Here is a 67500-nt window from a genome sequence, read left to right as displayed (position 1 = left end):
GTTCCTGTTGCATTTATTCAAAGAAACCTATTAAAATCTACTGTCTTATGTTGTGACTAATGTTGTGCTACTCTGCGGTGCATTGCCACTTTGCTGCTGTATGTAGTTTAACAGCTTATTATTCCCGGCTCACTCCTGGATATATTTATCTTGAGTGTATTTAAATGTGTCAATCACAGGTTCAGAATGTAAATAACGCTTGTCATTGATTTAATCTGCTTAAGCCATCAACAGTCATACCATGCTTGTAGAACGGCTTCATCTCTACTCTTTCTTGCTGTGCTGTTTTTAACTCTAGTTAATAGTACATGTCCCCAACACTGTTAAATGCTACCAGTTGTGTCGTTAAACAACTGAGAGCACTAACAGTGTTACGGACATTTATTATTTACTTATTACAGTGGTTTTGTTTTGTCCAGCACCTGTGCCACTGATGTGCCACTTTACTGTACTCAGCTCTACTCCACTAGACTCTACCTTACTCTACCCTCATTCACAGCGTTAACTCCTCACTTCGAGAGTACTATAGGACACACTACAGTAGAGGAGCTACTCTACTATACTCTGCTCTACTCCACTCTGTTCTACTTCATTCTCTATTCTACTCTGCTCTACTGTACTCTGCTCTGCTCTACTCTACTCTACTCTACTCTACTCTACTCTACTCTACTCTGCTCTACTCTACTCTACTCTACTCTACTCTACTTTATTCTACTCTACTCTACTCTACTACTATTCTACTTCTACTCTAGTCTTCTAATCTACAAAATTCTCTACTCTACTCTACTCTACTCTGCTCTACTCTACTCTGGTCTGTTTTTCACTCTTCTCACACCTCTCTCTCTTGTCGTACAGGTGAAGTTCTCATTGTATGTTCAGTACTTGCGTGCGATGGGCTGGGGCTACACCGCGCTGGTCTTCCTCATGTATTTCATCCAGAACATCGCCTTCATCGGCTCCAACCTGTGGCTGAGCGACTGGACCACAGACTCGATCACCTATTTCAACCAGACTTACCCCGCCAGCGTCAGGGACATGAGGATTGGCGTCTTCGGAGTTCTCGGTGTGGCACAAGGTACGAGGCTAGACACTGGATGTGGCACCAGGGAAGATGACAGGGGAGGGACAAAGGGGTCAATTGTCCTGGGCCCTGGGAGAGGGAGACAGAGGGGGGCAGAATTGGGCACTATTACATTGTATGTGTCTATGGGAGTCTTTTGAGATGCCCGGGACTGGCTAAAGCTGTAACCGGCCCTGGTGTCACAATACACTAAATGTGTGTCTAGATACTGATTTTCACATGCTTCCAAGACTGTGCTGTGAAACAAACTATTACATGAAAAAACATTCATCTGACATATTTGTGCTGTGAAACAAACCATTAAATGAAAAAAACATTCATCTGACATATTTCTCACCGTTGCTTAGGGATGGGGCGTCGCTGTGATGTGTTGTCGTTATTTTGTGCTCTAAATGCCAGATCATTTTCACAAGCATTCAACAAGAAACAAATCAAATTCGATTCAAATCAAATTCGTTATCTGGGTCCCCTGCTGATAAAGAACTGATGGAGTGTGTGTGTGTGTGTGTGTGTGTGTGTGTGTGTGTGTGTGTGTGTGTGTGTGTGTGTGTGTGTGTGTGTGTGTGTGTGTGTGTGTGTGTGTGTGTGTGCGTACGTGTGCATGTGCGTGTGCGTGTGCGTGTGCGCGCGTGTGTGTGGGCGCACATGTGTGGGCGCGCGTTAGGGGTGGGCGATATGGTAAAAATGTTGTAACACGATTTTTTAACATGAAATCTCGATTTCGATTTTTTATCACGATCTTCCATCCAAAAAATAAAAACAACAAAAAACAACTTTCATATACTTGCAATTTGTAATTTGCAGTCAATAAAATGTTAACACACTGATGATACTCTCATAAAGTGTACAATTGGAATACAATAATGTAAAGAATAAAGTGAAGACAACAACACAAGTGAGAAAACGTCACTCTGATGCTGATAATAAACATCCTCACTGCAAGACGATCTATACGATTTCTCCACTTTGGCAGATTCGAGACGATATTTTACTCAATATCACGATTCACGATTTAATATCGTCATATCGCCCACCCCTAGCGCGCGTGCGTGTGTGTGTACGTACGTGTGTGTGATTAGCTAATGATGTTCTCTTGCTCTGTCTTCTGAAGGCTTCTTCATCTTCCTGGGTACGCTGCTGCTGGCGGACGGGGCGATCGCGGCGTCGCGCCTCCTCCACTCGCGCCTGCTGGGCAACGTGCTCCGAGTGCCCATGATGTTCTTCGACACCACGCCCTCCGGCAGGGTCGTCAACCGCTTCGCCAAGGTATGAGGAGAGAGGAGAGGAGAGGAGAGGAGAGGAGAGGAGAGGAGAGGAGAGGAGAGGCGACTGGGTGAGAGGAGAAAAGAGGAGAGGAGAGGACATGGCATGACAGGGCAGGACAGGACAGGACAGGAGAGGAGAGGAGAGGAGAGGAGAGGAGAGGAGAGGAGAGGAGAGGAGAGGAAAGGAAAGGAGGGGAGAGGAGAGGAGAGGAGAGGAGAGGAGAGGAGAGGAGAGGAAAGGACATGACATGATATGACCAGGGCAGGGCAGGACAGAACAAGAGAGGAGAGGAGAGGAGAGGAGAGGAGAGGAGAGGAGAGGAGAGGAGAGGAGAGGAGAGGGTGGTAGGAGAGAATGATACTGCTTTCAGGCCGGCCAGAATGCTGATGCTCATTCCTGTACCAGTTACGTTGGCAAGCAAAGTGCATAGTCATACCTGTGAACCACTTTTGTTCATGCCGTTCATACCGGCTTGTTACTGTGCCGTATGTGAACATGTGTTACCTGTAGGAACCAAAAAAACGAGAAAGCATTTTTCCGATTCCTAAACGCGTCAATCAGTTTGAATTTCGGTGTGGGACCAGAACGGTCATGCTGAACATGCTGTGTGTGTGAGAGGAGAGGGAGTAACAACATGCTCAGAGTGCCCATAATGATCTTCAACACCGTGACCCCCGGAAAGGTTGTGAAACGCGGGGCCAAGGTAGCGCGTGTGTCGTGTCTTTTCTTGGTAGTACCTCAGTTGATGGAACTGCATAACGTTCACTTCCACACCTCAAGGACTGTTCCATAACTGCATAAAATGAAATGGAATTGCTGATGTGTGGAAGTGAATGTTATGCAGTTCCATTTTCTATCAACTTTTTATTCCCAACTGATTCTTCACTTCAAAACATGACTGTTTGGCAATATCTCTGCCGTAGAGAGAGTTGAAAACAACAACAAACCTCCACATCAAATCATAGCAGTTAATACATTGGATTGCCCTCCGCATTTTTTTTGTATACTGTATTTGTTTTGCGGATGTTTTCTTTCAACTCTTGATTTTGATATGGTTTTGATATGGCTATTTTTTTTGGCAATGTGAACAGCCTGGTGTGTGGGTGGCTGAAAATGTTTTGGTTGAGGAGGGTGTCGGGGGATGGGTTATGTAGTGTTGAGTTGATTGATTCTGTTTGTTTTGTTCTTGCATCCAAAACAAATGACATACAAAAAAGTACAAGTGGACTATGGTCCAAAGCTCTGAAAAGCACCACAAACGTATGACCTCAGTCAATTACCAAGTTGTGTTGTATTATATAAGCTAAACATATTATATTATTTAAGCATGCCATATTATGATTAAATATGTATGGCATTCACACTGCCGTGATAAAAAAAACAATAGTGCATGTGTAGAAATTCTGGGTATTTTGTAACTACAAAGATGCAGCTAGTGTTACCTTGAAAATACTGACTATATTGATGATTATGATAATGATTACGCGTTGATTAAGATGATATTATAATTATAATAATAATAATAATAAAATAAATTGTTCTCATTGCTGATTAGAACTTGAATAATTAAAATGGTGGCCTTGATTTTTCATTTCGAATCTGTTTGACTACCGGCATTGCTTGTTTTGCCCATCACATTTTCTATCTTGTCGTTGCGAGGCAAGGGAGTTAGATCTCTCTATATACTTAACTCTAACTGTGCACAGTAGATGGACAGTAGATGGGCAGCCATGGCTCAGTGGTTAGAGCACTGGCCTTTAGGTCACAGACTTGCAGGTTCAATTCCTACCCTTACCATGGCTGAAGTGCCCTTGAGCAAGCCACCTAACCCTGCATTGCTCCAGGGCTGTAACCAATACCCTGAACCTTAATAAGTGTAAATTGCTTAGGATACAAGTGTCAGCTTAGTGTAATGCAACAGATGAGATGATGTACAGTACGTTTAAATGTGTAGTTCTCATATTTCCTCTGGACAGGTTCAGAGGAGATGAGATAACAACAACTTCATTTTATAAAACACCATTGAAAACACCCAAGGTTGCTTTACATGGCATGTATGAGTATGTACTGTATATGTACACATACTGTATGTGTATGCTTATATATGCATAGGAAGTGTGTGGGGTAGGCGGGTTGTGCTTTGAGCTGCCTTTTGAACTTGCAGTAGAAGTACTGAAGGCTCTGTCACCCCATGTCTTTATCTCCCTCTATTGTACTTTGTAACGTTGTCACCGGTTTGAAAAAAATAATAATAAATCTTAATAGTTCGTTGGGCGGGAGGCAGTCGAAACTGCCACCGGTTTAACATGCGCCACAGTCCCAAAAAAGGAATAAATCACCACCAGTCAAGAGTTCGTCATGCAATCAATTATATTAAGTTCCTGTGCTCACAATATACCCATCACAATCAAACAGTCAAAAAAATGTCCCATATACAACTGAGTCCCGATTAATTGAGCAGTGTGTTCATTTTCCTTAATCACAGTTCATTTGGGGAAATGTTTATCAGGCTTTAGGACTATATGTGGAGACTATAGGAGACTATAGGACTATATAGGAGAAAATTAGGAGTGTAGAATATTTGAAACAGAGTCTCCACTCTGTTGCAACTTGTTTACGGCACGGGAATAATTCCCATGTCGATCTCTTTCCCCCCTCCACTCTCCTCTTACCCCCTCTCTGCTCCTCTCCTCTCATCTCCACTCCCCTCTTCTCCTCTCCTCTTACCCCCTCTCTGCTCCTCTCCTCCCCTCTTATCCCCTCTCCTCTCCTCTCCTCTCCTCTCCTCTCATCTCCACTCCTCTCCTCTGCTCTCCTCTCCTCTCCTCTCATCCCCTCTCTTCTCCTCTCCTCTCCTCTTACTCCCTCTCCGCTCCTCTCCTCTTCTCCTCTCCTCTTATCCCCTCTCCACTCCTTTTTTCTTACCCTCTTACGTCATCCATTCATCCATCCATTCATTCATTCATTCGTGTACTCCTGCCCTCCCCAGGACATGTTGACGGTGGATGAGATGATCCCGATGTCGTTCCGCTCGTGGCTGCTGTGTCTACTGGGCGTGATCGGCACCCTGTTCGTAATCTGCCTGGCCACACCCCTTTTTATCGCCGTTATCGTGCCTCTGGCTGTGGTGTACTATTTTGTACAGGTGAGAAGGAACACATACACACACACTCACACACTCAATAATACTAGAGATGCACCGGTTCCGGATCGGAAAAGGCAGGATAATAGGGCTTTTCACAGGATCCGTATCCGGCAGGATCTTAAGCAGTGGATCCGGTAGTTACCTAAAAATCAGGATCTGGTGCATCTCTAGTTTTTACGTAGCCTAGGCTTTTCAGTCAGTCTTTCACAACCACAATCACTGCATGGATTGAAAGGTCTTTGGAAGCAGCCGTTGCATACAGTTTGGCAGCAAGCCAATGAGTCTAAAAAATAGTTTGAGCCAACGTAATAAAAAGGGCCCACGTGTGCGAGTAGACTATGTGTTTCAACCCTTTCGTAGGATCCGGTATCCGGTTCCGGATCCGGTAGGATCTTAGGCAGTGGCTCCGGTATTCGGCAGGATCTTAAAAATCAGGATCCAGTGCATCTCTCAATAATACACACGGCACAAAAGGAACATGCTTGCACGCACATAACTCATGCATGCTCATGTACGGTACACACAAGCCACACAAAAAACATTCACACACAATGCACATGGGAACGTATGTGTGTGTATGCGTGTCTGTGTGTGCGTGCATGTGTGCGTGCGTGCATGTATGTGTGTATGTGTGTGTGTATGGCTGCACACATGTGCTGAAATCCACAGAGGTTTTACGTGGCGACTTCGAGGCAGCTGCGTCGTCTGGACTCTGTGTCTCGCTCCCCCATCTATTCCCACTTCGGGGAGACTGTTGCCGGGCTGTCGGTCATCCGGGCCTATGGACACCAGGAGCGCTTCCTCATGCACAACGAGAAGACCATGGACGAGAACCTCAAGAGTGTCTACCCATGGATCGTCTCCAACAGGTGGGCTTCAATCAGGGGAGAACAGACTGGATTGAGAAATTAAGGCCTTGGGTGCGCGTATTCAGATATTTTACCACCACCATCAAATTCTAAGTATTCATTATGACTGGGAAATTACACTTGTCATGCATGAAATGCGGGATTTTCTCCAAGTCCGCCATTTTGAATGACATCTTTAACAGTGTAATTACATGTCCTAACTGCATTCGGAACAGTGCTCCTGCTTCTGCTGCATGCAACTGTAATGGCTGCTGCCCTCTCTTGGTGCTTCTCCAGTTTGTCATCACATTCTGTTTCTAATAACTGGCCGCCAACAGAGGGTTTTTTTTTTCTTGCCATGCCTGGCTCTGTGTTAGGTGGTCAGTGAATTAACTGTAGTCACTGTAGTGACACCGTTTTTTTATGGGTGACAGGTGGCTAGCCATTCGACTGGAGTTTCTGGGAAACCTGGTGGTGTTCTTCTCCGCCTTGTTCGCCGTGATTTCACGAGAAAGCCTGAACAGTGGCCTCGTCGGGCTGTCCATCTCATACGCTCTGAACGTAAGTCTCTCACTCCACCTAATGACCCCAATCTGCTAGCTTATTTTGTTTGCATAGATCAATTGTCATTGCTGCCTACACTTTCAGAGGTGTCAAAAGTAAAAGAAGTTAAAGCAAAGCCTGCAACAGATTATTTCCAACACCGTTAACTTTACTAATTACCAGTGTGCCTCATTCTGCGCTGGTTGTATTAAATTTGTGGCTTTTCTTTTTACGTGTTTACGTTTTTCAGTTACACCACAATGTATCCACCACCTCATTAGGAACAGTGGAATAACTGGTGTAACAAGTTATGTTACTAACAGCTATGTGCTAGTGTTGTACTTACACCATACATTCACTAATAGTTGTATTTTTGACACCCCTGTCCACTTGTCACTATTTATTTGCATTCACAACGAAGTTACAATGAGATTTACACTAAAACATATTTAATTTATTTGACAGCTTCGTTGACTCTTTCTGTTTGCACATTAGGTGACTCAGACTTTAAATTGGTTGGTGAGAATGACCTCTGAGCTGGAGACCAACATTGTTGCCGTGGAACGAGTGGATGAGTACACAGAGATAAAGAACGAGGTAAATATTCTACTTTTGCGCACAAGAGCCTTCAACATTTTAGTGAAATGATTACAACTTGTCAAAAAGAACTGCAAAATTCTGTCCTGATGGTGGCCTGCGCCATGTCCTAGCAACCACACAAAAGTTAAATCTGTCTTGAAGTTCAGAAACAAAAGATGTCTACAGTAGTAGTTCTCAAATTGAACATGAATTGAATAAGAATTACATACATAATTGAATCACATAAGAATTACACAAGTTGGATGAACCAGAATCTTCACGGAAACTAGCTGAATGCATTTTGTCCTTCATCTTGTTTATTCAGGCTGCCTGGACCACAGATAAGCGGCCAGACCAAAGCTGGCCCGAGTCCGGCAAGATCCGATTTGAGGACTTCAAGGTCCGCTACCGCCCCGAGCTGGACCTGGTCCTGCACGGAATCACTTGCGACATCGACAGCACAGAGAAGGTATGTGTATATATGAAGACTAGAGTTCTGTAGCAAAATGACACATCCGCCTTTACCAGACTTTACAAGACCAGGAAGAACTGGTGTAACCGCTGTGTAATATCTTGTGCTAGTGTTGCACTGGCACCATAAATTCACTTCTACTTTTACTTTGGCTACCTCTGGTTATTATCCCCTTAATGCGCGCCGTACCTCCAGTGGCACGCTGTAATAGTCATTGAAATGTAACTACCATAGCACTACAATACTATGACACAACACAGGCCCTTTAGTAATGCACCACGACTTGGTCATTACCATACTGGTAACAACAAATTTATGAAGTCGCGTCTTAATGGGTTAATATCAGTCTGGGACATTGCTTTATACTGCTCAGTTTGTCTCAATTTAATCACCTAACAGCCTTTTAGAATAGATGGTTGTTTCAAATTCCATACTGCACCAGTAAGAAGAGTGTAGTATATGGGCTCCCGCACAGGGGCGTCAGTAGACCCAATACTATACAGGGGCACAATAGGGCACCAAAAAGAAATGCGAGCGCGCAAAAGCGCGAGCATAATTATCCTTGCGATATCCGAGAGAATAACTTTCTGATGTCCATCTACAAGAACAATGTTGTTTGAGTTGAATTGAAATTATAGGCTAACTAATACAGTAGGCTGTTATCTAGTTCCGGTCATTGAGATAACAAATAATTCAATGCCAGCAAAATATCATAAAATAGCTAAATACTAGCCTACTAGTACAACATAGGCCTACTTCTTCCATAACTCTACATACCTGACACACCACAAAACTGAATAACAAAAACAGGGCATTCTTCTATATATATGCAAGCTATGAATTATCAGTTTCTTGTTGTAGTGTGTGTGTGTGTGTGTGCGTGCGCGCGCGTCTGTGTGTGCCGGACCGGTGCATGTTCACGTCAAGAGGGGGAGCCAGAGTAGGCCTATAACACATGGGCATTGCGTATGCATTCAATCGAATAGTTGGCTGTGTTCACGGCATTATGTTTAAAAAGTAACCACTCTGTCTTTAAAGTAACCACCTGCATGTCATCATGCCCCCTTAATGTCTGTGCATTTGTCTGTAAGCCCACTCGAGCAGCAAACGCCAGAATGAGAATCATTTCAGAATAGTTCATTTTCAACTCTGAGACCAACGTGTGCTTGGGCTGCATTAAGCCAGCCAGCCTCCAACTTGCCTGGACGATGGCTTATTTAAGCATGCGCTGGGCTATTTTTAAAAGCAACAGCATAGCCAACAAAACAGCTTCCAGCTACGAGTGTTGTATTCCGTTATAGGGCGCTAGTAGCCTACACTCTAAGAAAATTTCCCTGCAAAATAGCGGCAGTTACTGGCAATTATATTTACCTGTAATTCTACTGTTATTTCACACCAAAAATCAAATACAGCTCATTGCTGTTTAATGTATCACAGTATATAACATTTTTTCAGCAGCAATTGAACTGTTAAATAACAGTACTCTACAGAACGTTCACAGTATTAGTATTGTTAAACTAAAAGTGCTCTACAATATTTATGCAGTAGTATGAGTAAAATAACAGTATATTTCAGTTAAAAAGTTGAATTGTACTGTGTGATGACAGGCAAATACTGGGTCATAGTTGTATTCATGAATATGGCCATGGCAACTTCCCACCCCACCCATCATTCTCCATAACTGTGGTACCCTGGCCATGTTACCACCCCACCCTCCCATCGTTCACCATGACTGGAGTGCCTTGAGCATGATACTATGGCGCTATGCTGTATTGAGAAAATGGTTTGCAGTGGTCCTTTGAAAGTGTGGGCATGAATAAAATTAGTGAATGAATGAATGAATAAATGAGTATGCAGTGCTATGTTACAATGATAGTGTGCAAGGTGGGCTTTTTACTGTATCTCTTGATGAGCCAATGATGAATATAGCATTGGTCAGTCTTTAAAAAAATATTTTGCACCAAGCAGCACTACAAGCTAGCTCTCAAAGCAATGCCTAATTTGCAGCAGGCATATTATATGCAACAATGCCACAAATGATGCCACATACAGCAAGCTTTCACGAAGAGGAAAGTATGCAAGCCTGTAAGCAAGCTTGTAGGCAAGCCAGCAGGCAGGCAAGCAACTGAAGTGTTGATAGTCCAGATTTATATACAGGTGCAAGAGTACCATGTGACCAGAGTCATCAGGCCCTTGGCAGGTGACGCCTGTAATTGAATAATGGCATAACAGCCCTACTCAGGTGAGGCCAGGCACTGATTAGCAGATTGGTTTAGAAGGGGCTGCTTGTTGCAAGAGTGTTACAAGTTCTTAAAATGTTTCAGCCATTCACACTTTCATCACTATCAAAATGCATGTGCTACTCACACTTTGCTGCATCAAGCACTTTTTAAGTATTGTAGTTTCCTTAGAAATTGTTTCATCATGCTTGATAGTATCAGATAATCTTTAACCAGTCAGAATGACTTCAGTTCTTCAGGTGGTATTGAAGTTTGATGGTGATCACGGACAAGTGGAGGATGAATGGGTTTCAATGGTGCTGCCTAGTGCATGTCTAGCCTAGGCTTTTCAGTCTTTCACAACCCCAATCACTGCATGGAGTGAAATCCCTTTGGAAGCGGCTATTGCAGGCAGTGTGGCAATAAGTCAATGAGTCTAAAAAATAGTTTGCGCCAACGTAATAAAAAGGGCCCACGTGTGCGAGTAGACTATATGTTTCAACCCTTTTGTAGGATCCGGTATCCGGTTCCGGATCTGGCAGGATCTTAAGCAGTGGATCTGGTATCCGGCAGGATCCTAAAAATCAGGATCCGGTGCATCTCTAGTTTTTTCCACAATGGCGAATACTGCTATTGTGCAGTACTTACTGTTTATGCTCAATATGTGACTCAAAGTAATATTTTCACAGTAGTTGTCTGTTTTTTCGAAAAACAGTAGAATGCTGTTGCAGAATTGCCGTAAATAAACAGCTATTTGTTACAGTGTAGGCTATAACATCGGGGCCATTGGTTGCAGGCAACTTTGTCAAGATGTCAAAAAATATGCCGATAGCTAGCTAACAAATCTGACAAGAAAAGTTGGGGTAGTCCATCACGGGATCATCACCCCCTGAAAACACGAACGTAAAGAATTGAGAAACAGCACAACATGGCAAATAGCTGGTGAAGCCGACATTTGTGATCTTTCTCCGATCAACAGGTCCAGCTTAAACAGTAACAGTTTAATATATGAGCGAACTGCCTGGCTACTGTAGCATAACGACAGACGTGACCACATAGGCTAACACCACTTCAGAGAGACGGTCCTTCGCAAGATGAAACATGTTCTACACATTTGATTGACATACTATGCTTAGTTTACAGATGATAACAAAAAAATGACGCTTACTGTTTACTTCACTTCACACCGGCCGGAGTGAATGGTCGATGTGTTGGTCAGGTTCGGTTCAAAAAGCCAACATTTTCATGTGCTGCCCAAATCTCGTTATCAAGAAGAATGATTCTTCCTCAATTCGTCACATTTCATTGCAGCGGTCGGCCAATGAGGGGGGGCACCATGCAATTCACCACGTAATTCAAATAGTCAATTTCTTCAGGGTGTCAAATAACTAGGTTGTATTACAATCAATGTTTTAGTGTGTCTTCACTAGGAGAACTAGTAGGCCTGTCGTGATTTTTAAAGATAGTATGAAAAACTCCTGCATGGCTCTGTGTATTAGTCAACAGGCAACTCTCCGGCTACATGAGTGCGAGTGGCCGTGGCGGCAAGTGGATTCTGATTAGGCGTAGGGCAGGCTGCGTCCGTGTCAGACTTAAATTCTAACTTAAGTGTCTTGGCCTATTTTAACAAAAAAAATAATGCAAGCATGTATTCTGTAGATTACCAGATGAGTCAGACTTAAATAATAAAAAAATAAAGGTATAAATAAATTAATTAATTAAAAATTCAGTGCCCATTGACCCTGGCACCGCAGATCCATAACAGGGCACGTGCCCGGGTAAAAATGGTCTAACGACGCCGATGCTCCCGCACCTCAAGTGCTCTTGAGCAGTCTATTGAATCCAACATGGCATTGAGGGCCGCAGTCTGCAATGTCTTGTTTTCTGCATATAAGTCCTTGTGGCCTTGTGAAGTGGAGATTGTGAAGAGTAGAGTACAACCAAGCATCGTCTAGTGGAGTTAGATAAATCAATCACCATGTAAAGAAGTGTGCTCAGCTTCGGTCTCCTAAGGGGGCATTGTCCCCTCTTTCTTCTTCTCTTTCTTTGGCGTTCTTTGGTGGTGTCTTTTGTATGAGATGTGCGCTTCCGAACTCAATTTATTCTCGACCTCACGTTACTTCACGTTAAATGAGATATACTACGAGAATGTGTGTGAACACCTGTTTTTATTGTATTGATACATCTAAATATTTTGGAGTGTAATGTACTTAGCTTTGCAGATGTTCACATATGCAAAGCGTAGCCCCTTAATGCGCGCCGTACCTCCAGTGGCACGCTGTAATAGTCATTGAAATGTAACTACCATAGCACTACAATACTATGACACAACACAGGCCCTTTAGTAATGCACCACGACTTGGTCATTACCATACAGGTAACAGCAATTGTATAAAGCCGCGTCTTAAGGGGTTAATCAGTAAATCCACGAAAATCTTGGTGCATATGGCCACAGGCCTGGAGGAAGGTACGGTATAAAGTGTGTGGAAGGCCATTAGGAAACGGGTATCTACGAAGTAATATGGGTGTAAATCACAGCCTCCATGACGATACAATACAATATTGATATCTAATCTCATTATTCGATGCGATGCGATTCGATTATTTGACACCAAATTCTGACTATTCCACCTGAGTGTTGCAGTAGATATCAAGACTCATCAGACCAGCCAACATTTTTCCGATCTTCTAGTGTCGTTTATGGTGAGCCTGTCCAAATTGTTACCTCATTTTCCTGTTCTTAGCTGACAGGAGTGGCAACAAATGTGATTTTCTGCTGCTGTAGCCCATTTGCCTCAAGATCTGAGGTGCTGTGTAATCAGGGATTCTCTTATGCATACCTCAGTTGTAATGAGTGGTTATGTGACTTAATGTTGCCTTTGTATCAGCTCAAACCAGTCTGGCCATTCTCCTCTGACCTCTGCCATCAACAAGGCATTTTTGCCCACAGAATCGCTGCTCATTTTTTGCTCATTCTTTGTAAACCCTAGAGATGGTTGTGTGTGAAGTTCCCAGTAGATCAGTCTTTTCTAAAATACTCAAATCAAGCCTTTAGAGCCATGCCATGTTCAAAGTCATTTAAATAACCTTTCTTCCCCATTATGATGCTCGGTTTTAACTTCATCAGATCATCTCAACCATGTTGACATGCACAAATGCATGGAGTTGCCCCCATGTGATTGGCTGATCAGAAAGTTGCCTCAATGAGCAGTTGTAACGGGTGTTCCTAATATAGTGGCCGGTGAGTGTATATCACGATATATCGATACATTTTGATGATTATTTACACCCCTAGTATCTAATCAAGGGTGTGATGGAGGCTTCATTTTAGAGTTGACATTCTAAGATTGTCAAAATGGTGGTGTGACTGTTTGTTATTAGCCTGCAGCATTGATGTAAATCCTGGTGGGAGTGTGTGAAGTGGACTCAAGTTCCTTATGTTGGTTTGTTGTACTGAGAATGTAAACAGATTCACTGCTACTATAGCGGGATCAGATTTGGACAAGAGCACTGGTGTCTGTGTGTGTGTGTGTGTGTGTGTGTGTGTGTGTGTGTGTGTGTGTGCGTGTGTGCGTGCGTGCGTGCGTGCGTGCGTGCGTGCGTGCGTGCGTGCGTGCGTGCGTGCGTGCGTGCGTGCGTGCGTGTGTGTGTGTGTGAATCAATATGGTCTATGTGCCTATTTATGAGAAGGGGCGATTATATCGATTAAGGTGGTATGAGATGAGGAAAGTAAGGGAAAGGAAAACAAGAAGGCAAATGGCGGATGAGAGCCAGATGAGCGCAGCATCGTGTTTGCAGGATTGCTTTCCTGTCCCAGAGGGCTGTTGATTTCACATCGGTACTGTGAGATGTGTGTTTGTGTGTGTGTGTGTGTGTGTGTGTGTGTGTGTGTGTGTGTGTGTGTGTGTGTGTGTGTGTGTGTGTGTGTGTGTGTGTGTGTGTGTGTGTGTGTGTGCGTTTACGACACCATCTGTCTGTCATGCTTGACCACGCGTATCTGTCTGTCTGTCTGTCTGTCTGTCTGTCTGTCTGTCTGTCTGTCTGTCTGTGTGCAGGAGTGTGTGCGTGCATGTGTGTCCGTGTGCTCACTAGACCATCTGTGTGTGATTATACAGATCGGTATCGTGGGCCGCACTGGAGCAGGGAAGTCCAGCCTGACCAACTGCCTGTTCCGCATCATCGAGGCGGCGGACGGGAAGATCCTCATCGACGGAATCGACATCGCCGCCATCGGCCTGCACGACCTCCGCAGCCGCCTCACTATCATACCACAGGTACAACAGCTGGCTGATTTATTTTTTTTGTAAAAAGATTCGTACACTCCTATAGATTTTTTCTTCTTTAAGTTGTTTTTTCTTTTGATTGATTCAATGGCATGATGTTTCGACCTTGAGGTCTTAGATTCAATAACAAACACCGGCTTGACATATTATGTACAACCATGTAGTTGGCCAAACCACCCTACCACAGGTACAGTAGCTAGCTGAACCATCCTACCACAGGAACATCGGATAGCCAAAACAAAAAGACGCCATATCACAGGTACAATAGGAAGGAACCATAATACCAAAGATACAAGAACTAGCGGAAACAAAAGGAACCTTCATGCCACAGGTATCACAACTAGCTGAACCATCATCACTAGCCAAAACAAACTGCCATACCACTAGCACAGCAACAATTAGCTGAACAATCGTACAAGTACTAGCCGAATTATCATACCAACACGATAACTAACCAAGCTGAACCATCATCCCGCAGGTCTATCAACTAACCTCACCATCACACCACAGATACAATAACTAGCAGACCCCAAGGCATTTGGTGCTCTAGGCGATTGCCTATGCCTGGCTCGCCGGCCATGCCTCCACTCTTGCATAGAACCAATGTATGTTCCGTACTGAGGGTAGAGTCATGGCAACATTGTCTTTAGAAGGACAGGGGGATGCTAGATCGGATGCATAACCGGCATTTATTTGCTTTAATCCCTGGGCTTGGTCAGGATCCGGTGCTATTGTTGGAGTGCCTGAACCATCATATCTAGCTAAAACAAACCGCCATACCACTCACACAAAAACAACTAGCTGAACCATCACACCTCAGTTACGTACACAAAGTATCATACCAACACATAAAACGGCCTAATATAATATATTGCGATATTAATTCTGATTGTGGTTGTTTTTCACGTACCTTGGTCAGGATCCGGTGCTGTTCTCGGGAAGCCTGCGGATGAACCTGGACCCATTTGAGAAGTTCAGCGACGAGGATCTGTGGCGAGCCCTGGAGCTCTCCCACCTGAAGGAGTTCGCCAAGGGCCTGCCAGAGGGCCTCCAGTACGAGATATCCGAGGGAGGAGAGAACCTCAGGTGTGTGTGCGTGCGTGCGTGCGTGCGTGCGTGCGTGCGTGCGTGCGTGCGTGCGAGCGAGCGAGCGTGCGTGCGAGTGTTAGGGGTGTTCAGTGAAATAGAGAGTCCAGGTTACCAAAAAATAAAGCTTTTTATTGTGTGTGTGTGGTGGAGGTAGTGGGTCAGGGAGTGGTATTGAAGAGCACATGTGAGATCCCAAGCACACAAACAATAACCCAGTCCAGCCTGCCGTGCCAGTCCTATCATTTTTCTCTTTTTTGTGTTTTTCTTTGTTGTTGTTTTTTATTTATTTATGTTTTTTGATGGCATACTGGGCTGCCAAACAGCTGCCTGCTAAGCCATCCTTGAGTGGGTGTTTCATCCTTCTGTTGCCTTGGAGCTTCAATAATGCATTCTTTCAGAGACGGTTTTACCAATAGGCATACTAGGCAATTGCCTGGGGCCCCACCATAACGGCCCACTGTAGGGGCGCCCCAGTAGTCAGCCAAGCCATGGTAAATGCCAGCAAAAATAATTCAAAAAGGCCCGATGTCTATAAGGGCAGCTCCATGCCTAGGGCCCTAAAGTGGGTAGAACTGCCACAACATTCTCTCTTGGAATCCGTTCAAGAGTAGAATTCTGATTTCTCTGTGTGCTGTGAGACATGATTAGGCTTAACAAGCTGATTAGGGACAGCTATCTTGAGTATCTTTGTGGCACTTTAATTATTGGCCGAATGTATCATTAATTAGATGGCTAGATAAAGAGTGTTTCGTCTCCTGTATGGTACATAGCTTCCTTCGTCTCCTTGTTATGTTGACTGAGGGTGCATCATGGCTCCCCCTAAAAACCATGAATCAAGTGAAAAGGGAGTTTTTCCTCACCCCTGTTGCCACCAGGTGCCACATCTGAGTGCCCCATTCACTGTGACTATTTATCACTTAGGCTGGGCCTAACCCTAATATCTACAGTTCTTATCTCTTCTTTAAACTCCTTATTTAATTTCTACATCTACTTATATATCTATCTACTTATTTTCTCTATGCTGTCTAGTTTCTTCTCTTGTCTTCTTGCTATTCTTTCTGGTTTCTGTCTGTCTTTTCTACCTCGCTCCATTAATTTTTTCATGTTTAACATTGATGTTTATCCACTTGTTAAAGAGACACTGTGTGAGATTTTTAGTCGTTTATTTTCAGAATTCATGCTGCCCATTCACTAATGTTACCTTTTTCATGAATACTTACCACCAGCATCAAATTCTAAGTATTCATTATGACTGGAAAAACTGCACTTTTCATACATGAAAAGGGGGATATTCTCCATGGTCCACCATTTTGAATTTCCAAAAATAGCCATTTTTAGCCGCAAAAATGACTGTACTTGGACCATACTAGAAAATATGTGTTTATTACTTAGTAAACTTTCATGTAAAGATCAAATTTGACAATAGGCAGCCCAGTTTCAATGAGCAGCATAGTTGCAGTACCCTTTTTGACCATTTCCTGCACAGTGTCCCTTTAAGCACTTTGAGCTGCATGCCTTGTATGATATTGTGATATACAAATGCAGTTATTATTATTATTACAATGGGGCAGATCCACAAAGTGAGAGGCAGTAACTGGGGCTTTGCACCTTTTCTTGAATGCAGCAAATCCACAAAGGAGAGACCCCACTAAAGAGAGAATATGAACCAGGTGCCTCTCTGGGGACGTCAGCCATATTTTTCAGTGTGGGAGAGCTGCTTTGATGGAATAATTCACACTTCAAACCAAAAAGGAAGTTAAATTGCCACAAAGCATCCTTTGGGAGAAACCCAGGCTGTGCAGAAGTAGCTTCAGAGATTTTAAAAAGGAAAAGCAGTTCCACTTAGTATTGGTAATGCACATTTTCACTGTCCCATATTTGCCCATATTTAAGTCCACCAACCAGTAGTCTCAATATCCCATTAAAATAAAAATGTCAGCACATAATGTAGTTGAATTACCCCAAAATAAGGAGTTTATGGTACCCGTGAATCTGATGTCATTTTCCTTTGTCATTAACATTTTAGAATTGTAGTTGAGACCCCAAATACAACCTCTGCGTGTGCGTATGTGTGCCTGTGTGAGCATATGTGATCGTGTGTGCATGGGTATACTGTATAGTATGTAACTGTGTTATGATGTCGTCCACAGTGTTGGCCAGCGTCAGCTACTGTGCCTGGCCAGGGCTCTGCTCCGCAAGTCTCGTATCCTCATACTGGACGAGGCCACGGCCGCCGTGGACCTGGAGACAGACGACCTCATCCAGACCACCATCCGCAAGGAGTTCAGCGACTGCACCGTCCTCACCATCGCACACAGACTCAACACCATACTGGACAGCTCGCGGTAAGCCACACTACTTTAAAGACCAACACCAAAAAGGGTAAACCAATCACTCAGAGACCTTCAATACCCCTTAAAGAAACACGGTAGGATTAAAAATTAGTTAATTACCTTTCTGAGTCAGGAGATGCTTAAACAAATCATTAGTAAGCAAATGACGACTCACAACGTCAGAAATTCCCTCACTTAACTTAATTTCCTTCTAGACCAGTGTTTCTCAAACTTTTTCAGACCAAGGACCACTTAGTCCCCCCAAAAATGTTCAAGGACCACCTGTTAACTGAATTGACAGTTGACGGGTGCTAATTTGACACTGCTAATTTCGATGCAGATCACATACCTTTTATTCAAGTCTGTCTTATTGTGGTGAAAATGAGACTTCAGCTATAGCATTACAATACTGTTACAAATATAGCCTACTGCTAGCTTGTCTTGGAAAATTTTAAATCCCCTTGTGGACCACCTGAGCTCTGTCGCGGACCACTAGTGGTCCCCGGACCATACTTTGAGAATCACTGTTCTAGACTAATTAAGCTTCTCTGCTTCACTGGTATCTCTATTACTCTCGACTTCCACTAAGGATGTCTTCTATCATTACTATTCCAATGCAGCGTTACCTGGTATTAGGGCAAGGTGGGGCCAAAAAAATGGCCCGGGCATTTTTTTTTTTGGCATAGACCAGTTCTCCACTACACTCTAATATGACAGTTAGTCCACTGTCTATATATCAAAAGTACACCAGTAGACCATCCCATCTAAATTGTATGTTGATTTCTCAGGGAAAAATAAAAACAAACCCAAAAATCCCAGAAGCATCGGTCCCCGAGGACTGTCAGCCCACCAGGAAATTGCCCTGCATGCCAGATGACCAGTCTAGCCCTGCCAGGGATCCATCATGGTGGCTTAACTCTAGTGGAAGTGGAAAAGCCAAGGACTAGAAAGCCGTTCAGATATATCATGCCAGTTGAATCTTTCTATTGTTATTATTACCATTCAGATAATGTAACCTTAATGATAAGGTGGTCACCCCAAAAGAAAACTCACTGCAAGACACTAAAATGTTTGTGGCCAAGAGGGTGTTCTACACTCTGCACTGCATCGATGGGCATTAATGCACTGAGATGCTGTTGAGATGAAAGGTGTCAGGATGCAGGTGTTTGGGTTTACAAAGCTCTCTCTCTCTCTCTCCCTCTCTCTCTCTCTCTCTCTCTCTCTCTCTCTGTCTCTCTCTCTCTCTCTCTATCTCTCTCTGTCTCTCTCTCTGTCTTGCTCTCTCTCACTTTTTGTTTATTTCTTTCCTTCTGCCCTCTGTGTTTTATCATGCCAACTCCCTCTGCTACCCTTTCTTTCCATACTCTCTCTCTCTCTCTCTCTCTCTCTCTCTCTCTCTCTCTCTCTCTCTCTCTCTCTCTCTCTCTCTCTCTCTCTCTCTCTCTCTCTCTCTGCATACTCCCATGCACTCTCATTATCACCTGAAAGGCCATGGCATTGTGCACTGCCTTTGTAGTGACCGCTTTTTAAAAAAAGCACCTATCGGTTGTCCCAATAGGGGAGGGGTGGGTGGAGAAGGCAGCTGTTGATTTAAAGCTAAAAAAAAAAGCAGCCGTATGTGTAGCCGGATGTAAGAAAGAAAAACTGAACCAAACTGTACAAATTGTTTTCTGAGAAAAGACAAAGGTTACCATGGGCACACACAGATATAATTACCACACCAAGCACATTGTTTGACTTAACGGTACAGACACATACGTAAATAGACATAATTACACCAATAGAAATGCTAATACAATGAAACTACGGCCAGCAGTAAATATCATAACTACTTGAAAGAACCTTCTACTTTTCAAGCGAGATAGATATGACAAAAGTGTCTTTTTTTCCTGTGTGTTTTCTGCAGAGTGATGGTGTTGGATGCTGGTAAGATTGTGGAGTTTGATACGCCAAGCGCTCTCTTCAAAAAGCAAGGACATTTCTTCTCCATGGCAAAGGATGCTGGAATTAACTCGGTTGAATACAGTGACCATACCATGGCAAAGGATGCTGGAATCACCTCGGTTGAATACAGTGCACTATAACCTGCATATGGTACATGTCTATTACTGTATCATTGGTCTATGACCATACCATGGCAAAGGATGCTGGGATTTCCCCTTTGGATCACAGTGTTCTATAGTAGCTGGACAACATGGGGATCCTATGCTTGATTTTCTTCTTCTTCCTTCTCTCTCTCTCTCTCTCTCTCTCTCTCTCTCTCTCTCTCTCTCTCTCTCTCTCTCTCTCTCTCTCTCTCTCTTTCTCTCTCTTTCTCCCACCCCCCTTTCTCTCTCTCTTTCTCCCTCACTGTCTCTTTTTTTGTTTGCCTATGGTCCAGATTTGTACCACTGCCAAATCTGGCATTTAAACTGGTATTTGTATGTGACATAGTATTTAAGTCTCATTCATCTTTTTTGTTGATTTGTTATTGAACTGCTGATCTGTTTGTAATATATTTTCCGGTGTTTTTTACAGTGTGGCCGAGACGATGTCAATATGCTCTTGTGAAACCAAGGCCTCTTTTAGGCCTATTATTACTGTTTTATATATTAATTTTATATTTTACTGAAATAAATATGACCACCCGTGATTGGGGAACACATTACGTTTCTATTGCATTATTTATTTATTTTTATTTAGTAATACTAATAATAATGATAATAATAATAACCCTAATAATAACCGTAATAATAATAATATTTTTTATTTAAAGGGAACAGGAAATTGAAGCTGGGCTGCCTATTGCCAAATTTGATTTTTTTTTCATGAAAGTTTACTAAATAATAAACTATTATTTTCGAGTACGGCCCAAGTACAGTCATTTTTGCAGCTTTATGGAAATTCAAAATGGCTGACCATGGAGAAGATCCCCCTTTTCATGTATAAAAATAGCAATTTTTTCAGTCATAATGAATACTTAGAATTTGATGGTGGTGGTAAGTATTCATGAAAAAGGTAACATTAGTGAATGGGTAGCATGAATTCTGGAAATAAACAACTAAAAATCTCACACAGTGTCCTTTTAACACAAACATGTAATTGGAGTGTTTCTGGGTCTTCACCTTTTTCCCTTGGTGCTCATCAGTGTAGGGGCTCTCGAATTTAATCCATGTAGAGAAATTCTGAGGCACTCAAGGTTAGATTAGATTAGATTAGATTATACTTCATTACCATGCAAGCATTAAAATTGCCTTTGGTCTCACAGGGTAAAAAACAGAATATAAACACAGATAGACACAAATAGACAGAAAACACACATACAAATGCTGCATCCACCCCCCCTCCAACCACCCCTCCCAGCACACACATCATATGCAAGTCAGGCATTAGTTCAAAACCCATCTCTACAATTTGTTTTACTTTTTATTTGGCTACAATGCCTACGCGTTTTGGCCCTTATGGCCTTCTTCAGGACATGAAACGTGTAGGCATTAAATAAAAAGCAAAAGAGTGATTACCTTGAGTGCTTCAGAATTTCTCTACCTAGAGTTTTCATTTATTTATTTATTTAGCTGTGTGTGTGAGAGCAGTTTCTCACGTGAACCACAGACAATTTGCACCTTCTTGGTAACCTCCAAAACTGGTGTAGAGTTGTAGTAGAGTATCATTTATTGATCCTGAGGGACATTAAGGTGTCTAGTAGCATACATACATAAATACAGACTTTACACACAGCATTGCACATACAGTATATTCACCATACATACATATATTCACAAGGTCAGATCTCTCTCTCCCACACACACACACACACACACACACACACACACACACACACACACACACACACACACACACACACACACACACACACACACACACACACACACACACACACACACACACACACACATGATTCAAAAACTGAAAAAAGTGTCCAAAGTGTCCAGGTGCCAAAGTCGCCATGCATAGTCCAAGGAAGAAATCCAGGGTCAAGTTGAAGTGTGTCCCCCCTGTGTGTGCCCCCCCTCTTAACAATCACTCTCTCTCACACACACACACACACACACAGTGGTACAAGAGGTGATATACTGTTTACTGTGAAAAACAGTCAGTGCAATAAAAGTCCTGGCTAAAGCAGAGTTGTAGTCCTGGTTGTTTTGGGATGACGGCAGTCAATAAGAGTTCATGCGTGTTGAGGGGTGGAGTTGGCATATCAGCAACCTCCACATGGTGTGTGAATGTGACAATGTGGATGTGTATTTCAAACCACGTTGAGTCAGCTGTATAGTTGTGATATTGTGCTATATAAATACATTTTTGATAGATTGATTGGTTGTTAAATGTTTTTTTACTTTTCCCACTTTTTGCACCATCCTCTGCAGTAAGAGCAAATCTTATTGTCCCCTGAGGTTTTGTTACAGTTCAGTTCAGTTCAGTTTGGCTTATTTGATAGATGATGTGTAGGCTATGCAAGCCCAACAGAATAGCATCATAGCATTCATAGCATTTATAGCCCTCACTAATTCCCAATGCCCGTGCCTAGAAGGGCTTTTAAAATAAAATATAAAAAACAGTTTTTATTTTGAAGAGCATCCTCTCCAGTCATTCATTCAATCTAAAAGACAGCCAATACATACACATATAGATAACTTACTATATATGCATGTCCAGTCACTCGATCATTCATTCATTCACTAATTATTAAAAATGTACAATCCTTTCCTACCTTTCTACCTGACCTACCTTATGCACAGTGCCATGGACGCACACACACACACACACACACACACACACACACACACACACACACACACACACACACACACACACACACACACACACACACACACACACACACACACACACACACACACACACACACACACACACACACACACACACACACACATACCCATCAAAAACATTTAAAATCACCAAACACACACTCAGTCAGCCTACCCCACCCAACCCACACACATTCACACATGACTACATACCCGGTTGTTCTTTATAAAACTCTGACTTCTGAACCACCCGTGACTGTGATTGGCCTTGATTTCAAGGGGCAAACTATTCCACGAATGAATTCCTTTAATTAGGAATGATGACTGACGAAAAGGATGTTTTACGATGGGTTTTACGGTATCCTGCAATTCCCTGCTATAGCCCCCCCTGGTGGACCTCCCACATGCCTGCAAAGGTTTAATTAGATCACAGAGCACTTGGGGGGCTTGGCCATGCAGGCATATATATCAAATTAATATTTGACATAGCTATAGAATTGTCAAAACTCATCATGTTCAGGTCCTGCTGAACATCACAGTGATGGGCTCTAATTGGTCTTTTAGCTGAGATTTTTTTGTGCACGGTTGTAGAGTCTCTCCAGTGGTCTTATTACTGAGAGACCTGCCTGTGACCATGCAGTTAGGCAGTAGCCAACATGAGAGAGAATTAATGAGTGCAGGTAAATGTTGGCTCCTTCAAATGATAAACAGTCTCTAATTAGTCTGAAGGTGTATAGGTTCAGCCTAACTGTTTTGCTGATGATCTTAATATGTTACCAAGCTATGGTAAATAAATACTTAATAATACTCTTAATTCCTGGGAAACGCTGCGATTCATATTTCATGGTAATAATGTATTCACAGACAAACAGAAGAAAGGCACGCAGCAAATGAGTTCATCTTCGTTATTCTATTTCTCATACACAAACACACACACACAACGTTCTTGTTTTGTCTTTTTAATTTGTTTCATGGTGGTGCGCCTATCTGATGTTGGCTTAATGAAGAGTACAGCTTATGGTAAACCCTAAGGGCTTTTGTTTCTGATGAATCTACCAATAGACCTGGAGTGGCTAGTGTGGTATGGGTACCTAGGGAGCAGCTGCCTGCCCTCAGAATTTATTAGTTTCTCAATGAGACGCTGCAAGGCTTTGAAGGGAGCTCTGCACTCTCTGCACACCATTCTCTGCAGAACGTTTTAAGCCACATGCTTTGGCAACAGTCATGTAACAGTCATACTAACAAAGCACAATTGGAATTTGAATTTGAATTTGGAACGCCAATGAATTTAAATTACACAGTTCAGTAAGGTCAGACCATCTCCCATCCTCCATGGAGACGGATTTCTCTTAGCTTTTGCCAGACTGTTTGACGGAGTCAACAGTCGGCTTTCGCCCAGGCGTAATGATCACCCTTACAAGCCTAATGACCTCCGTGTCCTTTGTCTATTTATGGATATATTTTTACCTATATACAGTATGTTTGTGTGTGTGCATGTCTGTGTTTACATTTGCATGTTTGACTTTGCTGTGTCATAGATTACTACAACACTGACCAATCAAGGCTCTCCTAGTACATCTGGCCACGAAGCTTTGCAAGTAGCATAGCTACTTATTGTTTAGATTCAGGGATGGCACTATAGGGAGGGTGAGCAGGGCGCTTGCCCTGGGGCCCAGGGTCCTCCCATATTAGTGGTGAAGGCCTATTGTGACCTTGGCAGGCCTTAGGAAAATCGACCATGGTTTTACTGTAGTAACCGTGGTTTTACCATGGTATGTCATGGTTAAATAAGTACTCTGAACCAAACATCATATTACTATGGCTTATCCATGTTTTTTGGGGGTAACCATGAAAACTGTGGTTTCTGACTAACCATGGATCATGGTTATTCATGGTTTTCATGTTTTTTTCAGCATGGTTTGTGACTATGATGGATATCATGGTTGCCCAAAAAAAACATGAAAACTTCTGCACAGCCATGGTGTAATGGTTTGGGAGATAGACTGAAGATTAGTGGATTGTGGATTTCATGGTTACCAAAAAAAACATGAAAACTTATATGCAGCCGTGGTGTAATGGTTTGGGAGATGGACTGAAGATCACAGAGTTGCAGGTTAAATTCCTACCCTTACCTCTCCCTACACCTCCATCCATGGCTGAAGTGCCCTTGAGCAAGGCAACTAACCCCACATTGCTCCAAGGACTACATATGCGTTGGATTAAAATAAGTGATAGCTAAGTGTAATTTAATGAGTAATTATAAACCGTGGCACGGTTTTTGCCAAACATACCTTTTGGAATTATGTCCAAAATGTTCAAGCTCGGTTTCACCTGACCATAACACACCTTCCTATATGCATTTGGGAGATTTTGCAAGTATTTTTTGTTATTTACCTCGGAGACACTGACGAAGGCAACAGCCGAAACGTTTGTCTACACTTCTGCTGCTATGTAAATAAAAAAATAAAAAAGAAGAAAAGAAGAACCCGAGTGCGATCCACTTTTTCACCTTTAAAATTTACCTCACCAAGATTGAACTTTTTGGTCATAATTTAAAAGGGTATGTTTGGCACAAAACATCACCGCAATAACACCATACCTAACATAAAGTATGGTGGTGGCAGCATTGTTCTTTTGTGCTGTTTTTCAGCTGTAACTGGAGGCTTCATTGGGGAGGAGGGAATTATGAACATTTCCACAGGGGCTGTGGTAGTGGCACAAAATCTTCGGCCCCCTGGTAGAAAGGTGAAGATGCAGAGGAACTAATCTTTCAGAACGTCAATTTCTCTAAGCACACACCTAAATCTACAAAAGAATGGCTTCACCAGAATTGAGGTTTTGGAATGGCCCAGACAAGCTAAATGTGCTGCAACTAAGTATTAATTTCAGGGTGTGTATATTTATGCAACCATGTTAATTGAAGTTTTTTATTTTCTATTGTTTCCATTTAAAGCTTTATGCTTGTTTCTCAATTTAGTTCAATTCAGTTTAGATTGAAGCTGTGAAAAAGCTGTGAATCTACTTGTCTTTCTGTCATTTTTTTACATCACAAAAACCTGACATATGAGGAGGGTTGTGTAGACTTCTTGAAGGCACTGTATGTAATGAGGCATTATAGTACCATGTGGCAGCTGTAGCTGGGCGAGCTGGCCGGTATGATTGGCTTGGCATGCCTCCCTACAGGGTTCTACAAGTCAGGCTATAGTTCACCTGTCGTGGCAGGCAGCAACAGGTGGTTGATAATCTGCTGCATTGTCGTGGCCAAGGATGAATTACTGCATGGGCCTACCGGCCCCAGAATAGGGGCCCAAGAGCCACATGGGCCCTGACGCCCAAGCCTCCATGCTACATGAAAAAACACATTATTGGTCACATATTATTGGTATTTGTGTCCTCATATTGCGTGAAACTTATAATTACCATTTTACCTTTTAATTTTTCACAGGGTAGAAACCCCGCCCAACCCCCAACAACAAGGGCTCTCTAACATCTTTGCCAAACACCTAAATGTTCTGAATCAGGACCCTCCCCATGAAGAGGGGGCCTTTCTTGTTTGACTTGCCCAGGGGCCCATAGAGTCATAATCCGTCCCTGGTCGTGGCATTTCTACATAACACATAACTGGCTCTGTGACCAACTGGAGAAAGGCCTGAAAGAAAAAAAAACAGCCTCGGCTCCTGAGGACTGTCCGCCCACCAGGAAAAGGCCCTGTATTGCAGATTACCAGTCCAGCCCTGAGTTATAACATAGGCTCTGCGCTAAGAGCATGCATGCTAGAATACATTCAGCAAGTCTTTGTGATCTATCAAGAGGCATATTATCCACGGTAATGTCAGCATACCACCATGAATGATAAACCACATCCACAGGACTAACTGTGTGCGCAAGAGGAAGCTGTCTGAAAGGGCTGTTCGGGTGCTAACCCAGATTGTATCCAAAAAACATAAAACCACAGCTGCCCAAATCATGGCAGAATTAAATGTGCACTTAAACTCTCCTGTTTCTATCAGAATTGTCTATTGGGAGCTCCACAGGGTCTATATACACGGCTGGGTATACTGTTGTTGTGGCCTAAAAGCAAGTGTTTCCTGTGTTCTACAGTGTTTTCTAACCAGTGTAGATGTCTTTTATTTTCCCAAAATGAGGGTGAACAGGGGCTATGTTTTTTTCTTTTTTTGTGATTTTTCTGTAAGCCTGGGTCCAATGGACCCAAACACCTCCTATGTAACACCTTACACGGGTTAATCATATTCTTCTACGTAATGAGACAATCTAGCAGAGGATGTGTCCCTGCCCTGACTGTAGAATAGAGCCCATACATCTATGAGCCTTGATTGTTTTCTTTGTCTGTTTCCTATTCTTCATTGGAGAGCACTTAGCAAAGGGAGAAGAGAATAGGACACCAAATGAGAATGGAATATCTGAATAGCTGCAGCAGACAGCATCAGACTGAAGAACGCGTCCTTGACAGAATAGCAAGCTATACTCATGTTGTTAGGTAGAGACTGAGTCAGGACACTGGAGGAGCACAACATGAACAATATTTGAAGTATACATCAGACATGTCTTGCATGCCTTGCTGCAGCCATGGTGTAATGGTTATGGAGTTGGACTGTAGATCACAGGGTTGCAGGTTCAATCCCGACCCTTTCCTCCTTCAATGGCTGAGATGTCCTTGAGCAAGGCACCTAACCCCACATTGCTCCAGGGACTGTAACCAATACCCTGTAATATCTGTATGTCACTTTGAATAAATGTGTCAGCTAAGTGTAATTTAAATGTAAATAATATATGTGTAAAAAAGTGTTTGACATTACATTTAGCGGTGTGCAAAACACTGGTCAAATATACGGTTCCATACATTAGCAATCAGCCACTTTGTTTTCAAAATAACATTCTGCTGCTTTTGGGAGCCACGCTAAAAATGGTGTGGCCAGGTCAGTCTCATCTGCAAATGTCACATTTCCCATTTGATATATACCTTCCAAACTGCACAACACCTGCAAGGCTTTAGATTACCTATTCACATTTTAATTGCATTTATGAACACACCTGATGAAATGGTTGATAGCTTCAACAACAACTTAAGAGGAATTCTAGATAACATAGCTCCAATTAGAACGACGACAAGAACCAGAGCTAGGTATTCACCTTGGATGAATGACTCACTTAGAGCCTTAAAAAGAAAATGCAGAGTAACCGAGCGTCTTTGGAGGAAAACTAAATTAGAAGTCCATAGACAATCCCTTAGGGATGAGATCTCCTCCTACAATAATGCAGTACGCTCAGAGAGAAAAGCATATTTTTCCAAAATCATAACAGACAACCAGCATAATGCGAAAGTTCTTTTTTCCACTATTGACCACCTGCTTAATCCAACACATAGCAATAACAACCTAAATGCAGCATCACATGCCAAGTGCGAGGAATTTGCTAGATTTTTTTAATAAAAAGATTGCCGACATTAGAGAAGGCATCCAAGGTGGAAACGCAGCAACCTCTGTCGCCCACTCAGGCGATACACCGAGGGGAGGGTTAAACCCCCCTAGGAGACCTGAGAGCTTCAAAAAGTTTTGTCCAATTACAGAGGACGACCTCTGCAAAATAGTCAGGCGAAAGTAAGCAGTCTACCTGCAGCCTTGACGCGATCCCCACATATCTGCTAAAAAAACATACTTGGTTGCTTAGCAGCACCTTTACTGCAAATTGTTAACACCTCTATGCTTACAGGCATTTTTCCAAGCTCATTCAAAACAGCCATGGTAAAGCCACTCCTAAAAAAGACAAATTTAGAGCAGAATTCTTTAAACAACTACAGACCTATATCAAACCTCCCCTTTATAAGCAAGGTACTAGAAAAAGTTGTATTTAAACAGCTTAATCAACATCTGGCTGGGAATGATATCTTGGAAAAATTCCAATCAGGCTTTAGAGCCAACCATAAGCTGGAAACAGCACTAACCAAAATAATAAGTGATCTTAGGCTCAACACTGCCGCAAACAAAGTTTCAGCACTTATCCTCCTCGACCTCAGTGCCACCTTTGACACGATAGACCACAACATACTAATTGACCGCCTTGAATCTTGGGTAGGCTTGTCCGGTCACGTCTTAGAGTGGTTCAAAACATATATTACAGGAAGGCAGTTTTTTGTCACCATCGGAGAATACGTCTCCAACAAGTATGATGTGCCTTTTGGAGTTGCTCTCAGGGTAGTTGCTTGGGCCCTCTCCTCTTCTCTCTCTATATGTTGCCCCTGGGCTCCATCATCAGAGAGCACAATGTTGATTTTCATAGCTATGCCGATGACACTCAACTGTATATCTCTGTCGAGCCTAGCCAAACCACTGCCATTCATGCCTTGACTAAATGCATGTCTGCCATCACAGATTGGATGAACAGTAACTTCCTAAAATTAAATGAGGATAAAACTGAAGTGTTGCTCATTGGGCCTAAGAAAAAACGTGCAAAACTCCACTCAAGCCTAGGTGACCTAAGCATGCACATTAAAGATAAGGTTACTAGCCTAGGTGTGGTCATAGACTCGGATTTGAGCTTTGAGCCTCACATCAACAAGATAACAAAATCTGCTTTTTTCCATCTTAGAAAATGTCAACAAAGTGCGCGGCTTGGCCCCCCGACAAGACGCTGAGAAACTTATTCATGCCTTTGTCACCAGTAGGATAGACTACTGCAATGCTCTCTTCTCTGGTCTCCCAAAAAAATTAATTGACAAATTGCAACTCATTCAAAATTCTGCGGCAAGAATCCTAACAAGAACCAGAATGAGAGAGCACATCTCTCCTGTCTTGGCAGACCTGCACTGGTTACCTGTCTATACAGAATCGACTTTAAGATTCTGCTCACAGTATTTAAAGCATTAAATGGACTTGCCCCTAGCTATATCTCAGACATGCTCTCTTTTTATGCCCCTGCTCGAGCTCTCAGGTCCACTGATGCCAAGCTGCTAAGGACCCCCACCCCCCCGCAGAAGAAGATCGGCGACGCCGCGTTTGCCTGCTATGCGCCCAAGAGATGGAACGCCCTCCCCATCGAGATCCGATCAGCCACCTCCGTCGACTCCTTCAAGAAGCAGCTGAAGACCCACCTCTTCATCCTTGCCAACTCCTAGCTGCCAAGGCATCATAGTGTCCCAGCTGCCGCAGCTCCCTTACTACTCGAAACCAGCCCTGGCAGGGGGCTCCCCTAGGTGGCCGCTGGTCTCTGCCTGAGGTTTCTTCCTGACTATAGGGGGTCTTTTTTCTCAGACCTCACTGAGCTTTTTTTTTTCCCCCTTACAAACTATGAATCAAGCGAAAGGGAGTTTTTCCTCACCCCTGATGCCACCAGGGGCCGCACCTGAGCGCCCAATCTCTGTGTGACTATCTATGACTTATGATAGGCCCAGCCACTATGGACCTTACACATCTAAGAATCCTGGTCCTAACCTACGTTGACCTTATGACTCTACATTCTCTGTCTATCTCTTCTTCCTCTGCCTTCATGCTTTTTCTGCCTCTCCTCTATACCTCTCCTTTTAAATCTATCTCTAACAATGTTTTTTTTTCCCATTTGTTAAGCACTTTGAGTTACATGCCTTGTATGACACAGTGCTATACAAATACAATTATTATTATTATTATTATTATTATGCATGAAGAAGACGAACATCATAAAGACATGAGTTATGAGAAACACATCAGGGTGAGAGGGTATGTAGAGCAATGCAGAGAGAGAGAGAGAGAGAGAGAGAGAGAGAGAGAGAGAGAGAGAGAGAGAGAGAGAGAGAGAGAGAGAGAGAGAGAGAGAGAGAGCACACATAAGGAAAGGAGCAACAATCCCCCCTTTTCAGATGGAGAGAGAGGCAGAGGGTGGGAAAGAAGGGGCGTGAAGGTAAAAGAGAGAGAAGGAGAGAAGGGAAGGCAGGAGGGGATGTGTGTGTGTGTGTGTGTGTGTGTGTGTGTGTGTGTGTGTGTGTGTGTGTGTGTGTGTGTGTGTGTGTGTGTGTGTGTGCGTGTACGTTCGGAGGCAGAGAGAAGGGAGGGCAGGCAGGAGGAGGAGAGGGTGCGCGTCTGAGTGTGTGTGTGCGTGTGCATGTGTGCGTGTGGTCGGAGTCTTTCCTTCCCCCTGACACGGGCAACATCAATTCTCAGAGCCGCAGCTCTGCTGCCTGAAAGCCGCAACTGAGACGATCACTGAACTGTGAGTAAATATATCAAACATAGCCATGATTTTTCATCATATTTGCTGTATCTGCACCTGGGTGCAATTTGTGCTGATGGACTGTCCTAAGTGGCCAATGATTGGTGAAATTTGGTGGAATTTTGGCTTCGGTCGTCGGCGCATACAAATAATATATTTCCTGGCTTTCTGTTCATCTTGACAGTTGAAAGATTGCCTTTTCTTTTAAAACTTCTTCCTAACGGTTGAAATGGCGTAACAATAAATGACTAAAACTACTTGGAATTGCTATTCAAATGTTAATAACCACCAGAGAGGATGCAACCCTATAGCCTATAATTTGCTGTTGGAGTAATCTGTTGCATTTTGATTGTAGTGATGTGCAGCCTTCTGCCAGTGGAACAGTTTACTAGCACCATAGCAGGTTACATTACAGAGTTAGAAATACACAGTAATTATGTTCATTGCCATTTATTCTACAGCAAATTTACAATCACAGTGGCAATGTATTAACAGACTAAGTAAATCATTCATTTTAATTAAATATGACATTTTTAGTTAGATATGCACAAGAACCATTTAAGAAAGTATTGGACTGGAGTTACTAATTGCCATTTCTGTTCTGTCTGAGATCTATGCACTGCACTCCCACCTGAAGCCCTGCTTCAAACACTCTGCTTGTCATACCACACAGACAAATCAATACATCATGTTGATTTATTTTGGATGGCTGTGAACTAAGGGACCCTGCTGTTGTGTCCTTAGGGCATAGAGTGAGGTGGCACATCTGAAATGGACTCTCACTATCACCTGTGAATTAGTGATACAGTGACACTGGCGTAGACTAGAGAAATACATCTTTGCATGCAAATAGGCTTTTCATTGCCATAGTCACAAAGACATTTTGTTTGTCTCTCTCTCTCTCTCTGTATTTCTTTGTTTGTTTGTTGTGTTTGTTTGTTGTTTGTTGTGTTTGTTTGTTTGTTTGTTTGTTTGATTGATTGATTGATTCTTTCTTTCTTTCTTTCTTTCTTTCTTTCTTTTTGTCAGTCGATCTCTTGGTGATCCAACACCCAGAGCATCCTCAGACACACTGAGAGGCGCTGCAGTGAACAGTGAAAAGCAAAACCCCCTCCACATGTGCTGTTCCAAAGAACTCAACTTCACCCCAAGCCTGATCCTGGACGCGAGCGCCATCCCAATCCCGATCCTGAACCCGATCCCGATCGAGAACATGAGCGAGAGCGCCCCCCTGAGCCTGGCGGTGGTGATGAACGACACGGAGGCCTTCATCCAGTTCTACTGCAACTACTCAGCGGGCTCGGAGCCGGCGGTGTTTGTGGGGGCGCAGCAGAGCGAGCCCTACCACGTGGCAGTTCCCATGACGATGTTCTATAGCCTGCTCTTCCTCGCCGGCGTCCTCTTCAACGGCGTCAGTGTGCTCACGCTGCTGGTGGACGCCCGAATGAAGGTCAGCGATACCAAAGAATATACATCTCTAACAAGAAGCGACACTCAGGTCTTTTATGGGAAACAGTCAATAGGGGGCGTTTTGAGTCACTTTTGAGTCAAATCCACCATTCTGGAATGAACAGGTAGTCACGTACACCACTCTGTTATGCAGGGCTTAACACTAACACCCGCCAGCTAGCCAAATGCGGGTGAATAGCGGCGCTGGCTAGTAGATACCGAAGGTTCACTAGCCATTCTGGCGGGTCCGTTACTATTCTGATTTCTGAATGATGAGGCACCGCATTTTTTTTAGTTTTTTTCCTCGGACCGGCTTTGCTACAAAAGCAATACAATGCGATTTCGCGAGCCTACACTACCCATGAAGCACCTGTGTCACGTGTCACCTGTGTCTCACGCACACCAAGAATCTGACAGCGCTAATCTTGCGAAGAGGATTGGTAGCGAGCTACCGGCACATCGGCGTGCGTTTGGAAATGTCACTTAAAACCTTCACGTGTAAATAAAGTAGCAAAGTTCATCTCAACTGACTTGTTTTGCGATCTGTCATTAGTACAATACTTAAGCCTAGAAATCTAGACGCCCCTAGTGGCCGCAAAGGCATGGCCAGGCTAACAATACTTAGTAGTAGTGGACATTAAAATGACCAAGGCGAGAGGAAAACACGTCTGTCTTGTGAAAGTCTCGAGACTAATTAGCGCAGTGATAAGACAAGGACACATGCTGCATTTATAATGTTCGGTTTAAATTATTTTCTGATTTGCCTGCATGTCTTCATACCTTAATATTCCTCCATGTTTCTTGTGCTGTTCTTCCCGCTGTCAAACCTTGCTTAAACAACGCGCAGTAGTAGCCTTCCAGACTGCATAAAAGCATGTCCCATGTGTCCCTTCGCAGGTGCCCGTCCGTTTGTATTTTAAACAACTCAATATTAAACGGAATGAAAGGAAGTCGTATCCCCTTCTGTAGTTACCGCATCCGTTTGTGCTTTCTAGTGGATACTTTTATAAGCAAATATTCCAGAAGAGGTGTTATTCCACATCCATGACCGAGGACAGGCGTTCTGCACTGATTGTGCTGAAAAAACACACGTGATGGTATAAGCATTCATAACTAAAGAATTTCCGATAGTTATATCGATGTAGTTTTACCGTATTATGTAGAAATCATGTACACATTCCCAATGCATTCCAATGTAATTTGTCCGATATTCATTCCAGAATGGCGGCCGCGGCCGAAAATCATGGGGGCGAATGTTGCAATGGACGTTGTATTGAGTGTTGCTTCTTGATAGATCCACCTTCTTTGGCGAAACCCAGGGGGGGTTGACTCACGGAACTAGCTACTAGCCACAACTGGCTAACCCTAATCCAACCTAAGTGCAAAATTAATGGGTGTGAATGGAGTTTGCTACTATTATAATTTTTGTGATTTTTAATATTTTTTTGCCCGAAATATTAATATCCAGTTCGAAGCTAGAAATAATAAGACCTCATTTGAGTAGCGTTTTGATTATTATGTGCCACTAGATTGTTCACTTCCTGGAAGTATTTTGGAAAATCAATGACGATTTGTGTGTCAAAGGCTCCATAAGCCGCCATCTTTGCTTGAAAATGGAACATGGAGGTCAATGGGATTAGCCTAACCTTGACTTCCATGGCTCTGGTGACACCAAGCTTCCGTTTCTCTTCATTTAACATTGTGACGCTTCGGGCAGTATGCCCTTCATCAGACCTTGCTAGTCCTGCACCCGTTTTTGAGACAGATGTGTGTGTATTTTTGTTGTTGTTGTTATACTTGGACGCCCGCATGAAGGCCAGCGCCGTGCAGCTCTACCTGCTCAACCTGGTCATGGCGGACATCCTGCAGCTGCTCACCATCCCTGTCACGCTCTACCGCTACTACTGGGAGATCTACCCCTGGAGGCTGGGCGGCACGCTCTGCAAGGTCTACTTCATGATGCGACAGGTGGGCAGAATCATACTCTCCACACTCTGAATAGTAATAATACTCTTTACAGGTGTGCTCTGCAAGGTATAGGCTACTTCATGGTGGTGCGACAGGTGGACTAGAATCAAACTCTCTCTCCTCCACACTCAAACTCTCCACACAGGTGCACTCTGCAAGGCATAATTCATGATGCTACAGGTGAGGAAGGATCATACCAAAGAGAGTAGATTAGAGAAGGAGGATTCAAACTCCGCCCACCCAATGCAAAGGAGTGTGCTCACGTTTGGTGTCCTGAGGGGGCGTCCCCTCCTTCTTCTCTTTCTGTGGCATTTGGTGACGGCTTGCATAAGCTGTGCGCTGCCACCATCTACTGTGCCAAGAGAACTCCATTTATTCTCAACCTAAAGCCTCCAAAGGTTTCCTTACCGCAGGTCTCCTAAAGGGGCGTTCACACAATATCACACGGATCCAGGACATGCGCGGATCTTACTCTAATCTACTCTCTTTGATCATACTCTCCACACTCAATACTCATGAAGGCCATCCGGGTACTTTGCTCTTAAATTTGCGTTACGCCCCTTTATGGGTGAAAACAAATCGAATGTCTTATTGACTTACATGCTATATCGGCTAGCCTAAATGAACACATTCCATGCTTCAGCCACGGCTGTTTGGCTATATTATTTGAACAGCCCGCAACACAACACGTTTTCGGCATGTTGCGCATGAACAACGCTAGTCTACAGGTCCGTATCTTTCGTTTATTAAACCCCAACATCACCAATTGACTTGCATGGGTTGTTTTCCCCCACAAATGGGCGTAACGCACATGGAAAACGTCACGCCGTTCATGAGTATACCCTGTGCCTAAATAACACATTGCCAAGTGTAATGTAATGTCAACACGTACTCTACACACAGGTCACAGGTGTACTGCCACTGAACCAATAACCTGCACCTAAATAACTGTAAGTCACATTGGATGCTAGTCGCTTAAATCGCTCGTATTGCTCTTGCTGCACCAAAGCGATTCTCTGTCGCTTGAATCTCGTCGCGGCCGGTGTATTCGCCCGGTTAGGGTCAGGGTCAGGGTTAGGGTTAGGGTAACTGCATGCACTCTCCCTAAACTGAAAAAACCTGAGCAACGTAGCACAAACCACAGAAATGGCAGATTTCGGTGGGAAACGTGCCGGTATTTAGACAATAGACATCAATGTTTGAATAGCGTCATGTAACCGAAACCAATACCCTGTACATAAAAAAAACGTTACAGTCGCGTTGTGCCGGCCCTTCACAGGTGTACTGTGCCACCACCAGCTGGATCATCCTGGGCTTCACGGTGGAGCGCTACCTGGCCATCTGCCACACCATGTGGTCCGTGTCCAGCCTGCACCGGAAGGCCCACCTGCCCTGCCTGATGGCCCTGGTGTGGCTGCTCTCCCTGGCCTCCGCCGTGCCCTTTGCCCTGGTCTACAACCACGACCGAGCCTGCATCATGGACTACACCGCGCAGGAGTCTCACAAATTCTTCCATGTAAGAGTACAAGGAAGGGGTTATGAACACCTCCTCCACCCTCGCCTACACACACACACACACACACACACACACACACACACACACACACACACACACACACACACACACACACACACACACGTTGATATTATGTGTTGTGTATTATGCACTAGGGCTGTTATTTGGATCAAAATTGAAATCACAATTATTTTTTTTGCAGATTTTTATTTTAAGTCATGAAATTCAATATAACCAAGAATGAATTATATAAGGGATGAACAAAATAAAACTGAATTGTAATGATTATGTAGAAGGCAATAACATGAAACTTAGGCGGACCTACAGATTTTTGACCAGACTTACTTACCAGTCTTTCAGCATGTTCAGGTCTCAAGGACGCTTGAAGGCCGGTCACTGTTGCCACGATTAAGCCTGATTGATTTCACAATTTCAATAGCATGACTAAATCATGATTTTCAATTAATTTGGAATTATGCACCCTTGTTATGCTCGCATCTGGGAGTACACCACACAAGAGCCCGGCAAACTCTTCTAGACATGGAATCATAGCCAGCCAATAAATACGTAATAACTCCCCCAATAATATCATTCATAAAATAGCTGTTAAAATTCTTAAGCAGCTAGGGCATCAGACTTGTGGCCCAAAGGTTGTCGGTTCGACTCCTGACCCGCCATGTTGGTGGGGGGAGTAATTAACCAGTGCTCTCCCCCATCCTCCTTCATGACTGAGGTACCCTGAGCATGGTACCGTCCCACCGCTCCCTTTTGGGCGCCATTGGCGGCGGCCCCCTTGTACAGGTGAGGGATAAATGCAATTTTTTTGTGTGCAGTGAACACTTGTGTGCTGTGGAGTGCTGTGTCACAATGACAATGGGAGTTGGAGTTTCCCACTTGGGCTTTTACTTTCATGCTTTCACATTACATGTACAGTATCTGTTCTGATTTTAACCCGAAGTTGCGCCGCTGCTTCCATGCAGGCCTCCACCATGTGTGAGCTGACCGAGGCTCCTCCGTTCCCGCTGTACAGGACGGCGGTGCTGCTGAAGGCCATCCTGTGCTTCCTAGTGCCGCTGGTGTGCATCCTGGTGCTCTACGTGCTCATCATCTGCCACCTGCGCAGGAACAGCCGGCAGAGGCAGGCCATGGGCCTCAACCGCGCCGCAGGCACGCCAGTAGCTACCAGGAGCGGGAGTGCCAATGCCAGCGGGAGCGTCAACGCCAGTGGCAGTGCAAGCAGATGTGGGAGTAACACGGGGTCCGGCATGCAGAACAACAAACTGCTCTTTCAGGAGAGGAGAGCACTAACACTCATGGGTAAGTTCGAAAATCGTTACCCTACCGGTAACACTTTATTTTACTGTTACATCTATTAGCACTTAATACAATGTGCCTGTTTAAGTAACTTGTAGGCATGTACTAAGCTAAATCAAACATTAGTCATGTATTTGCAAATGTCTTGTTCATGCAAAGGGATTTATTACCAATTTAACCTTAGTAAGGACCTAGTAGGCCTCAGCTTTTGCTCAGTACATGCCTTACAAGTTACATTACATTACATTACATTTAGCTGACGCTTTTATTCAGAGCGACTTACATTTACTATTTTTCAGGGTATTGGTTACAGTCCCTGGAGCAATGTGGGGTTAGGTGCCTTGCTCAAGGGCACTTCAGCCATGGATGCAGGTGTAGGGAGAGGTCAGGTGGGATTCGAACCTAAAACCCCCAGATTGAAAGAAAAACTCCCTAACCGTTAGGCCACGGCTTCTCCAGTTACTTATGCAGGCATTAACCTTGTATGTATCAGTGCTAATAGATGTAACACTAAAATACAGTAAAGTGTTACCCACCTACCTTACCCAGCGTTTGCCCCTGGGCCCAGTGCCCTCCTGTATTGGTAGTGGGGGCCCTATTATGAGCTTGGGAGGCCGTGATATGTGGGACCTTATGTCCTGTGACCCTGTGAGCAATTGTTCTGCCACTGATGTGATAATGTTGTTATTTTCATTTTCTTGTCTCTCGTTTTATCCGAACATCTTCTATTAGAGTAAGATAATCCAAACTCCGCCCACCCAATGCATAGGAGTGTTCTCAAGTTTGATCTCCTAAAGGGGCGTTGTCCCCTCCTTCCTCGTGTCTTTCTGTGGCATTTGGTGACGGCTTGCATGGGATGTGCACTACTGCCATCTACAGTGCCAAGGGAACTCCATTCATTATCAACCGTAAGACTCCAAAGGTCTCCTAACCGAAGGCAAAGAAAATGGAATATTGTACAAGAACGACCACTAGCTGGTGGCCAGGAGTGGCACTGCAGCTATGTTATCGCAGCCAAGTAAATAATGAATGGGTGCCAATGGGGCTGTACGCTTCTCATAGAACTATCTGCCCGTGTGATTTTTTCCCTGGAAACAATGAAGTCGCGTTCGATAGATATGAGTAAGTGAAAGCATTTGCCGACACGTTTGCATCTTGTCAAGTGTTAGATTCGTGAAAATGACCCTTATTTCAACTATAGCAATGACATAACACGTGACAATCGACTTTACGGCACTACGCCATTTGTTTTGTAGTTTTGAGTCTGACTTCAGATGTCGACGTGTTTAAAGTTATGTTAGAATTGTTGCAGACACCTGTTATTTATTGCATTTAAGGTGGTGGAAAAGCGACATGTGTACATGGGGTAAAGGTAAGGTAAGAATTTGGGCACCTTCAATTAACATGTTGGACGGTGGTGGGGGGTTTTGAGGTGTGTGACCGTAGATGTCTCTGCTAGGATCAGTCAGAGTACGTCTCTCGTCAGCTCTGGTCGTGAATAATCGCAGATTCCTCAGCCAGCAGGTATTAGCTAACCTGATTCACATCAAATGCTAGCGTGTTGCAGGACAAAACTAACACGTCTTTGGGAGAACAAAGCCATGTCAGGAACCTTTAACTTCACGTCTAATACAACTTCCATGATAAGGTACAGAATGTGCACACATCTTTACAAACCAGAGAACAGAACCGTCACAAATCCCTGCTGAGCCATTTAGCCCAATAGGCTCCCATTCATCTTTTACTTGGCTGCGTTCGCCAACGGGGCTATAATGGGAGCCAATGAGAGATGCCTTTCTCATAGCTTAGAGAATCTCTGCCGAAGGTCTTCTAAAAGGGCATTCACCTGACATCAGGAAATGCACGGGCTTGAAGCATCTTAGTCTAATAGAAGATGTTTGTTTTACCATTCATAATAAATTAATAAAGAAACAGGTGTGGTGGTGGTGGCCTACTTCCTGTTCAAGTTCAAGTTTATTTTGTCCTTAAGGGGAATTAGGTTTGTGGTAGGTAATTAAAAACATTCAGGACAGACAACAAATAGGCTAGTAAAAACAACATAAAGACAGAGACCACAGGTCAACACAGCACATAGACTGGGATGAGCCAGGAAATAATCAAAAAGTTTTCCTGTCAAGGTTTTTTCAATTGATTCTGGTACTTTGGACCATATTAATCGAAATAAGCTTTTGCGCCGCCGTAAAATTGGTCCGGAATCCAAGATGGCCGCCAAAAATTCCATAAGCTTGCTATTATAATAATAATAATAATAATAATAATAATAATACTTTCGTTTTATATAGCGCCTTTCAAAACACCCAAGGACGCTTCACAGAGTGTTGTGTTGAAAAGTGTGAGTGTGTGTGCGCGTCAGTGTGTGAGCATGTGTGTGAATGCGTGAAAGTGCTTGTGGAACTAGCAGCCATAAGCCTCCAGGAAGAGATGTGTCTTAAGGTGTTGCTTAAACATGGCCAGTGAAGGGGCATTCTGGATGTGGTCGGGCAGATTGTTCCAAAGAATGGGAGCAGCAACATGGAAGGCTCTGTCACTGGTGGCCTTGAGCCTGGCACGAGGGACGATCAGCTGGCCCTTGGAAGAGGACCGCAGGGATCTTGAGGGGTCATAGGGGTGAAGGAGGTCAGTGAGGTAGTGGGGTGCCAGACCATGGAGGGACTTGTAGGTTAGGAGGAGGACTTTGTAGGTAATGCGTGACTTGATGGGGAGCCAGTGAAGCTGCTTGAGTATGGGGGTGATGTGCTGCCAGGGTCTAGTGCCTGTTATGATCCTGGCAGCAGAGTTCTGGACATATTGCAGTCTGTCTAGGGCCTTGTTGGGTAGACCAAGCAGGATGGCATTGCAATAGTCCAGACGGGAGGAGATGAAGGAGTGAGTGAGCGTCTCCGTAACTGTCTTAGAGAGTGAAGGCCTGAGTCTGGAGATGTTTCGGAGATGATAGAATGCCGATTTGGTGACTTTTTTGATGTGGGAGTGAAGTGAAAGTGATGAATCCAAGACGACACCCAGGTTACGTACTTCGGGGGATGGGGTGATGGTGCATCCATCGATGTCCAGGTGGAGATCTCCAACCTTCCTTTGCAGCATTGCTGGTGCCACCACCATGAGCTCAGTTTTATTGCTGTTCAGTTTGAGGAGATTGTGTGTCATCCAGGTTTTGATGTCCTGCAGGCAGTGGACGAGAGGGGTGGGGGGAGCAGGGCCGGTTCTGGCTTATTTGGTGCCCTAGGCGAGTTTGAGTTCTGCCCAAACCCCCCCCCCCCTCCCCTTTCTTATACCTTACAGATCACAAGAGTAATATCCGTAGTAAGCTTAACTAAATAGCATCAAGAACAATAACCGTTTTTCATCAAATGGATTTGTGGTTCTTTTTGACAGGCGACCAACACATCAGATTGAGTCGCATGAAAGTAGCTTCACTGTGTGGTATGTTGGATGTGATGGTGGTGGGGCCCCCAACCCCAGATGAGATGGAGGTTATCAATGTGTTTGAATTGTAACGTGAAATTGAAATGCCAGGAGAGTGATACAGTAGGCCTACATTTGCATGTAAAATGCATGTGTAGACAATAAGCCTACCAAGGAGGTCTGCATTGATCTACACTACCTACAGCATCACAAAGCATGGCAGCATAACAATTTTAATAAGCTACACATTTGTGCTGTCTTCCAAACCAATTTCATTTCTGGACTGGAAATAGTGGTGCATTTGTGAGTAGGAGAATGAGAAGGGGGCTATCTATGTGTTTGAACTGGAGGGACAGGGTGAGAGAAAGGGAGAAGAGCTGTCACGCTATTGAATTTCATAATATACAAAATATAGTAAATAGCCTCACTTGTCTGCTGTGCATGGTTCTGTTACATGATTAATGTAGGCTATGTCATTCTGGTCTGGAAATTAATGTTTTTTTAAGCTTACAACAAGCTGGTAATTCATGTGGATGGAAGGAGATATGGCAGCTAAAATTGTTTTAAACATTGCACCAGTCTTACTTTACATTGCTTGTCAACCTAAGCAAGTAGGCCTATTATGATATCAGGTGGGTGTTAGTGAGTAGTGAGTAGGCTACTAACAGCTACTTTACTGGATTTCATTGCTTGGCATACTTGGCTAATGTTAGCATGCTAACTAGCGATTTCTCTGATCAAAAACAAAGCTCTTTTTCTCTCTAATTCCAAATAGTAACCTCATAACTATTAGGCTTTCCATAATCACAAACGGTTGCTGATTAAATCACATAGTTCCAAAACACCCTCTGAAACTCCTGCATCATGCAATGAGTGGTTTAATGAGAACATAATAATCTCCATCCAGCAGAGCAGCACTATTGTTTGCGCTTGCCCTCTCTGTCTCTCGAGTGAGTCTCCAAATTCAAAATAGAGCGCAGGCTGTCACTCGTCCCGCCCCCTTTCTCAGAACTGTCTGTTTATTGGTTCACAGACTTCCCAGAGACAGTTGGAAGCAATATTACTATTGGCTGAGGGGCGCTTTGCCGTGAGGAGCGCTTTCGCCACTCTTTGTTGATTGCGACTTCATAAAAAAAACTTCATATCGCAAAATTACGCATAGGAGAGCGCCATTTCGGCGCCCCTTCTTCACATGGCGCTCTAGGCGACCGCCTAGCCGGCCTATGCTAAAAACCGGCCCTGGGGAGGAGATAGAGGGGGTGGGGGGGGACAGAGGAGAGGGTTTGGTGCTGATGTATATCTGTGTGTCGTCGGCGTAGCAGTGGAAACTGAGACCATGGGAGCGGATGATACGACCAAGGGAGAGCATGTAGATGGTGAAGAGAAGGGGGCCAAGCACCGAACCTTGCGGAACGCCGTGGCTGATGGTAACTGTGGTGGAGAGGGAGTCTTTGAGAGTGACATATTGTTGGTGGTTGGATAGATATGAATTAAACCAGTTAAAAGTGGTCCTCTGTGGGAGAAAATGGTCAAAGGATCTGCTTTTTTGGCCTAATTCAATTCTTTTTGGTGAGAGAAATGAGCTTCTGTGGTTAACAGATCATGTCATATTATTATGAGCGTTTCTCCAAAGTGGGTCCAAAGTACCAGAATCAATTGAGAAAACCTTGACAGGAAAACTTTTCGATTATTTCCTGGCTGGTCCCGGTCTAACAAGGACATAAGACTGGGACCAATACACAGAATTTAAAAAAATAAAAACAAATATTGAATAAGAGGATAAAAGAATGCGATAAAATGGCAGGTCAAGACATGGAGATTAAAATACCAGTCCAATGTGCAAAAAATGCAAGGATGTAAAGTGCAGGAGGAAGCATTAATAGTGCAAGTTCAACATATTTATAGCTGTGCAATTAAAGAAGCATTTGTAACGTTTAGTCCAATGGTTTGGAACTCTAAACCTTTTGCCTGGCAGAAGTTCAAACTCCCCATACAGAGGGTGATCCACACAGTCTAAAATTGCATCCGCTTTCCTTTGGACGTGGTGATAAAACAGTTCGCTGAGAGGAGTCTGCCAGATACTGTCTGTATATAAGGAGACGGAACACTTCAGAAAGTGTCCATAGGAATGAATGGGGACAGTTTGTTACGCTAATATGGCGCATGCTTGCACATATCCCACCTGGTAGGCAACAAGAGCCAATTGCTTGCTGAGCTGTGCTGTCATTTATCCAATCATCTCGCTGCCTCGACTCACCTAGTCTGGCTAATAATAAATTGCGACCCAAATTGCGACCCGAGTGAAAGGACTTTGAGTCTGCTCCTCCCCTATGACCCTCCCAGCCACTGTGACGAGTCGACCCAGCTTGTTGCGTTCAGCAAGTTTCAGGTTACCAAACCATACTACAATAGCAAAAGACAGGGCCGATTCAATTAAAGTCATAAAAGCATCTATTAAGTGTAATAATCATACATGATTATAATGAATGATGTCTTTCATTGTCTCTCATTACCCAAACAGGCGCGGTAGTGGTGGCCTTCTTCCTGTGCAACTTCCCCGACGTCGCCTCCTCGCTCATGCAGGCGTACCGCGACTTCTGGTCCAACCACCTGCTGAGCGTCTACACGGTGCTGAAGACCTACCTGTCGGTGCCGCTGTGGTACGTCAACAGCGCGCTGGACCCCGTCATCTTCTGCATCTCCTCCAGCACCTTCCGCAGGGCCTGCTGGATGACCTTGAGGAGCCTGAAGGTCAACTGCTGCTGCTGCTGTTGCTGCTGCTGGTGCCCCAGGCTGTGGTGCCTCCGCCGCAAAGGGAGCGGGACTGGATCCGGGTCTGTGTGCGGGTCCGGGTCTAGGGCACACATGATGGTGTTGACCAGCCGCCTCAGCCAGACCACCGGAACCGGGTCAGGGAGAGAGGGGAGCGGGTCGGGTAGAGAGGAGAATGGCTCTGGGAGGGAAGGGAGTGGGGCGGGCAGAGAGGGGAACAGCTTGGGGAGAGAGGGAACCGGGTCAGGGAGAGAGGGAGCCGGGCCGGGGAGGGAGGGAACAGGTCAGGGAGAGAGGGAGCCGGGTCAGGAAGAGAAGGGAGCAGGTCAGGGAGAGAAGGAACCGGGCCGGGGAGGGAGGGGAGCAGGTCAGGGAGAGAGGGGAACAGCTTGGGGAGAGAGGGAACCGGGTCAGGGAGAGAGGGAGCCGGGCCGGGGAGGGAGGGGAGCAGGTCAGGGAGAGAGGGAACCGGGTCAGGAAGAGAAGGGAGCAGGTCAGGGAGAGAAGGTAGAGGGTCGGGTAGAGAGGAGAATGAGTCGGGGAGAGAAGCGAATGGGTCAGGTCAGGAACGGGTTGAGAATCAGCCCACAAGATGTAGTAGTAGTAGTAGCAGCACACCACCGCATATAGACCCCACACACATAGCACTGCAGAACTTACACTAGACTAGAGACCAGTCACATCCTGGCGTCCAGGCCTGCACTGGTAATCTAACATACAGGGCATTTCAGTGCACATGGCACAACAGTCCTCAGGGGCCGATGCAGTTGGGCATTTTTTTGTATTTTCTTAAAGACTGGTCCACGATTTAAAACAGGCCACAAAAAAAATGCTCTGACCCGTTTTCCGGTCCCACTCCAGCCCTGCTGGAAGATACAGCCATGTACTGTACAGTATATTTAAATGGATGTAAAAAAAGATGTGTGGAGGGTTGTAGTGTTGCACAGGGACTCAAACCTACGTCTTGTGGGGTAACAAACTGGGGCTCTGAATTGTACACCACCAAAGAGAGCCAGGCTCATTGTGATAAAATGGACCTCGCAACCCCAGTGAGAATACGACTGTGGGGGCTGTGGGTCTGGGCTATTGTGGGGCTGTGGGTCCGGGCTATCAGCTCTGCAAAACACTGGTACGGTACGGATAGGTGTATGGCGTTCATTATGTCTGACTGTTAAAGTAACACTTAGGGTTTTTCGTATACTTCAGACATGTTAAAGTTTTATCTTCTACCTGTTTCGACGGTATAGCTTTTGTCTTCATCTCTGATATAGATGGAAGCTATATCGTTGAAACTTGTCAGGTAAAACATATAAGTTTTACATGTCTGAAGTATAAGAAAAACCTAAGTGTTTCAGTACGGGTAGTGTCGGTTATGGCGGTGAAAATGGGGCTAATCAGAATGCCCTTATCACCCTAGAGATAGGTTGGAAATAATGAGTATGGTTTTAAGGATGATCCTTTATGAATGGTTGGAAACCACGGGTACATTTAGAAGGATTAACCTATTTATGGTTTACATTGAAATTATTGTTTTGCAGATAAGGATAGTAAAACCATGCTTCACGTCTTGTTGACAGACCAGTGGGACATAGCACATAGGTGAAATGTGTACAATGTGTATGGTATTTTGAATATCTTTGTCTTTGATTAGTTGATGGACACTTGGCTTGATTTATAATGCCAGGATATCACCAATCAGCCAGTATGTGCTTTGTTGTCCCTGTACTGTGTCGTGTTGGGAAGCTGTTTGTTTTCAAGTATTTAGATGTCATTGAATTTATACAACAGCAGACTGCGTATGCTATTGTTCATGTTTTCATGCGGCGAAGCCTCAGAGACATTCTGCTGCATGTTTCTTATTTCTCCTGTTGATTATAATTAGGCCAAACAGTTGATATTATTATCATCACAATAACAGTGTTGTTCTTCTTCCTTTGGTTGATAATGATGTGACAATTATTAGTCCACCTTGTTGCCAAGGACAGTTCATAGTCATGTAGGCCTATATGTATGTTATAGGATACCCTAATGGAGAATGTGCACATTGTGGGTATGTGTTTGAGCCATAATGGCACAGTATTCCTCCCAGGTTGATAGACTTTTGTCTTGAAATAGGCATTAATTTAATATTTAAATATTTATTTAAAAATGAAAAAGTGTTTAATATGTCAATAAACTTCAGAAGGAGCTTGCTGTCAGTCATTTGAGTCCATTTTAGTTCTTTTTCAAGTGCACTGTCTCCCTCTAGTGGCAATAGTCTAGAACTAACTCAAGTACACTTCTGAAATGCATTTTTGGTACTAGTTAGTTCTAACTTCTAGGCCTACGGCAATGTGTGACAAAACAAAAATCCATATGATGAAATGTAAAATAGATTCGTTATCCAGACACATGAGAACGTTTCTTGATAACAGTGGTGTTAAAACATACCTTCAATGACCCAGGGCTTTTTAAATGCTGAAAAGCTGACTTGGACTGGCCAGTGGATTTGGATACCACGCCCAATTTTGCGCCGAACCAATCAGGAGAGGGATGGGTGCTTTCCAAACTAAAACAGCGGAAGATTCAAACGGAACATGGCGGCCGACAAAGATGTAGACGAAAATAAACAAAATAGGAGGTAACAAGATCCATCTCAAATGTTTTTTTTTATTCCTGCTGTTGCTATCCCGAAATCGTAAAGAGTTTTGAACAAATGATTTCAGACCAGCTGAAAGTCCTTGTAGCCTAACATCTACACAAGAACTGGCGGAAGTTTGTCCAAACCTAGCCATAACAAACCGATTAGCTAGCAACAGACTATTGCTAACTTTTGCTAGGGTAGTAACTGAAAAACATAGACACGTTTATGAGGCTCTGTAGTTGAAATAGTTGTTGAATACGTGTCTGCGTCCTTGGCGCTGAAATTAAGTTGCAAGTGAGTAGTCTTTGATATTGCATTAGCTTCTGCACACATCGAAATTAGTGTAGTAGACGTCTGTTTGCAGCAACCAGACATAGAACTATAGACATTCCACGAATGCCAGCTGCTCAATTTTAGCCTGCATTACATTGTGCCCATGGTCAAGTTAAAGTGTATTAATAACAGCTGCAGTCTTGGACATTGCAGCCATCGCAATGCTACTGGTGTGTGTTTATGATGTACTCCTCTACTATAATGTGCAATTATACAGCGGGCTATTCGGTTCGGGTTAATAATTCAATTTCTCTCCAGGGAAACGTACTGCAAGGTTGAGAAGAACCTCGACATGAACCCCAGGGCCCAGCCTGTCATATTCAATCCCGACTTTTTCGTGGAGAAACTTCGCCACGAGGAGCCAGACGTTTTTACAGAGTTGGTGCTGAGCAACATCACGAGGCTGATTGATTTGCCAGGGGTAGAGTTCGCCCAGCTTTTAGGGGAAGTGGAGTCCAAAGGATCGGCATCCAGCACTGGCTTCCTTCGTTCCCTCAACTTTCTCAAGCGCAAAGGTATTTATTATATTTACGAGGTACTTGCAGCGGGACGCATGAGGTGTCGTTAAGCCAAAGGTCTCTAAATGCTCAAATTTACCTTTAAAAATGTATAGAAATTGCATGCTATCTGCTTATAACATCATGTAAGAGCACCATGCATTCAGAAATTAATAAAAAATCTTTCTCTTATGCATGGCAATAATGCATAATGTGGCTATTCATTGTCCCTTGTGATTGAGATTAAACATTTTTCATCGTCAAGTAATTGTGTGATTTTAATATTGCCGTTATATGTTCTCATGTTGCAGAGAAGGGGGTGATATTCGGAGGGCCTCTGACGGAGGAGGGTATTGCGCAGATATACCAACTCATTGAGTACCTTGGCAAAAGTAAGTCCCACAACACCTTCTATTTCCCCGAGACCCTGATTCTTATAAAATGTGCAGTGAGGAGAAAAAAAGGAAGGAACCGTCTGAATGCATGAAGTCCCTGCTAATAATTCATCCCTCTGCAGACTTATTTTTGGCCCTAAATGGCTCCTGTATTTATTGGGTATGTTCTCCAACTGAGGCGAACAACCCAGGGGAAGCAAGAGCAGAGCAGTGAGCTCATCGGGTATTTTAGGCTCAAGAATGATGTCATCCCTGTGAGAGAGTGGGTGTGAAAGAGAGAGAGAGAAGGATGGAGAGCGAGAGTGTGTGTGTATGTATGAAAGAGATGTGGATGGGGGTGGGGTGTGGGGTTAGATAGAGACAGGGTGAGGAAAGTGGACGTTGGCTGAGCAGGGACTGGTGAATTATAGATGCTGAAGCACTCTCCTCTGCTCTCCTCTCTTCTCTTCTCCTCTCCCCTGCTCTGCTCTCTTCTCCCCTTGTCTCCTCTCCTCTGCTCTCCTCTCCTCTGCTTTGCTCTCTACTCCTCTCTTCTCCTCTGCTTTGCCTTCTTTTCCTCTCTCCTCTCTCCATGTCTTTTCTGCTTTATTTCTTTCTCCTCTCTCCTCTCATCTGCTCTGCTTTGCTCTTTTCTCCTCTCTCCTTTCTGCTCTCCTCTCTTCTCATCTCCTCTCCTCTCTTCTGCACTCTCCTCTGCGCTCTCTGCTCACCTCTCTTCTACACTCTCCTTTGCTCCTCTCCTCTGCTCTCCTCTCTTTGGCACTCTCCTCTGCTTTGCTCTGTTCTGTCTCCTTTCTGCTCTCATCTCCTCTGCTCTCTCCTTTGCTCCTCTATCCTTTCCCCCTCCTCTCCTCTCCTCCTCAGACCTGCATGTGGAGGGCTTGTTCCGGGTGCCAGGCAACAGCCTCCGGCAGCAGGCCCTGCGGGAGATGCTGAATAACGGGGCGGACATCGACCTGGAGACTGGGGACTACCACCCCAATGACGTGGCCACCGTGCTCAAGGTCTTCCTGGGGGAGCTGCCCGAGCCCCTGCTGACTCAGCGCCACTTCCACGCGCACCTCAAAATAGTCGGTAGGTCGGACGTAAACCAGATCAAAGCAAAAAAAAAGTCAAATCAAGGCTATGGATATTCCACATACACCTCAAAATGGTTTTATATTACATGTAGCTGATGCTTTTATCCAAAGCGACTTAAGTTACAGTTATTGGTTACAGTCCCTGGAGCAATGTGGGCCCTTCAGCCATGGATGGGGGTGTAGGGAGAGGCAAGGGTGGGATATGAACCTGCAACCCTCTGGTCTTAAGTCTACCTCCCTAACCATTAGGCCACAGCTGCCCCAACTGCTATGGATTTCAATTCCACACACACCTCAAAATTGTTGGTGGATCGTATGTAAAGCAAACCAAAGTACAAAGTCAGATAAAGGCTATGGATATTCAGTGCACACTTTCTCACAGAGGGAGACAGAGGAGATAGTGAGAGAAAAAAGAGAGGGATGGAGGGAGAGAGAAGGGAAGGGAAGAGAAATTAAGTGAGAGAAGAAAATGATGTCACACACACATACACACACACACACGCACACACACGCACACACACACACACACACACACACACACACACACACACACATATCTTTGACATGCTATTAATGTGTCAACCCCCTCTCTACTCCCATGCACACAGATCCTCTCTCCCTCTCTCTCTCTCTCTGTCTCTCTCATTCAAATGGTGCTTCTTTAGCATGGCTGTTAACATGCAGCGTTGCCAAAGCATACAGAATGTCTGACAAATGCGTGAATAGTGCCACATTTACAAAAGGTGTGTGTGTGTGTGTGTGTGTGTGTGTGTGTGTGTGTGTGTGTGTGTGTGTGTGTGTGTGTGTGTGTGTGTGTGTGTGTGTGTGTGTGTGTGTGTGTGTGTGTGTGTGTGTGTGTGTGTGTGTGTGTACACGCATGCGGGCACAAGAGGGTGTGTGGCTGTGTGCGTATGTATTATTATGTTTACATTTGCTGTATACTACTGTTGCTGGCGTCCCTCATCTCTCTCTCGCTCTCCCCCCCCTTCCCTCCCCCCTCTAGAGCTGACGCTGTTGGACGCGGAGGGCAACAGGACGAGCGTGCCGGATAAGGAGCGTCAGATCCAGGCCCTCCAGCTGCTGCTGATGCTGCTGCCCCCGGCCAACCGCAGCCTGCTCAAGCTGCTGCTGGACCTGCTGTACCACACCGCCAAGCAGCAGGACAAGAACAAGATGTCCGCCTCCAACCTGGCCCTCATGTTCACTCCGCACGTCATCTGGCCCAAAAAGGTCAGTTGCCTCCTCGCCATGGAGTTTAAAGATGGGGTTGCAGGTTAACCATTTTAAGAAAATCTACCATTATGACATCACGTTTGGGGTTCCGCAGGCTCATAGGAGTCTATGTAGAACCTTAGAATCCTGGGGGAGTTCCCCCAACGTGATGTCATACCTGCAACTCCACCTTTAAGTCCTCTGTTTGTCGTTCTATCACTCTGACTCTCTTACCCTTACTCTCTTACTCTTACTCTCGCCCACCCAACCACACAAATACACACATCACTCACCAGCCGCTTTATTAGGTACACCTCTTGGTTGGACCCTTTTGCCTTTAGAACTGCCTTAACTGCCAGCAACAATACTCGAACAAAGATCAACTGGTTCTAAGGGCCTTAAACTGTGGCAAGAAAATATTCCTATGCCATTACACCACCAGCCTGAACCGTTCATACAATGCTGGGTGAATCGATGTTTTCATGTTGTTGATCATTCCACCCGAGTGTCGCAGCAGAGATCAACGTTCATCAGAATAGGCAACATTTTTCCCTCTGATGTCCAATTTTGGTGTGCCTGTGCAAATTTCAGCCTCATTTTCCTGTTCTTATGTTAACCGGTAACCAGTTAACCGATAATCGACCGGATCAACTTTAGCCGGTTAAAATTGTCTGCCACCGGTTAACCGGTTGTAATAATAATAATAATTATAATAATAATTTCCTCCCAAAACACGATAATTTTGAGGTTTTAGTACGATAATTCAGCATTTTACATCTGGCAACAGTGGTTGGACATGGCAGGTCCTGTCTGTGCAGCAAAAAAAGGCTTATGTGAAAAATAAAAATGAAAAAAAAATCAACGTTTAACCGGTTAATCACCGGTTAATGAGTCTCAGTAGCCGGTTAAGAGTTTTTTCAATTTTCGTCATCCCTACTTCTTAGCTGACAGGACTGGTCTTCCGCTGCTGTAGCCATCTGCCTCAGGGTTTTACGCACTACGAGATGCTCTTTTAATGCACACTTCTGTTGTAAAAAGTGGTTATTTGAGTTCATGTTGCCTTTGTATCATCTCAAACCAGTCTGACCATTCTCCTCTGACCTCTGGCATCAACAAGGCATTTTCGCCCACAGAAAGGCCTCTCGCTTTATACTTTTTCCTTTTCTGACCATTCTTAAGTGTAAACCCTAGAGATGGTTATGCGTGAATATCCCAGAAGATCAGTAGTTTTTTAAATTCGCAAGCCAAGCCCCACTGGCACCAACAACCATGCCATAGTTCAAAGTCACTTAAATCTCCTTTCTCTCCCATTTTGATGATCGGTTTGAACTGCATCAGATAATCTTGACCATGTCGACATGTCTAAATGCTTTGAGTTACCACCATGTGATTGGCTGATTTGAAATTTGTGTCAGTGAGCAGTTGTAAAGGTTTGCCTAATAAAGCGGCTGGTGAGTGTACACACGCATTCCATCTCTAATTCTCTTGTCATTTTTTTCTCTTTCTTTGTCTTTCTTGTTTTTAATGTCTGCCTGCACTTTGTAATATGTGTAGTGGCTCTGAAGTCTACACACACATTCGCACACTCACATTCATGTTTGTCTGATAAACATCCTGTTTGACTGGTTTGTCTGGCTGTGTTATCTGCAGGTGCATGCAAATGAGCTGAAGGAGAACATCAGTAAGCTCAACGACAGCATCACCTTCCTCATCAAGCACTCCCAAAAGCTCTTCAGGGTAAGCAAACACCATACATGTAGTAAGGAAGGAAGTAAGTCAAGTTTATTTTTACAGCGCTTTTTCTCAGGACAAGGCATTCACAAAGTGCTTTACGATTTGATTAGATTATATTAGGAATTGAGGGGAAAGAGAGGGAGGAAAATAACAATAAAGTAAATAAAACCCATTAAAATAAAGTTAAGATAAGATAAAGAATAAATGAACACTTGATACCACGTTGTCCACTGTGTTTGGAACTGGCTTTTATCAGGCCACTGTCCTGGGAAGGGACGCTAAATGTAATGCCTTTTTTAGATACCTAACAACAGGGCTATATGCCTGAATCTAAGCAGTAGGTAGGAGAGTCTCCCAGGAACCAGTAGGCGGCGGTATGCACAAGCAAACCATAACCTGTCAATAACCTGAAAGTTGAAGAATTACAAGACAACTCCCTTGTATTGCAGGGTCCCCGCGGGACATTAAAAAGCATTAAAAAGCATTAAATACAGAACTTGCAATTTAAGGCTTTAAAAATCATTAAATTTCGAGGTGTGGCATTAATTTTCAAAGGATCGGCATTAAATTTCACCCGGACACAATTTAGTAGCCTAATATATAGATATTTGGACAGTTAAATTACGTAAAAACAGTTTCCATCACTAAGACAGACGGCAACAAGCGATCCGAGTCGGAACATGCCTGGGGTAGGAAACAAGGCACTCGACAGTAAATGACAGGCGGCCAGGTAGTAGACCCCCTCGTCTGGATTCCCCTACTGGTTGATGACGATGGCTGACCAAGTAAATTCCATCGACCACAGTGCGTGTGGTGGCTGACTTGACCGCAGTTTAAGAGTTGAGACTTTAAATTTCATCAACCAAAATGCCGCGTGGATATTTGTATTTCTGTGGTACCGTCGAAACTTTACTCGTCGAAAGCGTGAGTTTGAGTGTAGCGTTTGCTAACGCATGTAATTTCATGAATGCCATGATTGCAATTTAGATTAGCAGTTAAATCGTGCAATATTCTACTTCAAAGTCTCCGAGCTTCGTATCATTGTGTTTACTTTTATTTGATGCTGTCAAGGGGTAACGCAATCGGGAGTGTGCCCGAGTAGTGAAGTTGCAAGCGGTGGAAATGTGTGTAAAATGTAATAAATCGGTGTTTACGAGTCTAAATGATGCAATGAGATATGCGAGGATGTCCAAATCGGTAACCGCGTGGCGTGTGCATCGGTAGCTTATATTTTAGTCGCGTGTCAGCGGTGAAATGCTTGTGGTATTCACATGAAGCTGCTGCTGCTTCTTGCTCTCGCCGCTCCGAAGGACTTGTTGCTAAACTGAAAGTAGAACGCCTCTTGCTAGATACCACCGTCTCTATGAAGCTTGGGGGGGGAAAGAAGGAGTAGCCCAGAGCCGTTCCTTTTTAACCCTTTTTAAACCACAGGTGTTGTAGCCTCTACTCATTGTAGGCTAATGTGCACTCAACTATTTATCCATTATGAATGGTCAATTGTTGCCCATTTTATTTTATTTTTTACAATTGAAGGTATTTGATTAAATGTCATCAAACTTTCAAACATGCTCAATTTTGAAATGGTTTCAGTTTTGAAGGAATTTAAAAGAAATGGGTTAGGCCTAATGGTGTTTCAACTAGTGTGTGTCACCTCGCTCTTTTTGTTGTGTTTGCATGTCTTTGGTAAAATTAAGAACAACAATAAAGACTACTGGAGCTTGGGCCCTCCTGGGCAGCAGCCAGATCAACTGTAATTTTAACACAGATGCAGGCTACTTTGATTTGAAATAACTATACATTATTCTAAGGGAGGGGCAGATTCTGCACAGTCATGAAAACTCCCACATCATTCAGAAACCTCTTTAACAAGTCATGACAAATGTCTGCCACAGAAAGTGACAAGGGAGCTGGCAGTGAGAATGAAATAACAGAGAGCAGCGTGAATGCATGCTCAGTTTTATTTCGTAGGCTAATTAAAGCATGTGCGAGGCTGAGGGAGAAACATTAGGCCCCCCCATTAACTTAATTCCTGCTTGTATGCAATTCGACAAGCTTGGTCTCTATAGGCTTCTAGATCAATTCTTCCTTGCTGCTGCTTACATGTGTTCACATTAGGCTTCACTACTAGCACAATAGTCATAATAATACTTTTATTGTATAGGCCTATATGTATTACATTGCATTATAGCAATGTAATAACAACTATACCATGTAACGTGCACATGCACACACCCCGTGTAGTGGTATTAATTTTCTTGTTGGAGGTATTAAAAATGGTATTAAAAAGCATTAAATTGGGTGAGCAAAAATGTGCAGATACCCTGTATTGGAAGTGAACAAAAGGCTAAAGTCAGATCGCCACCATCTTCAATCAGCATATTGCCTCCATCAATTGGTGACGAGACAATACACACAGGTGGCGGTAACATCTATAAGATGTATCATCAGAGACGTTCCATTAGAATTAAAGGAATCTTTGGTATCATTACACTGCCCTAAGATGGCAGCGCCCAGGGTTTGGCCACGGTAAAAATCTGAGCATGACATCCGTGCCATGTCTCAAATGGCGCACCATGTTTCAGTGCGTAGGGTGCACTGACTACACAATGAAACACAGTGCCTGAAGTGCACAAGTGCACCATTTGAGACACAGAACTAGTGTTCCTATCTATGAGGAAACGCAATACGGCCAAACCATCCTGGGGTATGTTTCTCAACAGCGTTGATGCTATCCAAGTTTGGCACTTACTTGGTTTCCCATTGGTGACCTACTTAGTTGCACAATAGTTAGCTATGACACTTTTGAGTAACTGGGGCCAGGGTGCAGAAAGTCTACGCATGCCTGGCGGGCATTCCAAGAACATGGTTAAGTTATGAGCCTGGATAAGTTCACCTACAGGGAGAGGTAAACCTGTTAATAGATAGCCCTTTTTGTTAAGGAAATGACGATTCCAAGATCGTATACAACTTACCCTGGTTTACTACTGAGCCACTTTCGTGGAATGAACCCCTGGTCCCACAGCATTACGTAGCACTTTCTGTTGTGTGAGGTGATATTGAAAGCAATGGAATAGGATGTTGCCAGAGCAGTGGTCTGCCTTGGTGGAGCTGGTGTTTGGAAGGCTTAAGGGTGCACTGTGTAGGATGGTGGCCAGAGCAGCTATTGCAACTATGCTGTTCCTTGAAACTGTGCTGCCTATTGCCATAATTGATCTTTTCATGAATATTTACCAAGTCATAAACTGATATTTGGTAGTATGAAGTACAGCACGTTTCGCAGTTTAACATGTCTATTTCTGGAAATTTAAGATGGCGGACATGATGGCGGAATGAAATTGCAATTTTCACAGTCATAATGAATACTTAGAATTTGATGATGGTGGTAAGTTTTCATAAAAAAGGAAACATTTGTCAATGGGCAGCCTGAATTCTGGAAATAAACTACTAAAAATATTACACTGTGCACCAGCAAGTGTCCTGACTTTATGTTGTGTAATCCATCCTTGGTGCGTCCCAGGTTCTGTTGGTTAGCGTCCATTTGATCGAGAAACAATTCCGCAGGATTTAGTTTGATTGAGAGACAGTTCTGCTTTCATCCTGTGCGGTGAAATACTTGTCTTGCTACATAAATGAAGTTGCTCACATGAACGATATAATTTGGTTCTCTGGTAATGGCATATATATGATATAAATTATATCTGGTCCCTTGGTGTCTCTATAAGACTATAAAAGTCTGTAAACATTTTTAATACATTTGGTTTAGTTGGTCGGTTGTTTGTTTTTGATGCGTTGGTTTGCCCTACCTCATTTCAGAGGCGTAGCCCCTGTTTCCATGTCTACAGCAGAACAAACAGACCCCTGCTGCATTAGCATGTGAATAGAGATTGCCATGTCTGTCCACGAGCAGGCAGACGCATAAATATGCCTCTGCTCCTCAGCACGCCCAGCTTGTTTGCACCCAATCAGCCCCCACAGCAGGAGGCAACCAGCTTTTCAAAGAACTTGAACTCGACATCCAGAATTCATATTGTTTTTAGTTTTTTTGTTTTTTTCCCACTCATGCATCCCCCATTCATAAATCATTCTGTTATTTATTGAATGCTGGCGTATGCGTACGGATGTGAGGGCACAATATAATGGAATCTATAATGCACTTTGATTGGCCGTGTTCATCAAGCGTTAAGAAGTGGGCTCTGTTATTTTCTCGGCGAAAGATTGTAGGCTTTTTGTATTCGTTTGTTGTGCTTTCGTGTTTGGTATCAATTTTAATCTTTTTTTTTTCTTTCTTTCTTTCTGCCTTTCTTTCTTTCTGCCTTTCTTTATTTCTTTCTGCCTTTCTTCTGCCTTTCTTTCTTTGTCCCCCACTCTCTTTGCCTCAATAGGCCCCTGCCTACATCAGAGAGCTGGCTCGAATGCATTTCATTGGATCAAAGGCAAAGGTAAATTATTGTAAAATGTCTTGTTAATACTGTGGTTTTTGTTGTTTTGATTTTTTTTCCCGCAAAAAAATGTGTGGTGTTTCTGGATTTTTCTCTACGAAGCAAAATTGTCTATGTGTCTATTTATGTGCGTATATGTCAATGGCAGGAAATGGGCTGCAAGGTTTCCTATAGGACCACTTGACCTTTTAACGCAGGTGCATTCAATAAGCAATCGCACTAAGGCCTAGCGTCAATCCTTTTATCCTGCTCTTATAGGTCAACCAGTATATGATGGTTTATGGTCAGTTCAAACGCCACACACACACGCACCCACACACACACGCAAACACACACACGCACGCAAACTCTCTCTCTCACACACACACACACACACACACACACACACACACACACACACACACACACACACACACACACACACACACACACACACAGATTTCTCATTTTATCTGCAAATATTTGAGAGCCAGCAAAGTGCAGTCCTTGTCATCACCACTGCTGTCAGTCTCTAAAAGATGCAAAACTAAGAGCTGTGAGAGAGTGGCTCTTGCGAGAGAGACACACACACAGACATGCATACATAGAGAGAGAGAGAGAGAGAGAGAGAGAGAGAGAGAGAGAGAGAGAGAGAGAGAGAGAGAGAGAGAGAGAGAGAGAGAGAGAGAGAGAGAGAGAGAGAGAGAGAGAGAGAGAGAGAGAGAGAGAGAGAGAGAGAGAGAGAGAGAGAGAGAATACACACTGAGTGAGGGACACACACACACACACACACACACACACACACACACACACACACACACACACACACACACACACACACACAGACACACACACACACAGACAAACGTAGACCTCAGCAGTTCAGGTCTATGTGGATATGCTCAGCTCCAAATAATGAAAGTCTTCGGGTATGTAAAAAGAAGAACAATAACTAAATCAAGAAATTCAAATACACACTCAGAAATAATGAGCCTCATTTATCAAGCTATCGTAGATATGAGCGGAGAACTCGTTGTACAAAGAGGCCTACGTGATTTACAAAAGCCAGTAAATTCTAAAAAGAAGCAGCTTGAGGTGTAAGGAAGTAGTTCTACACCAAACATTTGTTTTTCGCAAAATTTTTTGTTTTAGCGTGGGAATGATTCCCACAATAAAATTTCAGTGAAATGTGACAATCGTGGTATAAGCGGGGTAGTTGACTTCATGGCGTTCGGATAGCAGAAAAATCATGCACTTTGTAATGCACGTTGCGGCTGCATCATCACCACGGCCTACATTATTTTTCCGTTACCCGAACGCTGTGTCGTCCTTTATCCCTTACATATGTTGATCGTGGCTCCGTGGAACGTGGTCCCGGCATCCCGTCCCCCTCCAAAAGGCAGCGGTTCCCGTTAATTAAAAGTATTATTTTGTACATATATTGATCATGACTCTGCTATGTCCTTCCACCCCTTCCCCATAGGATGAGGTGGCTCTGTTTGGGCTGTCTGGCAGACCAGGGGCCCCCTCACCCTCCAAGAGGCAGCTGTTCCCGTTTATTAAACACATTATTACATGCATATACTGTACATATGTTGATCGTGGCTCTGCCATGTCCTCCAACCCCTTCCCTTCTCCATAGGATGAGGTGGACCTGGTGGGGCTGTGCGGTAGTCCCGGGGCCCCCTCCAAGAGGCCCCTGGTGGAGAGCAGCTCTGAGGGGCCCGAGCAGCACACTCAGGAGGCCCTCAGGGAACTCTACAACCACGTCAACAACATGCCCGAGTCCGCCAAGAAGAAGAAGCTCATGCGACAGGTGGGTAACTATGACAACGATGAGGGTGTGAAGATGATGATTATGGCGTCGGTGGTGGTGATTGATGATGGTGGTGGCGGTAGTGATGATGAGGATGATGAGGAGGAGGAGGAGCATGTGTCATATACTGTATACAGTATGTGTAATGATCATGTTACAATCTGGGGATGAGGAATTGAGTTGTTTCTTGCCATTAAGGGTGTGAATTCTGTACCAGTTGAGAACATTTATTTGAGAACTTCACTAACTATTATTCTAATGTTTCCCCCTCCCGTGTGTTTTGGTTTTTTGCTTGTGTCTGTTAGTTCAATAAGCAAGAGTCAGGATCGACCCCTGTGTCTCCCCGTTCCGCGACGGGCAAGAAGCACAGCCGCACTCGCACCATCAGCGGGATGATCAAGGTTGGTATAATCAAGGATATCTTTAAAGCAGGGGTGTCATACTCAAATTGACTGAGTGCCAAAATCAAAATCTGTAACAAAGTCGCAGGCCAAGCTCTAGTTGGTAAATGAGCTAAAGTTGTGCATACAGACACTTAATACTCAATTTAAATTTCACTATCAAATTCACATCATAGTTGAAGTGTGCCTACACATCTTAGACTGTGCATATGATGAGTGTTTCACCTGGCCCCACTTATATTCCTGTGGCACACACAATTTCATATTCAATTTCATATTCACTTTCATAGCCAACTGCAATACACATTTGAAATGATCTCGCAGGCCAAATAAAATGAGTCCGTAGGCCAGGTTTGGCCCCGGGGTTTCACATCCCTGCTTTAAGCATGTATTAAAGCTGTCCTATGTCTGCAAGACTCTCTAGACTGTGAAACATTTTATTCAGAGTTGAAATGACTGTCTTAATGTTTGCAATGTAGTGGACTATGTCCAATTTACACTTAAGTTCACTGTTGTCTACTCTCTCTCTCAATTGCTGTTTGTACCGTCTGTGTGTGCGTGTGTGTGTGCGTGTGCGTGTGTGTGTGTGTGTGTGTGTGTGTGTGTGTGTGTGTGTGTGTGTGTGTGTGTGTGTGTGTGTGTGTGTGTGTGTGTGTGTGTGTGTGTGTGTGTGTGTGTGTGTGCGCGCGCGCGTGTTTAGAGGAAGGTCTTAGGTGAGAAGTCCCCTGGTTCAGCCGAGTCCCCTGGAGTCCTAAGCCAGGGCACCCAGGAAGAAGGGGTGAGCATCAACCTCTACCTTTAGTCTATTTGGGGCATCGGGCCTGTCAATGGTCTTTAACAAGGGGAACCGTGTTGGGGTATTGTCGAAATGGTGCAAATTGGTGGTGGTGTTGGTGATGATGATGATACTCACTAAGGCAAAAGTAATAATATCTGATTATTTTCTGATTTTATTTTTCAGAGCCCTGTGTCTTTCACAAGGACATGCCTTTCTCCAGCGGAGCAGATTGCGGTCTCCAAACTCCAGTATTAAGATGATATCACGAGATGATCGCATTATAAGAGAATAACGGGAATTTCAACATGCAGTTGTAATTATTCACGCCACCCTCAACTTGTCAGTTGCCCGGCGACAACTGCATGTTGAATTAGACCGGAATTCTCGTGTACGATGACGTCACATCAGCCACTGGGTAGCAGTGGCGAAGCTCTCCGCTCTTCTGCTCACCTCGGCCCCAAAACTTGAACAGATGGGTGTATAATGTCTATTATATCTAACTGTTGAATCAATTCTTAAGATTTTCTTTTGTTTCAGACATGTAAAGTCCTTTACCTGACATGTTTCGACGGTGTACACCAGATTTTTAAATCTCTGAAACAAAATAAAATCTTAAGAACTTGAACAGGTGGTTCAGGCACTTTCAGACGCCGTGAGGGACACGGCACTCTTGTTCACCTGCATGTTGGAAAGTTGGTTATGGAGTCGGGTGGTGCAAAGATCCCTGATGAATTTGAATCGAATATATTTCAGAATCAGTAATATATATGCTCAAGACCCAAACAGATTTTATTTCATTGCATTTTTAAAAAATGTAATGCATTTTAATGTTTTGTTTTTTTAAAACATATTTATTATATGCAGTTTTTATACCCCTTAAGATATAAAGAGTGTCAAGTACTGTATATGCATGACCTCAGACATGGCTGGATTTACCATTTTCTGTTCTTTTTCTTTTTTCTTTTTTTTTGTGCCTTTTTTCTTTTTACATTTTTTTTTAATCAACTTCGACTACACTGCCAGAAATGTGACCCATGTGATGATGCAATGACCACTTACTGTCCGTTACTATTGAGCCCTTGTTATCCATCAAATGACAAGTCCAGAAATGGTTTCATAGTGAGCGGTATTGTTTACAGCACTAAGAGAGAGATGGAGAGCGAGAGAGCGCTATTCGATGGTTTGAGGTAATGGTGATGGCGGTGATTTGTTGGATGGATTTCTGACTGTTGGAGACCCTCCAGCCTCTCGAGACTTTGGAAAACTTGATACTTGGAATTATAAGAGAGTCCATTACATAAGAAAATAGTTCAAACGCATTCGGCCATGTAAAACATCTGAGAGTTTAAAAAAAGGAATATTTAGAGGTCCAGTAGATAGTCATAATTCCACCATCCAAGAGTTTAGTCGTGAAAGGGTAATTGAGGTGGTAGGCACTCAAACGTGGGTGATTTGAAGTGAAAGGATAGGTTGGTAGGTGTTAGGTCAGGAAGGAAGTGAAGGAAATGGCATGTGGCTAAGAGAGACTCGAAAGTGCTTTTTCCTGATTTTTGGTACTAGTCCTCATTAGTGTATGATTACATGTGAGGGAGGGCGAAAGAAAGAAGGAACATTTTTTATGTTATTTAATCTCCAGAGAAATTAGGGAGTCGTAGCTGTTTACAGAGCTTTTTTGTCAATACTGTGAGATATGGCCTAGCTGTTACAGCTGTACTGGCAGTCTTACTCTGCTAGTTAGTGCAGTGCTTTCAGGTTCTTTTATTTATGCAGATATATTTTCTTCTTTTTACCTATGCATTTTCAAACTGTTTATATACTTAATGTTTTTTATTAGTATTATTATTATTTCGTTTTTGCACCGTTGTTTTTTTATTTTATCTTTTAAGTTTTATTTTATCTTTAAGTTACAGTTCAGTCCTGTTATCGATCTGGGGTGAGGGAATTTCTAAAAAGACAGGGGAAAAAACTGAAATTGCATGTACATAATTCCAAGAGAATCAATGTGCTCTTTTCCTTCTCTTAAACAAAACACTGGTTGTGTGTCTTCCTGACTTCCTGCTAAATGTAAATACTGTGAATTTCAAACTGGTGCCCTTTTGTGTTCTGCTACTGTTTCTACTCCAAGTAGTCTGCTTCGCTTTTTAGGGACCTTCTGGTTTACTCAAAGACCACTACTCTTGCATACATTTCACGATAGTGTATGTTTATTTCTGTTGTATGTACTTTTTGGGATGCTTTTGGCAACGGTGATACATTATCTTTTTTGTCTATATTTTCATGTATTTATTCCCATTGTACATGTCTTAAATGTGACCATCATTTTCAACGGTGAGGAACCTCCGTTTTGTGTGTGTCCCTTTTTTAGTCATGTGAAATAGTCATGGTCTAAAATGTGAACTGTATTTTTTTTTTACAGCGCGTCACATTAGGCCTATATTGAGATCTGCATGTTCAGTGAATTGTGTCCCCTCCTTGTGGCCCGTTTACTTTTGTAGTTCCATTTTTTGGCCACAAGGGGAAGCAGTTGAAAAGGGAAAACTCTACCAACTGTTCCAAGTGTTCACAAATCCATGACGGCATTGATTTTATTAAACATGATTTAAAAAGTTCGTATTGCGTAGGAAGTGTTTTTTGTGTTCTCTAAACTAAAAGAATAATGAAGTTAATTGGCATGTAAAATTATGGTTTTATCACATAGACAAATTAACGAATTCAAATTGGGCCCAAAAAGAGTTTGCGTCTCACAGTGTGACTGTCAGGGCTTTAAAAAATAGGCATATGGTCTTTGGATTTCTTTCACGGACACCCAGGAGATGAGTGCCGTTTCTCATGTTGTCTAAATAGGAACAGACCGAGGTCTATATTTGAACATGCCACTACCATGTTTGAAATAATGTGTTTACAGATGCTTGGGAATTTAGTTTGGCAGCTCTTACTTTGGAAGATACTTTTGGTGATCCATTTCAGTTCAAAGAAGTTCCCACAGTGGCTGTGTGTGCGGATTGTTACATTTTTTTATTATAAAAAAGAGGGAGGAAAGAAAATACGCATTTTGTGAACCGCTCTTTCAATTTTCTATTTTGGAAGCATGCTGGCAAACGGGCTAAAGCCCTGATTACGTTTTTAAGAGATAGGAATAACTTTAACCAGAATTTTTTTCTCACTATTTTAAACAATGTCACACGCAGAACATTTCGTAGCATACGACATACTGGCTGTGTCTCAAATGCCGCACTTGTGCACTTCGGGCACTGTTTTTCAGTGCCTAGGGCGCTCCCGCTGAAAATTTCAGTTGAGCCAGTGCACTGAAAGTACCAGGATGATCCCCTAACAATGGCGGAAAAATGCAGTGCTTGAATGATGGACACTGCATGCACTAAACGGCGGCCATGTTGACAATGACACGGAGGAAATGTGGCATTCAGTTCAGTAGAAGAGTTTGGTCAACAGTCTCCTAATTCTGTAAGTAATGTTGATGGGGCACCAACCTTTTTATGCCAACCAAAGTATTGTATGTGTGATTGTTGTCCTTTGGGGTGAAAGACATGAAAATACAAGCACCAGAAGCTGTGCATTGTAAACAGTAGCCAACTCATATTTTTGCAAGCCTAATGGCATGCTCAGTCGTCACTTCCAGTGAGGGCACAGTGCATAGTGCTCACATTTTTCCTCGACACTATGCACTAAAGACCTCAGTGCACTGTGTGCACTATGCACTGACTGTCAGTGCACTGACAAAAGTGCGCCATTTGAGACATAGCCATAGTATATTCCGCATCTCTGCAAGCCATATCACCATTAAAACTTCCGCGCAACGCGTTTAGGTGGCGCACGCACATCACGTCATGGAAAATTCTGATTCCTCTTCATCTTCCCCGCGCGCGACACCAAATGGAATGCATATATTTGCTGTTGCACGAGCTTTTACTGCATCTTTCAGAGGGAAAAGGGCTCCCACCATTACCCGTAAACGACCTGGTCTCCTCTTTAATTAAACTTCCATTCTGAGAAGATCTACATGTTTGTGACAGCTTTATTAGGCCCGAAGAAACTCCAGCCCCAAGCGGTGTGATCATCACGTAGGCTGTACTAGTAGGTACTTCAAGATGCTACGGTTTTATGGACTATTTAATTGGGTAGAGAGAAAAGGCCCCGCAGATTGGTGCGCTATAATGAAGATTCCCCACTGCGCGGGCTTATGAAGGTTAAAAATCGTGAGCAGTATGTTGAGTAGGCCTAGCCTATGTTGAATTTGAGTTGGTGTTATGTCTGACATTTGACCAAATTTGAGTCAAGTATTGCTGAGGGGTAACCATACAAAGACGAGGTGTTTATATCACTGCGCAAAGAGTAGTTACATGGTTCGTGGCTGAATAGCCTACATAAAACGTAGGCCTAAATGCTAAACTTGGTGACAAACTCCTTGTAGGACTATCCTAATAACTCATGTGGATAACACATTTCAAGGAGCTAACATGAAGATTTGTTGTCAAACTCGACCTGAATTGTGAATTGTATTGAAACACACACACACACACACACACACACACACACACACACACACACACACACACACACACACACACACACACACACACACACACACACACACACACTTCATAACTTGGGTTTTTTTGGGGGGTTGTAAGTGTTCCTGCTCTGCCCGCTATGAAGGTCAAGCAAGCCTCACTTTTGCACCACTTTTTCTCATGCCATAGAAGGCCCTAATAACAGTGCTTTTCAAGTGAATGGACGGGACTGCGTTTGAGCCCCGTCATTTACTATGGCCGTCAGTGATAAATACAGTCTGTCACCTCCTCTGATAGGCCCTCTGGCCCTCAAGGATGGACTACTGCACGGGACAACCGGGCCCGGGCCCAGGGGGCCAAGAAAGAGCCAAGCAGGCCCTGAAGCCCAAGCCGCCATATTTCAATATTGTGAAATGTTGAAATATTATTGTGTAACAACTGCATAAAAAAAATTCTGAGACAAAATATGGCCTAAAACTCTGAATCTTATTGGAAACTAGCAACACCCATGGAGGGGGCTTTCTTGTTTTCTGGGCCAGGGGCCCATGGAGTCACCTGCCTCTGCTGAAAGGTGCTCCACTCGACCCCTTGAGGCGATGTTGTCTGCGGCAGAAAAAGGGCCCGCCATCAGTTTGCTATTTCGACACACTCTCTCTGATTCTGGCTCTCTTTCTCATTAAAGAGGAACCTCTCCTAATCTCTGGCATGCTCCCTTAGCCCTATAGAAATAGTGTAATGATTTTGTGAAAGAGTTGAACTTGTCTGTCTGTGTCATTAGAAATACCTTGCTTAGGTCTCTGAAAGACTTGAACACACACACACACACACACACACACTAAGGTGCATCAAAAAATGTTTTTTTCAGCCTATTGATCTGTCTGGGTGATAAAAGTGTTCCACTGCATGTACAAATAACACATGCAAAATATTTTTGCAATCCATGGTGGTTTACAGGTCCAACGGAATATGAGCTGATATGAAGGAACTGTGGATTAACTGCGTCAGTCTTTGCCAATTCAACGAAACCCTCCCACCTAATAACTTGGACTGTTTTTGTGATTTTGTTGAAATATTTTAACCTAAATATTTAAATGAAATAAAACCACTTTGACATATGTAAAATAACAGATTCCTAATTAACTATAATCATCAGTACCCCCAAAAATAATAGATATAAGTATTTCCGAGAAACTGGGAAATTCACACACTGACACACAGGCTAAGCAAAAGGAAAAAAATCTTCAGTTTTGGATAGAATGATGTTGTAATAAATAAAGGCCTCATGAAAATCAGAGTGTTTGACTCTCTTTGTTAGGCATGGTGGATAACTGTTGAGCTGATCTTCAGCCATGGAGGGACTTTGAATTCTTACTTGCAACTCTCACAAGTAATTTCTGAAAGGACTTTACTCTGGTGTCTACAGGACACAAAGCAGGTCTGGCACCACAGTCTTGATTCCTCCAGACATCCTCAGCCGGCCAAATCTTGTGTCACTGGCTACAAGGTTGAAGATGACTCCTATGCAGCAAGCTGCTTTCACACGTGGCCTGATCTCAGAGTCAGGTGGTGATTTGTCAAAAGTTTCCACATCCTATGCCACAGCAGATCGATCACGCCGTAAAGTGCTGAAGACCATCAGTGAGGAATGCCATGAGCAGTGGATACCACCTGCCTTGTGCACCCTGCACTGGGACAGCAAGTTGACGCAGACACTTGACAATGTGCCCCAGAAGGAAGAGCGCCTGACAGTTGTTGTTGGAGATAATACACAGCTGAAGTTGCTTGGTGTGCCTGCATATACAAAGGGGGCTGATGAAGCTTGTGGAACTATCATTGGCAACCTAACATGCAAATTGCTCCAAATTGCACTGTCATCATGTGGCAATAGGTGCCAATTATCCCTCAGACGAGAGAACAGTGCAACCTCTGGTGAGCGTGACACCTCCAGTCTGAGGTCATTAAATATTTGACTGAGTAGCACCTCGCCAATGTGATGGCGGCACCCAGACCACAGCAGTGGTCGTCCCAGTGAAAGCTGTATGGCTATGCAGGCTGCGCTCAGATGGCCAGTATTTGAAGCCGTGGTATCAAATGCCATATTGACTACTTGATTGGTGCATTGCCATTCTTGGAGCAATTTGCATGATTTTTTTCCTTTTGCTTAGCCTGTGTGTCAGTGTGTGAATTTCCCAGTTTCTCGGAAATACCTATATCTATTATTTTTATTTTGGGGGGTACTGATGATTATAGTTAATTAGGAATCTGTTATTTTACATATGTCAAAGTGGTTTTATTTCATATAAATATTTAGCTTAAAATATTTCAACAAAATCACAAAAACAGTCCAAGTTATTAGGTCGGAGGGTTTCGTTGAATTGGCAAAGACTGACGCAGTTAATCCACAAGTCCTTCATATCAGCTCATATTCCGTTGGACCTGTAAACCACCATGGATTGCAAAAATATTTTGCATGTGTTATTTGTACATGCAGTGGAACACTTTTATCACCCAGACAGATCAATAGGCTGAAAAAGCGTTTTTTTGATGCACCCTAACACACAGACACACACACACAAAATCTCTCTCTCTCTTATTCTGAGAAGTGAACATATACATATACATATATTCATACACTGAACATCATATGCCTGCATCAATGATGTCCACGCGCCGGTCTGCACACAGCTCCATGCTTACGTATGTGCACACATGTCCACCCCGGCAGTGGTGCCTCTTACTGCATGGGTCCCTGAACCAGCCAGCTAGCCAGTCAGAGGCTGGGGCCTGGGTTCAGGGGCTTGGAGATTGGGCTGGGGCTGGGGCTGGGGCTCGGGCTAGTAATGGGAACACTTGGAGCTTGGGCTGAGACTGGGGATCGGAATGAGATTACTTGGAGGTTGGAGCTGGGGCTTGGGGGTGAGAATGCTTGGAGGTTGGAGCCTGGGCTGGGGCTGGGGATGAGAATGCTTGGAGATTGGACTGAGGCTTGGACTTGGGGATGAGAATGCTTGGAGCTTGTGCTGGGGCTGGGGCTACCTCTGTGCCTGTGTGTGTGCCCTGCTGGGTCTCCGGCTCTCCTGACTGTGGGGGCTGCAGAGTGCTGGTGGGAGCCTGGGAGATAGAGAGAGAGACAGAGAGAGAGAGAGAGAGAGAGAGAGAGAGAGAGAGAGAGAGAGAGGGAGTTCAGGCAGGGTTCTGGGGGGGGGTGGGGGTGTGGTGAGGGTGTGTGTGTGCTGCTGGGGTGTGTGTGTGTGTGGCGGGGGTGGAGGGGGCGGGGAAGGAGGTGGAGAAAGAGGGAGGAAGGCAAGGAGGGAGGTGTGTGTGTGGAGAGAGGGGGCTTTAGAGAGAGGGGGGGGGTTGGAGTGGGAGGAGCCCGGGAGCTGCTATTTGTAGATTCTTGTGATGGATGACTGCTGTGTGTGTGTGTGTGTTTGTGTGTGTGTGTGTTTGAGAGAGAGAGAGAGGGAGGGAGAGAGAGTGAGCGGGCGAGAGAGAGAGAGAGCAAGAGAGAGAGAGAGAGAGCGTTTTTTTCCCCCCTCCGCTGTGTTTCCCTACTCCCGTCTCTACGGGCAGACAGAAGAGGGCTGGAGAGCAGAGGAGAAAGACGTAGGCACAGCGTAGCGCAGCACAGCTCACCGCAGAAGGGAAGCAACTCCGTAAAAGAAAGAGAGAAAGACAAGAGTGGGAGTTTTTTGTTGGTTGTCGCCTTTGTTTTTAGCTAAGAAGTGAAAAGACCAGATAACGGACTTGGATCTCTTCTTCTTTTATTTCCAACACATCTATTCATCAACTCCCAGTGGACTTCATTATTCACATTTTCTCTCCCCCCTCCTTTAAATCACATTTTAATTTATTTCTCTCTGTTTGTTCTTGGTTTTTTTCCCCAAACATTTTTTTTGTAGTTATTGTTGTTTGCTGTTGTTGTTATTCTTGTCTGCCGTTTTATCTCACTCTTGTGGAGTGAGTCTTTGTGCAGACCAGCCACTCAGACACTGGCAACAGAAGCAGCAGCAGCAGCATTGCTGTTCAGAAGCCTCTGTCAGAAAACTGACTCCTTGTCTGATCTGTCTGTCTGACTGACTGACTGACTGACTACCTAGCAAACCGTCTTGCCGAACAGACAACTGAACTGGGAAACCAGTGAGTGAGGGCACTGAGTGAGCCACACACACCGCTTGGAGAGAACCAGAGGAGAGAACCAGAGGAGCAAAAAAAGAGGCTGGTGCTGGAGCGGATCATGTCCAGGAGCCGACTCTGTGGAGGGGCTGCCTCCGGTGCAGCCTTGGCCGTGGCCGGGGGGCTGGTGGTCAGGGCAGGGCTGTGGAGCCTGCTGCTGTGTGGTGCCCTCCTGGCGGGCTCTGGGGCAGCGGACGCCTGCCCGGCTCTCTGCACCTGCAGCGGCACCACCGTGGAC

The 67500-nt window shown here is 44.0% G+C and overlaps 4 protein-coding genes across 9 annotated transcripts in view; all 4 read left to right on the top strand.

The window, feature by feature from the left end:
* Positions 1 to 20502, top strand: part of abcc2 (ATP-binding cassette, sub-family C (CFTR/MRP), member 2) — a 67195-nt gene extending 46693 nt beyond the window's left edge. For both annotated transcript variants that reach the window (XM_063191525.1, XM_063191524.1), the window contains 11 exons: positions 856 to 1075; positions 2193 to 2347; positions 5337 to 5492; positions 6162 to 6361; positions 6775 to 6901; positions 7379 to 7480; positions 7788 to 7931; positions 14269 to 14427; positions 15356 to 15522; positions 17676 to 17870; positions 19765 to 20502. In XM_063191525.1, coding sequence (XP_063047595.1) covers positions 856 to 1075; positions 2193 to 2347; positions 5337 to 5492; positions 6162 to 6361; positions 6775 to 6901; positions 7379 to 7480; positions 7788 to 7931; positions 14269 to 14427; positions 15356 to 15522; positions 17676 to 17870; positions 19765 to 19942 — 1803 coding nt within the window. In that variant the 3' untranslated portion in view covers positions 19943 to 20502. The remainder of the gene's footprint in view (positions 1 to 855; positions 1076 to 2192; positions 2348 to 5336; positions 5493 to 6161; positions 6362 to 6774; positions 6902 to 7378; positions 7481 to 7787; positions 7932 to 14268; positions 14428 to 15355; positions 15523 to 17675; positions 17871 to 19764) is intronic.
* Positions 20503 to 27551: 7049 nt separating this feature from the next.
* Positions 27552 to 44926, top strand: LOC134441675 (pyrokinin-1 receptor-like). The gene is made up of 7 exons (XM_063192069.1): positions 27552 to 27564; positions 31963 to 32279; positions 34094 to 34246; positions 35526 to 35762; positions 36743 to 37079; positions 43021 to 43408; positions 44923 to 44926. The coding sequence occupies exons 1-7, from the start codon at positions 27552 to 27554 to the stop codon at positions 44924 to 44926; spliced, it is 1449 nt and encodes a 482-aa protein (XP_063048139.1).
* Positions 44927 to 45816: 890 nt separating this feature from the next.
* On the top strand, positions 45817 to 61166 carry arhgap19 (Rho GTPase activating protein 19). Of its 2 annotated transcripts, none has more exons than XM_063191782.1 (11): positions 45817 to 45891; positions 46486 to 46742; positions 47036 to 47116; positions 47984 to 48193; positions 49202 to 49428; positions 51061 to 51147; positions 55527 to 55583; positions 57205 to 57378; positions 57684 to 57779; positions 58480 to 58557; positions 58741 to 61166. In XM_063191782.1, exons 1-11 carry the CDS (start codon positions 45848 to 45850, stop codon positions 58810 to 58812), a joined length of 1383 nt encoding a protein of 460 aa, XP_063047852.1. In that variant the 5' UTR covers positions 45817 to 45847; the 3' UTR covers positions 58813 to 61166. The 2 variants fall into 2 exon arrangements, with proteins under 2 accessions (XP_063047852.1, XP_063047853.1); XM_063191783.1 differs by lacking the exon at positions 45817 to 45891 and adding an exon at positions 46161 to 46188.
* Positions 61167 to 66571: 5405 nt separating this feature from the next.
* Positions 66572 to 67500, top strand: part of slit1a (slit homolog 1a (Drosophila)) — a 266121-nt gene continuing 265192 nt past the window's right edge. For 2 of the 4 annotated variants that reach the window (XM_063192012.1, XM_063192011.1), the window contains exon 1: positions 66575 to 67500. This exon is cut by the window's right edge and continues 59 nt beyond it. In XM_063192012.1, coding sequence (XP_063048082.1) covers positions 67324 to 67500 — 177 coding nt within the window. In that variant the 5' untranslated portion in view covers positions 66575 to 67323. The other 2 variants (XM_063192010.1, XM_063192009.1) reach the window with 2 other exon arrangements.

The sequence above is a fragment of the Engraulis encrasicolus genome, chromosome 24 (assembly GCF_034702125.1).
Source record: "Engraulis encrasicolus isolate BLACKSEA-1 chromosome 24, IST_EnEncr_1.0, whole genome shotgun sequence".
Taxonomy (NCBI): domain Eukaryota; kingdom Metazoa; phylum Chordata; class Actinopteri; order Clupeiformes; family Engraulidae; genus Engraulis; species Engraulis encrasicolus.
The sequence above is the reverse complement of the archived record's forward strand: the minus strand, read 5'-3'. Positions and strand labels throughout refer to the sequence as shown.

Excerpts from the sequence above, each read along its gene's own strand:
- LOC134441675 (XM_063192069.1), top strand. Across the intron at positions 34,247-35,525 it reads TCTACTTCATGATGCGACAG|GTGTACTGTGCCACCACCAG; the intron begins GTGGGCAGAATC and ends GGCCCTTCACAG. Across the intron at positions 35,763-36,742 it reads AGTCTCACAAATTCTTCCAT|GCCTCCACCATGTGTGAGCT; the intron begins GTAAGAGTACAA and ends GCTTCCATGCAG.
- arhgap19 (XM_063191782.1), top strand. The coding sequence starts at position 45,848 with ATGGCGGCCGACAAAGATGTAGACGAAAATAAACAAAATAGGAG. Across the intron at positions 51,148-55,526 it reads ACTCCCAAAAGCTCTTCAGG|GCCCCTGCCTACATCAGAGA; the intron begins GTAAGCAAACAC and ends TTGCCTCAATAG. Across the intron at positions 58,558-58,740 it reads AGGGCACCCAGGAAGAAGGG|AGCCCTGTGTCTTTCACAAG; the intron begins GTGAGCATCAAC and ends TTTATTTTTCAG.